General features: G+C 39.6%; 3 protein-coding genes across 9 annotated transcripts in view; all 3 read left to right on the top strand.

Moving 5' to 3' along the window:
• Positions 1–11018, top strand: part of LOC115800555 (rho GTPase-activating protein 6) — a 21612-nt gene extending 10594 nt beyond the window's left edge. Inside the window, exons 2-13 of the mRNA XM_030757991.1 lie at positions 2860–3019; positions 3657–3728; positions 4515–4777; positions 4957–5152; positions 5308–5363; positions 5466–5616; positions 5742–5890; positions 7944–8123; positions 8707–8804; positions 8981–9231; positions 9666–9734; positions 9819–11018. Of these exons, the coding sequence (XP_030613851.1) occupies positions 2860–3019; positions 3657–3728; positions 4515–4777; positions 4957–5152; positions 5308–5363; positions 5466–5616; positions 5742–5890; positions 7944–8123; positions 8707–8804; positions 8981–9231; positions 9666–9734; positions 9819–10384 (2211 nt within the window). The 3' untranslated portion in view covers positions 10385–11018. The remainder of the gene's footprint in view (positions 1–2859; positions 3020–3656; positions 3729–4514; positions 4778–4956; positions 5153–5307; positions 5364–5465; positions 5617–5741; positions 5891–7943; positions 8124–8706; positions 8805–8980; positions 9232–9665; positions 9735–9818) is intronic.
• Positions 11019–21266: 10248 nt separating this feature from the next.
• Positions 21267–47980, top strand: mid1 (midline 1). Of its 7 annotated transcripts, none has more exons than XM_030758567.1 (11): positions 21267–21379; positions 35505–36226; positions 37140–37199; positions 41037–41132; positions 41688–41795; positions 43980–44128; positions 44225–44352; positions 44987–45130; positions 45690–45851; positions 45942–46149; positions 46440–47980. In XM_030758567.1, the coding sequence occupies exons 2-11, from the start codon at positions 35561–35563 to the stop codon at positions 46786–46788; spliced, it is 2070 nt and encodes a 689-aa protein (XP_030614427.1). In that variant the 5' UTR covers positions 21267–21379; positions 35505–35560; the 3' UTR covers positions 46789–47980. The 7 variants fall into 7 exon arrangements, with proteins under 7 accessions (XP_030614427.1, XP_030614433.1, XP_030614434.1 ...); XM_030758569.1 differs by lacking the exon at positions 21267–21379 and adding an exon at positions 24974–25079; XM_030758568.1 differs by lacking the exon at positions 21267–21379 and adding an exon at positions 29660–29835.
• Positions 47981–50207: 2227 nt separating this feature from the next.
• cog3 (component of oligomeric golgi complex 3) lies at positions 50208–70584 on the top strand. Its single transcript, XM_030758809.1, has 23 exons — positions 50208–50440; positions 50687–50833; positions 50928–50989; positions 54788–54953; positions 55752–55826; positions 56134–56226; positions 57198–57323; positions 57420–57500; positions 57588–57631; positions 57734–57860; positions 58520–58611; positions 58889–59028; positions 64330–64490; positions 66006–66114; positions 66207–66325; positions 66442–66531; positions 67142–67262; positions 67544–67632; positions 67760–67894; positions 68343–68418; positions 68535–68662; positions 69287–69385; positions 69552–70584. Exons 1-23 carry the CDS (start codon positions 50273–50275, stop codon positions 69579–69581), a joined length of 2478 nt encoding a protein of 825 aa, XP_030614669.1. The 5' UTR covers positions 50208–50272; the 3' UTR covers positions 69582–70584.
• The last annotated feature ends 818 nt before the right edge of the window (positions 70585–71402 follow it).

Raw genomic sequence — 71402 nt, 5'->3', positions numbered from 1 at the left:
AGAATGGCTCCAGCAGATCCCAGGAACGACATCCGTCCAGAAGAGCGCAGTCCTGGAAACAGCTAAGATACTGCACAGGACCCTCAAGCTCCCAGGCCTAGATGATATATATATATTTTTTTTCTTTCTTTCTTTTTCAGTGATATTTGCTTATCTGTTACATTCTGTAATGCAAGTTTGTCACATTAAAAGCCAGACTGAACATCCATCTATCATTAAAATATTGGTAGGAGAAAGGAGTTGCCAATCTGTTGCAATACAAACTAAATACAGATTATTGACCCCTGCCTTTGTACAGTGAAGAAAATAGATTTGTCACAGCATATTGTTTGCCCATGCAATACAAAAAGTTTAAACACTAGACACAAAAAAAGGCTTCTTTCTATAGTACTTGCATAAATGTTTCTTATTTATCAGTTAAAATTATATGCGGTAAAGAGAAAAATCTCAAAAACAGCTCCATTTTTCATTAGTACCCTTCAGCATAGTTTTTAAGGTACTTGGCAGGTAGGTTGTCCCAGCATGCTGGGGAACTTCCCACACTTCTCCTGTGGTTTTAGGCTGTCTGCATTGCTTCTGTCTCTTGATATAATCCTAGACTGACTCTATGATGTTGGAATCAAGAGTCTGTGTGGCCAAGTTGATCTGCTGCAGCACTCGTTGTTCTTCTTGTCACTGAGGATAGATTATGACTCTGGCTGAAAGTTTGGGCTCAGTGTCATGCTCGTGAGTGAATTAAGGCTTAGTCAGATGCCTCCTTGAAAAATACCTGCGTCTTAAACTTTTTCACTGCTTTTATACTGCACATTGTCAGACTGTATGTGTGCTAGATAATGGTATGCTACTGTTACACAGCCCTAATTCTCATTTAATGGGAGTGAGCCACTTTAGTGTAAGCCTTATCCCGATAATGAGTTACTAAGCTTCTTTGGAAAATGGCTCATATGACTGGCTTGACTGAACTGGATCAAAGCAGTGTAATCTCCAGGATGGAGATGTTCAGAGGTTGAGGATTTCAGATTAGATTATTTTCCCTGTCATTGCTACAGTATTAAACCTTCAAAATAAATGTGTTTACTAATGAAGCATTTTTTGTGAAATGGTTATGTTTGTATTTAGATGATAAACTGACTATTCAAAATCAGTGGAATACACGTTAAAATTGTATGCATTATGCACTGTACTGAATGGAGTCGAGATGGAATTAAGATGGTGCATTTCACATTTAAATTCTTTTGATAAAGAGTGAGCTGTTAATAAGCATCTTTATGTTACTTGTAAAATAGAATAATGTACACAGTCAGTATTTATATTCAGTATTGATAATACAACAACTGGTCTCGTTAAGCTTTTGGTTTTTGTTTTTGTTTCCAACAGCTGTGACCTGTGGCAACCTGTTTTTAGGTCCATATGCCAGTTTGTTTGTGAGGGTCCTTTTTTCCAATTTGGCAAAAACATTTACTTGGACTCAAGGATGGCATGATTAGACCTTGGCAGTCAAGGGTCATAATGATATTACTACATGTTTTTGCCCATAGCTTAAGTCACAAATAATGACAGAATTTTACACCAGCTAATATAAAATGCAATCACCTTATATACAGTTATGAAGTGGTTGTATTTTACATTCAAAAGGTCAGTGTAGCTGTGGCATTATACAGTTACCCAAAAGACTGAACAAGTATGACTTGTTTGGAAGGGTTGCCAGTAAAAAGCTGCTTTGCTCTACAAAGAACATGGCAGCGTAATTTAGGTTTGCAAAGTTGCATCTGAACAAACCACAAGACTTCTGGACAATCTCCTTTGGACAGGCAATACCCAAATAGAGATGATTGGCCATTTTGCGCAATGCCATGTTTGACAAGAACCAAACACAGCATATCAGCCCAAACGCCTCATACTGTACCAACTGTTAAGCACGGTGGGGAAGGTGTGATGACCTGGGCTTGTTTTGCAACCACAGGACCTGGGCACATGCAGTAACTGAGTCAAATATAAACTCCTCTGTCTACCAAACTATTCTGCAGTTAAATGTGAGGCTGTCTGTCTGACAACAAAAGCTTGGCCAAAACTGGGTCATGCAACAGGATAATGAGCCCAAGCACACCAGGAAATCTGCAACAGAATGGCTGCAAAATAAAAAAGAATAAAGCTGTTGCAGTGGACCAGTCAAAGTCTAGACTTCAATTCAATTGAAATGTTGTGGTAGGACCTTAAGAAAGCTGTGCGTAAACAAATGCATACAAACTGCAATGTACTGAAGTAAAGTTGTAAAGAAGAGTAGTTCAAAATTCCTCCACAATGATGCGAGAGACTGATAGTCATACAGAAAATGATTAATTCAAGTTATTGCTGCTAAAGGTGGTTCTACAAGCTATCGAACCATGGGACATAGTTTTTCACAGGACTACATAGAGGCCCATGAACACTTTCTTTTTTCACATGACTGTTTTTGTGGACAGATATGGATGCAAACTGTAACTTCACTGTGTGGTGGAGGCACACTGCCAAAAGGGCTCATTTTAGTGGGGCGCAAGTTCAGTCAGGCACCATCACTAATGTTAGCACCTCATAAATCTTGTTTCCACATGCAGAAAAAAAAATATTTGTGATGGTTTACATATAGAAGTTAATAACATTTACACATCACAGCCTGTCTCTCTCATGTAATCTGTCAGTTTGTGTCATGGGAAGCACTTTAGATCTTTTTCAGCTGGCAACTGAAGCAGAACTGCAAGTATTTGCCAGTTCATGCACCCTGCCATCTGTAGAGAGTGACAGGTCATGAACATATGACACAAATTATTGATGTAATTGTCTGATGTGTTTTAAAACCTGCATGTTTGTGTTTGTCCTCAGAATGACTTCACTTGGAACAGCTTGTCAGGAGGCACTGTTGGCCTGAAGCCCGTCCCCCTGCAAAGCCTCTCAGAATTGGAGAGGGTTCGTCTCCAGGATGTGGCCTTCAAGCGATTGCTTCGGTGTCATGACCTGGGCTGCCACATCACCATCCCTAAATGTATTACCACACACACACACACACACACACACACACACACACACACACACACACACACACACACACACACACACACACACACACACACACACACACACACACACAATTACAGGCCCCTTCTTGTCTCCCAAGTTGTTATTCTGTCTCAGGCAAAAACTTTGTGAAAAAACACAGGCTGAACAACAGATGGGAAATGTTCCTCTCTCGTTTTCCCCTTTCTGTTGTGTAAGGGTGTTGTACGCATAAAGTCTTGATCCTTCATTGATTTAATAAAGTGAGTTTATCTAACATCTGTGGCTGAATCGTTTCTGGAGTCCACTACAGCTGTCCGCTTAGAAAAAACTTTTAAACACTGTTTATTTTCTGGTGGGCTCTCTTGGTTTTCATGGAGTCTGTTGTAATAGAGAACATGAGAAAAAGGAATTTCTGTTGGCTTTCTGGTTTTCTGAAAGAGCATACTCCTGTATGTTGGTTATAAATTAAGATTCACTTTGCATATCTTTATCATGATATTTTCTGCACAGTTTGTCTGTGTGTGTTAGCTCCTTTGAGCAGCTGTGACTGAGAATATCAGGTGGAGCAAGCATGACCAAGAACAAATTAACTTAATTCTTTATTTATCTGTGACTCTTTTCAGGTGGCCACAAGCACAAGAAGTCACTCAGGAGGAAGTTGGATTCATTATCTAAAGAGAAGAGTAAAGACAAAGGTAACATGATCAGGATATAGTCTCAATTCTAGCAATTTAAATGGTAGTGCCATCCCACTTTGCCATTTACAGCATGATGTCATAGCAGTAAAAATGGAACTTTGGTGCTTTCAAGCACGTTTTGAACAGATAAAGATAAACACAGCTATCTTTTAAGTCTGTTGGAAAAGCACTGAGTCTTGTAAGACTTTCATTCTCCTCCAGTTTCTAGTCTAGTCAGCCTGTGACATTTTAAAAGATACTCTTTTATCCTTTTGGCTGAAGCTGCATAGACTCACTGAAGCTGACACACTCAGCTTTTTATACCCGTGGAGCACTGAGCGATCACAATCAGTACAGAGGGGGGCTGTGATCTCCAACCACCACGCTGCCCCGCCCGCTGCAACAATCCAACAGGAAAGTGATGTTCTCTGTCAGACAAGCAGTCGAAGGAAATAACTGAAGCAATCTTAAGTGGTGGCTTGTTCGTTACAGCCTATCCTCAGGCATGCCCAGCCCCCTCTTTCCTCTTTTCCCTTTTTGTTTACAAAAGCACTTGGGAAAGTATGTGCTCGCTCTGAATATTAAGTGTGGCTGCAGAACACTGTTCATGGCATTTATCTTGTCATATTTACTTTGAGCAGGATTTACTTAAAAAAATATATTAAATCTCTACAGCAACTAATCCAAAGGGTAAAATGGATAATATGCCACCCTGACTGACACATCTAAAGAAAAGCTTTCTGTTGACTTGGAGCTTATATGTGAACTTTAAGTCTCGCTGTCTTGCTCTTCCCCCTCACATAGACACTACGCCACAGGCGTTTGGCATACCACTGTCGCATGTCATATCCAACGACCGCATGCGCAAGCTGCGGCACGATCACCCGCGGGAAGAGCACAGTGACCCCACTGAATTGATGCTATCCTTCCTTCATCTTACATCTAGCTACAAAAGGGCTAACAAAGAGCTCTCCAGCAGCAACTCGTCACTGAGCTCCACTTCTGAGACCCTTAATGAATCACCACTGCCCAGCACACCAGACATAGCCCCACGGACACGCAGACGGGTAGGCTTCCCTGTTGACAAATCATACATACTGATGTAGAATAACAAGCTATTTCTCTGAGATTCATTGAGAATTTGTGACCTTTTTAGACATTCCCCCATGGGCAGATGATGTGGCCATTCACAGCATATCATCAGTTGCTTTTCCAGTCATTATATTGTCACCCATCTGCTTTACAGGGTGGAGTGTCTGTGGATTGCATCACTGACCTTGATGATAACCAGTCTCGGCTTTTGGAGGCACTCCAGCTGTCTCTGCCAGAAGAGGCAGCTGGCAACACGAAGAAGCACCATGACAAAAAGCTCAGCCTTAACCCTATTTACAGACAGGTGCCCAAGATAGTTGATCAATGCTGCCAGCACCTGGAAAAATATGGTACAAAGTTTACAAGTAAAGCTATATAAACACAGTGTAGAATATTAAATCATATTCTATAATGTATATATCTACAATGTGCACCATGTCCTTGTATACACTTGGTCAGATGCATTGGAAGTTGGCTCTAAAAGAGCATCTTTGTGTTTGTTTAGGTCTACAAGCAGTTGGAATTTTTCGTGTCGGGAGTTCAAAGAAGAGAGTACGACAAGTAAGACGTCAGCTTAGCTTTTAAACACTTCTGCACTTTAGGGAATAGCCTTATCCACGAGTAACATTTTAACTGTATCAACTGTAACAACATTTCATCCAGCTCCGTGAGGAATTCGACCAGGGATGGGAGGTTTACATGGACGAAGAGCACAGTGTCCATGATGTAGCTGCATTGCTGAAAGAATTCCTCAGAGACATGCCTGAGTCACTGCTGACAAGAGAACTTTATACAGCCTTCATCAATACAATGTGTGAGGAAAACACACATGCACAATAAACCACCCACTATTCTTACGGTCATTAGGGAAATTCTCGTGTGCATCTTCTGATTCCTTTAAAACTGACATTAACTGGGGGCGTTTTTTTTTTTCTACAGTGCTGGATTTTTCAGAACAAGACAGTGCCATCCAGCTTCTGTTATTTATGCTTCCTCCCTGTAACAGCGACACGCTGCAGCGCCTCCTTGGCTTATTGTCCACTGTGTCTGCACATGCTGAAGACAGTCTGGACAGTGAGGGACACAAGGTAAAGAAGCTGTACAAGGCCAGTTTTTTTTTTTGTTTTTTTTTTATAGCAGCCTGAAAATGCGCGTCCATGCTGTGATATATTACAGCAATAATAATCCCACACAAGGGTCACAACACATGCAGTACAAGCTTTTGTGTGCTGAATTTCATACACAGAATGTGGTAGCACAGAATGAGGTGTTGAAAATTTAGTTAATAATTTGCCCACATTTCTGCAGAGTTTAACCATCAGGGACCACCTCTGTAGGCAGCACATCACACATTTTATTACTTGTTGATTCTATCACCGAGTAGAAAAAAATATATTAAGTTACTGAGCCGCTATCACTGAATAAATCTCAGTCTCATAGACAGACTGGTTTACAGATATATTGTGATGCTGGTAAATCCCAACTGCCATCAGAAGGCAGTTTGACTGACTATGGAAAAATGCAGCACCTTTATGCACAATATGGTTTTCTTAATAACCAGTGCTGCTCAGTGAGCACATAAATACTGCACTTTGGCATCATTATGTTCTGTCTTGGGGACAGCTTTACTGTTGTTCTGTGCAAACCCCTCTATTGACTTTTAAAAAGCTGCTCTTGGGATTTACTTAATACGCACAGTGACAATTTTGTGGCTATAAAGCGTGGACACAGTTTGTGGATTAAGTTTCCCTCTCAGAGTTCAGATTTTTGAAAGTAAACCAAATAAAGCATTAACCTCAGATGTTTTGAGGTGGAATAAGTATCATTCAATTTAATTTATTTCGCAACAGTCAACAACAACAGTCGCCTCGAGGCAAACGTCACTTAATGAGGTTTGGTAAATACTCTTTTCACTGCATGGCAAATAATAACCCTAACTGGAAGGGCAAATAAGTGTCAAAAATTAGGGAGGAGATTATTTAAATGAATCATACAAATGTGATTTACTAAAGATTGTTGCAGGCAAATTAGTACAAATCACACCATTATTTAACTCAGGAAAAAAGCATGTCTTATTTTGTGCCTGATGTGGCTGAGATAGTTGCCGCTAGGAATGCTAATTTATTTGAAAAGCCAGCAGGAGATGTTATCGGAATGAGTGTGTAATTGCTGTGGGTGGATTAGTCGAAGTTGTAAGTGCAGTGGCAGAACTTTGGCTCTGTCCTTTGGCTCTTCACTGTTTCCTCCCACTGAATGTTTAGAAAAGCACTTCACATATTTCTTGTCCTCAATCACACTGGTATTTCAGTGTAACACGGCACAACTTAGCATGGAGAGGCAGAGGGAGGGGACAATAGTAGCCTAATACAAAATGCATACAAGCCGTGTGTGTATTAGATGCAACAAACTTACTTTTCCCAGTGAGCGAGGTAGTTTGCAGTAGTTCATGCTTCAAGTCACATTTCAACAGAGATCAGTCCATAGTGGTAACTGCAGAGAGTACAAAAGCCTCAGCATGTTTTTACTCAGCAGTGCGTAAACACAGTAGGAGTAACTTCATTAATATTCAGACCGGTTTGGATCTGATGGCAAACTTATATACTTTTATATATTTTATACTTATATGTAACAGCGTTGTTATTCTGTATATCTTACAGGCCAAATGTTACAAATTTCAGCCTTTATATGGTTGAATAACTCAATCATATAATAATTTCCTTTTCTCTGCACATGTGCTATCAGAGCTAAAGGCAGATTATTATTATTATTGTGTGTTATTAGTAGATCCCTTGAAGAAGCTTTCACCCCACAGGGGCAATTTTATTTTTTTTTAAATTGCAGCTAATTTGCCTACAGTAAACCTGTGACATTACAGATATCGATGGAGGTGCATATTTGATTTGACAGATTTAACACACCAGATCTCATCCTGACATAACCCATAGTTATTTGTCTCCTCCCGCACTCAAACCAGTGATCTTTTGTGTTTTATGGGGATGTGTAACCATTACACTATGGAGCCACTATGTGAATCCTATCAAAATATGCGCAAAAGAAATTGATATAATAGCATTAGTTGTAGAATGTGTTTGTTCAGTAGTTTAAACGTGTAATATAAATTCTGTGTTCTGTCGTGTTTAGATTACCGGTAACAAGATGACGTCACTTAATTTAGCCACCGTCTTTGGACCCAACCTCTTACACAAGCAGAAAAACTCAGACAAAGAGTTTGCAGTAGAGAGTTTTGCCCGTGCAGAGGAGAGTGCTGCCATCATCGGCGTGGTCCAGAAAATGATCGATGCATATGATGCGATGTTTATGGTAAGGGCTCTAACTGCAAACCAAATTCAAAGACAACCCGGATTTCAACCAATCTTAAGGGGGTTTTTGGTCAATAAATGTTTACTGGGAATTTTAAAACTTAACAGTCAACGTAGAGCCACCTAGCTAATTTAAAAACATTATGTTTATAGGGATTGAGATGACTAAGTAGCATCATTTAATGAAGTTTGGTCCAATATGATTCCACCCTCTGTTTTGCTTGGTGTGATGAAGGCAAGAGCCTCATCTACATTCTCTACATTTTCTGTTTTTCACCAGAAACCTCAGTCCAGTCACACTTGAGTTAAAATATCTGGAAATTAGCTGTCAAGAAAATCAGCCGGCTACAAGCCAATTAAACATATATTTACATTAATGATTTTCTCATTACACCTTGCAAACATCTGGTAAATTACTCCATGTAAAAGAGCGGTGTAGGCTTATTTAAAAAGAACCTTCTGAGTGACATTAGCTAATTAATGTGTAGAACTGCGTATTTAATGTCAGGGTCTCATTCTGCTGCAATTAATTACTAACTCACTGAGTGAGAATAAAGAATAAACCAAATTTTTGGTTTTCTCAGGTTCCCCCCGACCTGCAGAATGAGTTGCTGATGAGTTTGCAGGAAACTGATCCTGATGTTGTGGACTATTTACTGCGGAGGAAGGAATCTCGATGCTCGTGAGTCTCTGCCTTTTGTCTCATTGTGTGTTTATATGTGTGTACGTAATTGTTCAAATGACCAAAATGAAGCATGTATTATGTTTCATGGTTATCCATTGGTCATAGTTAGAATAGTGTGGCTTTGTCCAAACATACCCATCCATAAGCTTATTGTGTCTGCTTTGTTTTTACAGAGATCCCAGCCTTAGGTCAGAAGAGTCGTTCTCTCTGACTGACAGACGCTTGTCCAGTGACTCCCACAAGCCATCTAGTGGAGAGGTTTCTCCCTATGACAATAACTCCCCTGTCCTGTCCAGTCGACTGCGGTTTAAATACCCACAGGACAGTGGTCTGCTCTCAGACAGGGTTCCCAGGCAGGACAAACTCAGTGACCAGTCAAAAGACAACTCTGGCAGCACCTCCCCTACACTTTCTACTGATAAAGGTGAACAAAATGAATTTCAACAACAGCATTAATGTTTAAAGTGTAACTGAAAAGATCTTGGAAATGTATTTGACTCCCACATCTATGGAAGACAGCAGGGTGGACCATTGAGCCAGAGATAATGAAAACATAAACCTGACAGTGTATTTGGGAATAACAGAACAAGTTCTATGTTTTAATGTTATCAGTTTGATGTTTGAAATCCTGCCAAGAGGACAGTTCCCTCCTTTAAAATACATGATGTCACATCTCAGTAATCATTTTCATAACTTCTAGTATGTAGAAGAAATTCTAGTATCATGTCTTTGTTACTGTAACAATTCCAAGGCCAAAAGGAAACAAAGCAGCTTTAAAAAGGCGCCATAGCTTTGGATCTGCTATAATATTCATTAAACCAAAGTAAGTAATCCTCGCAGTTCTTTTGTTTCTGTTAGAGGCCTCAGCTGACAGTTTCTGGGACACCTGGCATGAACTGTTCGGGAAGGATTTCACTGGCATCGCTGGTAACTGAATCCTTTTTACATGTTGCTCCAGATGGTCTTTGGATATGGGATAAATGTTGGATGCTAATAAATGTCTTCTCCCAGGCTACCTTGGAGACGTGTCGGAATGTGATTCATGCGGATCATCTGAGGGGCTGAGCAGTCACCAAGGTAACAACATGCTGCCTGTCAGTGCAACAAAAATGTCATTGGGCGTTTTGGAATGCAGGCCACACCCCCCGGTGACTCGCTGCAGCAGTGGTCCTGATGACCAGAGAGAGCAGGGACAGCCAGAATCGTTATTACATCAGGCAGTGGGCAGCCAATCAGGAGCTGTTAGCTCGGACAACTTAGTACAAAGGACAGGATGCACTAAATGTCCATTACTTCAGGTCAGGACTGATAGTTTATCGCCCCTTAACTGCTCTGGACCTCTAAGAGAAACTCAGATTTCTCACTCCACACCTTCCCTCTTCAAATCTCAGCATGGCCCCCAAATCCCACAGCAGTCGCAGCAGAGCCCTGACTTCAAGACTGTAGATGCAGCAGATGCCACTGGGCCTGGAGAAGAAAAGGGCCCTGATTCTTCAAATTGGCAGACAGAGAGGTGGCATATATGGAAGGTGCTGTCTAAAGAAAATCCCGAAGCCGTACCGGAAACATTGGTGTGACACACTCCTAGCTGATAGATTGTGGATAACTTCAAAAACAGGCATCTGTCTCCTGTCACATCATCAGGTCTGTAGTCAGGACTACCAGATCATTTGAGTATTTTATACTAAATATAAAATACTAAATGACATAAATGTTTTTGTTATTTTGCACTAACTATATAGGTTAAGCATGATTTTGTATTTTTTTTTTAAATAGTACCATCAAAAACTTGTATTTAGACTTGAATGTAATAAATGGACTTGAATATTGTTTTATATTAATGCTGAATGTAAATATTAAAAAAAAAATCCTTTTTGAATATTGCTTTCAATTTATAGTACCCTAATCTTGACACTTCTGTAAATGCTGCAAAACATATTTGTCTCACAGTCCCGCGTCTCTTTGTTTTTCATCATTTTGTTTTTCAAGTAGATGCTTACATTTTACCACAACTTCTTACCAACAGCCCTGCTTCGGTGTTTGCTACAACGGAATTATTGTTACGCAGCATTATTTGCAGACATGGATATATTTAATATAAGTTTACAGTCATTTTGTAATTTAATGAAAAATATCTTTCTCCAGGTGCCGCTTAATAAACAAACTAAGAGTGGTGTCTTTGTTATGTTTCTTGCTTCATCAATTTGGCTTCACTGGAAACCAACCAGCACTCAGAGAGAGCACTTCTGTAAACCTGCAATTCTATATATGAGATTATTATGGGAGTCGTATCTTGCAAAGGTTGCAGGTTTTGCTGGAAAATAGCACATGTTAAATGTTACTGATCAATGACATATAGTACTACATTCCATCATAATATATGACTGTGTCCAACTAAACAGCAATAAAGGAAGTTTATATTTAACTCAGAACTCTTTTTATAAAGATTAGAGTTTTAATGACACTTTTGAGCATCTCCAGTGTGTCAGTGAGTCATAGAGGGAGGTCTGTGCTTTTATTTCCATTTAGCTTTGAGTGAAAAGTGCATAAATGCTTCAAGTTCATTAAGACTCATTTATTACCTTTAATTATATAGCCATTTGATTGCCATTTATGTGCAAGATCATAGATTTACATAAATGAGGCGAGGAAAGACTTTAGTATATATACTGAGTGCTTACAATCTATATATATAGACAGATAAACTTAGCATAAAAGGGAAGAAAATTTGTGTTTGGTTGATTATTTCCTTGTTGTAACAATACTTCTTGCCAGTAAATCTCATACGTTGGAAAGCCTGTTTATTTCCCCATAAATGGTGCCACATTTGTAAGGGGAATGCATTTGTGGGTTGAGTGGCAGAGTTGAATATGTGGGTTGCGCCCATGAAAAACTTGCCAAATCTTCTCTGCCAACTGGCGTTCCAAACAGCTTATTCTGCTGCTGACTCTTGTTTTGAGCTCCTGGTTCCCCAGGTGCTGACAATCAGATTTGGAATCACTCTCAATGCAGAGAGATATCAAGATGAGATTCTGCAACCAGCGGTAATCCCATATCTCCACAGTCTGGGGCTGAACTATATCATCCAAGATAACAACACTTGCCCCCACAGAGCAGGGTTTATCGGAGACTAACTCCAGAATTTGGGAATGGAGAGGATGGCCTGCTTGCAGTCCTGACCTCAACACCATTGGACACTTGTGGGATCAGCTTAGGCATGCTGTTCATGCCAAAGTAACCAACACAACCACTTTGGCTGACTTGCAACAAATACTGGTTGAAGAATGGGATGCCATGCCACAGCAGTTTGTGATCAAGCTGGTGACCAGCATGAGGAGGAGGTGCCAGGCTGTTGTGGTTGAGTGTGTTTCTTCCACATGCTGCTGAGGCCCCTGTTTGTTAAATGAATAAATTGTTAAATTGCCAACATGTCTTGTTTCTTCCAATCCAATAAACAACACCAAACAAGAGTCAATAGCAGAATAAGCTGTTTGGCATTGGCAGAGATTGGGCAAGTTTCAAGTTTTTCATGTGCACTACTCATACACTCAACTCTGCTGCTCAACCCACGAATGCTATTTCCTTAGAGATATCGCACCATTTGAGGGAAAATACACTGGCTTTCCAACGGTATAAGATTTGCACTGCTACAACAAAGAAATAATCAACCAAACACAAATTTGCTTTCTTTTTATGCTACTGATAGATAGATAGATAGATAGATAGATAGATAGATAGATAGATAGATAGATAGATAGATAGATAGATAGATAGATAGATAGATAGATAGATAGATTAAAATGGCTAAAAGTAGCTCACAGCACAATGAAACAATTCCCTAAATTGGCCACAAGAGGGAAGCATAAGACCACAAAACTAGTTTGTTCTGTTAGTTTTCTTTGCTTTTTCAAAATTCAACATCAGTATGGATCTGTCAGCGGCTTTAACAATTCAGTACATAATGAATAAAGTTATGTTCATATTTGAAAAAGTGAAGCACACATTTTGTTTTAACAGCATTAATCTCACTCTGCATTAATGGACATAAGATCTTTAACAATAAATGCATGTTTTGCTGGATGTTTTCTTAGTTCATCTGTCACCAAAATATGACACAGATTCTGGACAGTTGAGGATGCTTCATGATGATTACTCAATGTAAAGTGATGGAATGATTGCGGCTGTTTGAACTGCCTATTTTAGTTTTCAGTTATTAAGTGTAGTGGCAGGTAATTTCTCACCCAGATAATACACTCTTCTTTTATTCATCAAACATAATAGAGTTCCTCAATACAAAGATTTGTGGTTAAACTTTCAAGACTCCACAGCTGTCTGAATCAAGCTGTACTGGCTGCCATACAGTTCAGTTCTGATGAGACCAAGAAAACACAACAGGATGTCTGGATGTGTTTTACAGAGAATCCAGTCTGACTGCCATTTGTCTTCACAACTTTAAAAAAAAAAAATCGGTGCTGCAAATTGAGCCATTCATTGTTCTAAACACTACCAGGCCAAGCTCTGGAGGAAAAACAAACAAACAAACAAAAAAAAAAAACAGTCGTTTGCTACCTCCGGAAGCAAACGACTAAGATGAAATATTTAATTCCACATCTTATCTTTGCAGTGCTAGATGTAAATTGATCCTTTGCTTCTGTTCCCAACAGGAGGCCCATCCTGTCAGAGTCCTCTCCTTAGCATCAGGAACAGCTGCAGGGAGGACAGAAGAAGGTCACAACCAAAATGAGACTCAACATTCGGAAACTGGAGAACACTGGCCCTGCGGTTTCAAGGTTGAGATTGATACACAAATCTCTGCAGAGGGAAAATAGAGCTCGGTGGAGCTCATTAAGGTGTTAGTCATGCACAATCACTCAATCCTCAGTCCTTTTTCTGTCATTTTAGGCACCAATTCTGGATCACTTAATATGCAGCTGCACTAACTGCTTTTCAATAACTCATCATATATCTGGAGCAGTTTAAAGGATATATTCCCTGGTTTGATAAAGCACCTGTGAGCAGAGCCAAATCTAAATGCCTCCTCTCAGCTTGCTATTGTGAAATTTAACTTTAAATTAGGGGGGTGTGCCTTTAGGTCAAATCTTGTGTTCAGCCACTTATCAGTGCTAAGGTAATGTGCTACATTAGCATTTCCAAGAGGTGAGGCAAGAAGCTGTATTGTGCTGACTTATCGACTTTCTTAGTATTTCCTTAACCTTTGTTAAGGAGAAACACTTTACTGCATAACTGTAAATGACTAACAATGCCCATAATTTCAGCTAATGGAAAATGCATTATACACTACTAAGTAAATGCAAGAGTTACACGTAGCCCTAATGTCAATAAAAAGAGGCTTATGGGAGTCATAGTCCTGACTGGGTAATGAAGTTAATTTCAAGAAAAAAAAAAGTTCAAGATTAAAGGATTAGCAGTGATTGTATTAAGCCTCTCAGCTTAGTCCACTTCCACACTTCATGACCAAAATGTGATGTTTTAGATACCAAGTGAGTCACTGATAAAACAAGTTTAAGCAATTTTGTGCAGTTTTTGACTTGCTTTGGATTCTGAGCAACTATCTTCAGTGGAAGGGGGTATTTGAAGTAATGCTTTTAAGTAACTTTTTAAACATTTTTTTTTCAAATTTAACATCAGTGCTTTCCAACTCAATTAATTTATATCTGTTTGAGATTATCAGGCCAGTATACTGAGAGACATTCTTCCCCTCTCCAGTTTTCTACAATCTCCGTGAAGCAATGCAAGAGCAGCCTGCAAAATCTCATTTCATTCTTGCCATCTGTTCTGCCTCATGCTCCAATTGGAAATAAATGTGATTAATATTTCCCCTTTTGAAACAGAGACCACACTGCACCTAGAAAAATGGCTGAAAATGTGTTATTTGTGTGTGTACATGTAAGTTCAGAACAAATAAGTGTGCGGATGTGGGTCTGGTGTCCGAAACACAACATGAATTTTGGTGTGCATATTGCCAGTAATTCCTCTGCTCTCCCTGAGTCTACATGATACAGCAGAGGGATGCAAGCTGTGTATAGAGTGGGACAAGGGGGGGGCGGGGGAAGTGTCACATTTGATCAATCTTATAAAGTCAGCTCTTTGGCAGAGTTAGTGAATGATTCATTGTTGGAGCTGCATTTGCAATACCTATTGGGACAGCAACCAAAAGCCAGTTTTCACAGGCAGTTTTGTTCAGTCTTTACAATTGTGCAACAAACAGAAAACAGGGTGGTTGAAAAAAAATATCACTTCCATGCAACATCAGGCATCAGAGCAACCAGATGTTTTCCTCCATAGCTCGTTGTTATCAAGCTTGTTTTATGGGACAGCTACACATACTGAATCTGTCTGTTTATTAGTATTATTATAATCTCTCTATTTTTTTTTTTGTCTGTCTAGTTGAGACTGTCAGCATGCCACTTAGCAGTCAGCATATGTGCAGAGATATTTCACAACATATGTTCTGTGAAAATATGTGTGTGTGTGTGTGTGTGTGTGTGTGTGTGTGTGTGTGTGTGTGTGTGTGTGTGTGTGTGTGTGTGTGTGTGTGTGTGTGTGTGTGTGTGTGTGTGTGTGAAAGTAATATGACTGTTAAATTTTGAAGGGGAACTATTTTGATCATTTCCAAGTCCCTTCACCTCTGTTCATACCTACTTTCTTCTGACTGGCTGCACTTTGCAAGCAAAATATTTATTTGTGGTCAGAGTTGAGTGCCACATTAGGCATATTGTCTGTCTATTACATCTTATTGAGCCAAGAGCAGAAAAAAGTTTGAAGCTAGAGCTTTTGGCTCATAGGGATAGCTTGAAAATATGACTCATGTTTAATATGAGCATTCATCACTGCAGCAGGACACTCTATATTTGACTGAAAATAAAGAAAGTGTAACAGGTTACCTTTAATATGTCTATTTTTAATCATTATTGCATATCATTATTTAGGTAGCAAAAAATGAAAATGTCCAACTATTTCCTGGTAAAATAGTGATCAGCACCAGAAAATGCTTCACTTCTTCAAGAAAAAGTGGCCATTAGCAATACCCTGCAGGCGGCCAGTTTAAAACTCTGTGCAATTCCCCTATGTACACAGCCTGCATGCAAGAGAAACTGGTACACAGAGAACATGTTAAAACAAGCTTCAATTAAATATAACCTTTCTGTGTTATGAATGAAAGAGCCTGCCAGCAGTTAATAATTAGGCAGAGAATAATTACTTCAAAAATGGCAGTGTTAAAATGCAAACATCCAAACACCTGGTAATATGACTGTGTGCCAGTAAAGAAGCCGAGCTTTTAATCAGCACCTTTTAAGGTTTCACGCTCTTGTCTTGAAGATGACAGGGAGCAGCAGCTCTGAGGTGAGTTTTCTCTGCATCTTTTTATCCCTGTGTCCTCCTGTTTCCTTCTGGCAGATTTTTCCTTCTTGTTTGTCTTGGTTGCATCCTTATTCCCTCGGGTCCTCATTTTCAGATATAGCAGATTCTAGTAATGTGCTTTCTCATATGTTATTCATTTTGGCAGTGATTTGATGTATAGGCTTTGTGGTAACACTGTAGCAGTCACCATGGGAAACTTAGCAGCCAGCTAATAACAACCAATAATGCCAGCTACACTGAGCCAAGCTACCAGCCACTGAGAAACACACCAACAAACAACAAACGCCAACATTGTCAGCCTGTAAAATTGATTTTTAAGCTCTTCTAGGTTTGATTGAGGTGCTCTGTTTGTAAACAGGCTTTGTCCTGCTCTCTTTCTTAAGTCTCAGGGAACACAGTGAAAATCTAACAGGTTTGAATAGAAAAAACAAAGACAGTCAACATTAAAAACAAAAAAAATGTGTAAATATTTATTTTATTCCTAGACTACAGGATATAAAAGCTATGTTCCCTCAAACCTAAATTTTATCAGGTGTAAGCTGCAAACAAGTACCCATTAATGATGGCTGTCTTTGTGTTCAAAAAGAAATTTAAATTGACATGATAACAAATTGGAAATCCATTCATTTTCTTAACCACTCATCCAATTCAGGGTCGCTGGGGGAGGGGGAACCCTATCCCAGCTATCACAGCACACAGAACAAGCCTATTCACGTCTAAAGCCAGTTAAGAATTACCAATTAACCTAACAGGCATGTCTTTGGACTGTATGAGGAAGCCTGATTACCTGGAAAGAACCCACGTGGCCACCAGGACTACATGCAAACTCCACACAGAAAGGCCCTGAGCCCCAGTCAGTGGATTTAAACCCAGGACCTTCTTGCTGTAAGGCAACAGTGCCAACGACTGAACTACTGTGCTGTAAGTCAGTTGTACAGTACCATGCAAATGTATTGAGCCACCCCTCTTTAATTTACATTTTGCTGGGAAAATCGGAGATAGGTGCAGCAATTTATTGAAACATGGAAACATAAAGGGAAATACTGTCAAGGCAGGCTGTGGACGCAAACGCAAGACTCAGAAGGCAGACATAAATATAATGCAGCTTTATTGCTGAACACAACTAAATACAATCTGAGGCAGGTCAGGAGCAATTATTTCAGAATTAAGACTCTTCAAAGAAAACATGGAACAGAGGAACAACATGACAAAGAACAGAGGAAGACTCAGACAGTATATACTGGAGGTAATCAGGAAGATCAGCCTCACCAGCGAACACAGCTGAAACTCACAGGGGAAACGAGACTGGTTAAAGTAAAACTGAACACCAAACACACGGGATAAACCAACCAAAATAAAAACAGGAAATAGAACTCACACAAGACTAAGACATATGAACTTGACATAGACACCAAACAGACATGACTGGGGTCAGAAAAGATAATAATAACCAAGAAGATGAACCAGAATATAGACAGCAACTATAACCAGAGGACATAACAAATAAAGAAAAACAGCAACTGAAATATTACAAAAGAATCCAAACAAAAACACAAGAGCCCCCAAACTAAAAAGAATCACAAAAACAAATGACAAATACAATCTATGAAACAAAAACAGAATTTACACAATTTTAATATTAAAAGGCAATATTTGGTATTGCCACCTTTGTTCTTCAACACAGCCTAAACTCTTAGGCAGGCTTTCTTGTCAGTTGTTTGAGCAGTCTTTAAGAATAGTTTCTGAAAACTCCTCTTTAGATGTTGATGCCTTTTGTTGTAATAATCCCAGACCCGTCGCTATGGGCGGGCCGTAGGGGGCCGTGCCCGCCCACTCATACACTTGGGCCCGCCCACCCAAGCCAGATCACTAATCAAGCTAATAATAGTGGTGCCCCCCTGTTGGATTTCATAAGCCCCCCTTAAGACTGAGATCTGGCGTCGGGACTGAATAATCCCACACTGCTTCAATAATGTTGAGGTCTGGGTCTGACTGCCTGTTGTACTTCTCTCCTGACCTCCTCTATACATATTGATGAGATGATTTAAACAAAAAAAAAAAAAAAATGGATTCGTTCTAAGATATCTTGCATTGATTTTCAGTCCAGTTCTTGTGTAATTTGGCATATCTCAGCCTGCTCTCCCTGTGTCCATTTGAGACCATTTCTGATGAGGCTTCAGTGAACAGTAAATGGATCAACTCTAGGGCCAGATGCATCTTTCAGATCCATTGTCAGGTCTTGTACCTTTTTATGTTTGAATGATTCCTAGGTCTGTGTTAAGTGGCTCAACAAAGAAAAAACATTCCTCTGAAAATGGTCCAGGACAAAGACTGGTCTGAAGATGAGTTAAAAAAAAAAGGAGCCGATGTCCAAAGAAAAACTTTGAAAGACCTTCAGAAAAATCTGGAGAATTATTGCCCAAACAATTACAAGAAGGTCTGGCTCCTTGGAAGCAAAATATAAAGAAATGATGGGTGGCTCAAGATTTTTGCACAGCACTGTATGGGATTAAAATAACAAAATTATTATCAATGTCTTTTTTATAAACTAAAAATGGGATTTTAGGATCTTTGATCTTGATGTGAAACTTTCTGGTATTTCATTCTCAGAAGGCCAGTACATTATCTCCTCTGTAATCCTTTCAGGATACTGCTGCTACCTTGAAACCATATTTTCAGCAGTACGAAACACAATCTCACCCTTTAGCTGCACAGTCTCATATTACTTTTCAAAAAAAAAAAAAAAAAAAGTCTGACAGTCCACAGTAAATGTTTTAAATCCCTGCCCACTCATACCTTTGCCCCCTGCAGTATTCTGGAAATTTGGTTAAGTCATCAAACCGTATTGTGCTCAAAGGGATCATAAAGGTGTAATCATAGCAACTCAACAGGTGTGTGAAAAGTCCCTTGTAATTCCTATAACTTTTTCTGGTTTCATTATATGTGGGCAGATCTAGGGAGACAGCTCACCCGTGGAAAACATGGCTAACCTGGAGCTATTAAAAAATTAACTGTGTTTCTATTATTCAAATATTCCATCACTCCAGGTCCAATAAGAGCAATCCACTATGCTTTGTTATGAAATTTAAAAATTGCTTAACACAGCAGACTGGAACAAGAATCTGTCCCAGCAAAGTCTTCCACCTCTAATAAGTGCTACTTTCTTACAGGAAGGGGAAGTGCCGGTTTGGGAAGAAACCTACTCATCAGCTCGGTTAGATGATGAGCTAGCTGGCTGGCGAGCTGTCATCTTGATCATTCAGCATTCTCCATCACACCTCAGTTAACAAACCGATCATCTCATCATCAGCTGTCATCAGCGTCAACCTTTGCTCTGTAATCCTGTTCCTACAAAGGCTCCTCCTGAAACCACAAAGCTGCAGTACAGGTTACACAGACATGGAAATCAGTCTGATATGCCACAGTCGTTACTGAAAACCTCATCAGAAGCATTCTTGATCAGATCCAAGATTTCCAAGAAAGGATTATTGCTGTTAAAATCCGCATCCGGCAGATACCTCATGAGGGTAGAAACTTGAAAGTAAACATATTTACAGCAAGAATTCAGTCTGGTATGTTCTACATACCAGAATATTGATTATATTATGATAATATATTAATACTTTTAATCTAGTCTGTATAGATGAAGGCATTAGTAGCAGTAATTACTTAAATTGTAAAAAATCTTTTGTTTTTGCCACAGTCAAAACTATGGCCTTCTTTAGGATTCCTGGACAAAATAAGATGTGATAATCATGAATGTGTCACTGTGGTTATTAATTATCCTTTTATTAGGGGAAAATTTTAATTTATCTCACAACAGTGAGTTTAACCTCACCTTCCCACCTTGAACAGCCAAGTCACAGTCACCACTGTGTTCAAGGTTAAAGTGTAGGAGATGTGGTTGTGTAAGATGCTAATCCTCCTTTTTAGGGAGTTTTCAAATTACTTTGTATATCATACACAGCCTAATTGGAAACTTCCCTAACAATTCCAAAATATTTGTAATAGTGACTCTAACTTTATTTGAACTCCTACATGAGTTGTAACTTTCCTTTCTCTGATCCAAAATAACCTGCGTAGGTTTGCAGTTTTAGATTTATAACTTTCCACCAAGTGCCAGCTTCCAGAACTTTCCAGTCCATTTTTCAGTTTTGTTTTGTGTGGCCTTTTTATTACCTGACCAGATCCTAGCCACAAAAGCTTTAAAACCTCTGCCTCAGTAGAACAGGGCAAAGAAAAGCGAGGTTCTCTCTCCGTCTGTTTTTCTTCCATGCCATTATTCTTTTTCTGCCTCACAGCACCTTGTTTGACATGTGCGTACTGTGAATGCTAATATGCAGTGATTTTATTATGAGTTGAAAAGTGAAAATTTCATAAGATAAGGTTAGGTCTAGCTGAAACTCTTGACTTTTTTTTCTACTTGAAAGCTGTACGCCCAATTCTTCAAATATGATCTCATTATTGCAAGTATGGAATTGTGTTTTGAGACTGACTCATCTATCTCACAGGATGAATTCTCATTAGGGTGGAGAAAACCAATTCTCTCTTGCTTAATAGCAAGAAAGATTTTTATTTTATTTTTTTTTATCTTTGCTGCTGGCTGCTGTGAATCCTTAAGCTTGAACCGTTTTTTCCTCTTCTTGCTAACACAAGTTACCCATGGAGAAAAGGAAGCTGTCTATCAGTATTGTTATGAAGTGGATTTACAATTTATCTGGCCCCCTACTCTCTCTCTCTCTCTCTCTCTCTCTCTCTCTCTCTCTCTCTCCTCTCTCTCTCTCTCTCTCTCTCTCTCTCTCTCTCTCTCTCTTTTAATGATCATTAATATCACTGGCACATCCCTGACCAAGAATAGAGTCCACAACCTTTTGGACAATTTTCAGGATAGCGGGTTAGACAGTGTCTTTAATACTAACTCATCAAAGGGTTAAGTATTCATCTCAGGAGCTTTCCGTGCTCCTGTGCAAACCTGTACAGCAGATGAGACGCAGAGCCTGTGTCAGTGAGGTATGTATGGGTACACACCCCAAATGAAGGGGAGTGTACATGCAGACAGAACACCTTCAGCCTTCTGTCTCCTGTTTTACCTCAGGGGAAGCACCAGCTGTCTGACAGTAATACTCTGTTTTAGCCTAATATTTATTCACCAGAGAGAGACACATACCACCGCAGCCATGGGGAAGCAGGTAAGATCTGATAAACATTTACTGTGATTGGATTAAGTGACTTTAATTAGTGCTGAGTCTTAAATTTGGTTATTCATTGCACAAGCAGTGCTAATCACATCAAACTGAGCAGTAAAAAAAACTGACTAGCACTGTGTTAAGTCACAAAAGGTGAAAGCGGGGGCCTTTATCCTTTTGTAAAAGGTTTTGGGTGAGATCTACGACTTTTAAAAAATTTTTTTTTTTATTGTTACACATCAGTCATCGCACATTACTCAAAATCCTTAGAAAGTGCTATATTCTTCATAAGGAACTGACACACTGCAGTCTGCATAGTGAGCAGAAACCATGCATGGATGCACAGAAGTGCACAAACAGGTTTGTATAAGACAAAGATGTGAGACATTAAAAGTGAAGGTTGTTTGTGGTTCTCAACATAAAAGTTAATTTAGATGGGGGGGGGGGGGGGGGGGGGGGGGGGGCAGATATGCTGTCTTAATATGAAGTTCCCTCGTGCGTGCACATGCATCAAATCTGTTGACGACTGAGCCAAACAACTGTTGGTAAATCATACAGCTGGCAAAAAAACTTTTGCTGTGCACAGAAAGAAATGCGGTGTCAAGGTTTTGTGTGTAATTTTGTGTGTTTCTGCTGGATCACTCGTGAGTTTCAGCGAGAGGCATTTCCCTCCCTCCGACTTTTACTTTGGTGGGAACTTAAGCAATGCGATGTTGTTTCAGACAGACCAGAATGTGTAATTGTGCCAAATAACCGTGGATAGGGAGCTCTGGTGAATTCATTTAGGATTTCAATTTTTTTTTCCTGCATGCAAGCATCTGGATCTGTTCTTGCTCTGAAACACCCTCCTTGCTACAGTTTTAAGTGACTGAACTATTTCTCAATATTAATCTTTCCTGCCTGAGGTATTGAATAATAATCATATTATAAAGAGACAGAGGAAGATAGCTTGAATGTATTATTATTCCCCTGAGTGCTTTGGATGTCTGGCGATTTTAATATATGTTTTAAAACTCACTCTCGCTTTCATTACATGGCTCTATTTCTTCAGTCCTCACTCCAAATGATAAACAAAACTGTCTCCATCGGCTCAGCGGTGCCAATTCCATCAGCAGCTGTGAATTCTCTGCGCCTCGCTGTTGTGACAGGGCAGGAGCTGATGCTAGGTCACTCTCATTGTCAAAGCCAATAACTGTAAATGGGAATGGGGTCTTGTGGGGAAATGGGGCCTGTGTGTGATTGCAATGTGTGTGCATTCATGTGTTCGGGCTCACCACTCTGTGCAGCTGAAGCATATTCATCAATCAGTGATACTTCTGCAAATGTTTCATCCATTATAAACCTTGAAAAATGTGCTTCACAGGCCAAGATTGAGTAACGTACCCTAAACTGTCTTAAAGGAGTGTTTTGTTGACATGTAGATTGAGTGTAAGCGTGCTCTAAACACTGACAGTTATCGTGGCTAGTGCTAAATGAAACTGTGACAATGTTCTCAAAAATTCAGAGTAGATAGTGTGTAGATAGTGTGTTGAGTAGATAGTGAGTAGATACCCTGAGTAGATAGTGTGTTGAAAACATCGCTCAGCTCAGATGCAGCTGACCCAGTTCACAACAGCTGCACTTCTGCCTTTTGGCTCCAACGGTCTCCATGAACACAGTGCACCAAAACAGATGTTCAGACCTCCTCAAGGAAATCCTGGCGTAGGATGTTTGAGCACAGTGGCGTTGTGTCTCGGTTTCTCTAAGTGAGAACTGGAGAACAGACAAGTCTTGGAGATTAGAAGGTAAACTTTTATTCCTTCCTGTGTTGGAGAAGCACTGTCTTTAGTTGAATGTGTAGCTATCTTTGATTAACTTCAGTGTTGTCAGAGAGAGTGTAATGTTAAAGATGTGACACTAGTTTTAGTGGGTCCCTCAGAAGCTGGAAGCAATTACAGACTCCTCCAAGCAGCAAGAATGTAGCAGGCGTTCACCACACACCCTTTCAGAAAGATACATTTTTGTCAGGAAAAAGAAAAAAATAAAATAAAAGCCAAGACTTTCAGGCCATGGAACTGTGGTGTGGACTAAACATAACACATGACCTTACTTTTCCAAAAAGAAAAGAAAAAAAAACCCTCAATGTTTCAGTTCAATGAAAAAAACACGCCAGACACTAGGCTTTGAACCACACACTATAACTGGTTTGCTTGGTAAATGATAAATGAATGTTTTCTTTGTTCTTCAGTTTTTCTTTTGATCCCTTGTCATAATTCCCAAAACTTCACGCTCATCATTCCGGGACAGAGTGTAGTACACAACTATATGTGTGCCAAATAAGGCTATAACTATTCAAACATTAACAGGGTGTCTTAAAAGCACTGCTTTAAAAGCACTAAACAGACATGCTCTGCAGGGAATGCCTGTTTATATCAATATTTTATAATAAATTCAGTCCCACCACTTAGAATCGCAGCATGTATTTGTTTGATACATTATAGCAGAGAGCCAAACAGGGTTGATAATTGATTCTGTTACTGGCATAACTGAACGCAGCATCAGCGAAGCTACAGCAAACTAAGAGGACAAGAATCATTTCTGCCCACAATGGCTCTATACATTCTGTCAGCCGATCATAAACCACAGTGAACCCATGTAAATGCTGGCTCATGTGTGCAGTAGGTATTTTAGACATTTTATACTTTTAACCCTAGTACACTCTGGAAATGAAGAGGTGCAGGTTTTCTTCTAGATACCAGGTTAAATTACACCAAATAACACCTCGGTTGAAAGCTGAAGATAAATTGCAGTGAGTGTTAATTGGCTTGGTACTAACAGACTTGTTCATTTGGTTGATGTTTGGATTGATTGTGTGTTGCTTAGTTATGGGCATCATGCCTTGGGGATGAAAGCAATTAAAGTCTTGAACCTTTGCCATAGTGGGGGCAAGCTAGGCTTTCATCTTATTGTTGGCAAAATGAGAAGTGTTTTGGACTGTCCTAGTTAGGAAAATAATTATTGCTGCTTAGATCAGTGTTTGCACTCAAAAGGACAATCTTGATGCCAAAGCACGTGCTAACTCAATTGGGCATGTACATTCAGACTTTAATTACCGTCATTTGTGAAGGCTTAATGGCAAACATAACATTGTAAAGATATTCTCCTTTGTGTTGCCTTTCACTTGCATGCGCTCTATGATCAGATGCATGCCATTTAGTGAGCAGACCTTAACAATTGTGAGGATGTATATAGCTGTGTATTAAAGCCAACCATGCAGCATAGCCCTGGAGACTGATCCCATCTGTTCAAGGCCTGGCTGCTTAGTTAGAAACTCATCAAAATGTGGTCCCCCAAGGTTTTTGGACCCCCCTTTGTTTCTCCATTTGTTACCTCTTTGTCTTATTGCTGAAAGGGTGGGGTGCCAGGAGCAAGAGCTCAACCCCAGAAGGGGGGGGGGTCCAGACATTAATGGAGACAGTATCCATGAAATAGCCCAGTGGAAGTGACGCTTCCTGGACATGTTTTACGCTCGCATGAGCATACGGCTGGGGTTGGGGTAGGGTAGAGAGCTTCACCAATGAGGGAGGGAGTGTGAAAAGAGACTAGCCAGGATGCTACTGTATGTTTTGTTTAATTTCCCATGTGCTGCTGAAAAAGAGAGCTGAGCTGTCAGTGGGAGTTGCATCTTACTAACGCATTTTTGAAGATTACTCTGCTATACAATGTAAGTCAGATTTGCTCATTATTGTTTGGCTGCTAATGAAATACCCTGATTCTTTAATTAGTCCTGATGCTTATTGTGAGAGCATTGTTTAGAGCATACTGAGTCTGTGTTCCAGTCCAGAAGTGGTGCAGTTTACTTTACTTTTCTCTGTTTAATGCATATTTAAGAATTTCTTTGTTAGGTGCAAAAAAGGTTTGCACTTGGGAATGACTAACACCAAGGTGAAGCATGACCTTGTAACACAATGATAATGATGCAGTTTACAAATGTCTGCTCGCTTGTTCCTGGAGAAGTCCCGTTTTATTTTTTTTTTCTCATCAAAGTTTATGTAACATTCAATTTCACAGCCTATTTTTTTCTAACTTCTTATCTGCTTTTTCAGGAGGGTATTTCTGGCCCTTTTCAGGTCTTTTTTTCCAATTAATACAGCTTGATGTGCCAGCCATCATCAAGAGAACTGCCTCAGGCAGTAAATGGCCTTATTTAGTGAAGATGAATATTCATATGTTTAAATAATTATTTCAACCATGCTGTTATTTATTGATAAGGAAATGTATGTACATCATGAATGCCACTTATACAAATATATTAACAAAATATAAACAAAATTGCTTCTGTTTGCTCCCCAACATCTGAAGTCCTATTTTATTAGTTTCTACTTTGGTAATGTTGATACATTATGACATAGTTCATGTCAAATATTTGCATTTATACAGTACATTGTATTTGTTTTGAGAGGGAAGCTGAGCTACTAAGTAACAAGACAATACCAACATAAATGTGGATCAATTTTCTGAACTGAAAGCCCCTGAGAATTTGAGCGTTAACAAGGATCAGATTGGGTTTCCAGTGGGCGAGGTGGGGACAGTTGCTACAACCACAGCCCAGACAAGTTTTATATTTATGGGATGAGTAAAACAGAAACAGACATTTTTCCACTTCATGTTTATTACAGTTCCGTATAGGGCGTGACTTTAGACTGACCCTGAAGTAGTAAGACATTTTCATCTTTAAAAAGCACTGGCCTCAAATGTCAGGATGACTCTAATGTCCTGAGTTTTATTGCCTTTTACGGCCCTAATATGATTCTCAGTATGAGAGCAAGTAGTGAACTAATTATTTTGCAGACAATTTGAGGCTATATATAGCCCTCTCTGGCCCTGGGCAGAGCAATAGCACTTTCTTGTTGATTTCCTTACTGTTGGAAATTGTTGGAAAGGTTGTGTACATCTAAGGACTCATGAGGAATATCTACCTTTCTGTGTTTTGCACTCAGACTGTGTATAAAGGATTGACTTAGCCACTGGTTTGTGGGCATGCATTTGAAGTCTTAACTTCAGTTTTGTCACCATCGCTATCTTGTTTTCTAGACCCCTAAATTGTCAGAAAATTGCAAGCTAGGTTAGCAAGTTCCATCTATAGTCTGTACAGGTGCGCAGTAGTATTCAAATAAAATACAAGAATTGTACTTACCAAAACTGGAGCAGAAGCAGTCTGTTAGAACAGTAAACCACATAGCAAGCCATATTATTTGTCCCAGTTGTAACACTGTGAAAAGAAGTCCAGTTCAGTGACTCACATTAGCTCAGGTAACACTCAGGCAGCTCAGGTAACAGGTAACATAACAGGGAGCTAGCAGCCTTGTTGGAACACACTTGCCCTTCAGAACAGCCCTGTCCTTAATTTTAAGTCATAAGCTGAATTATGTTTTGGGAGCCACCCTTAAGAGTCATTTTTGCATGTTTCCTTGTTGTGTGTGTGTGTGTGTGTGTGTGTGTGTGTGTGTGTGTGTGTGTGTGTGTGTGTGTGTGTGTGTGTGTGTGTGTGTGTGTGTGTGTGTGTGTGTGTGTGTGTAAAACTGATTTGTGCTGTGAAATTTACAAATTCATTAGTATGTTAGTGATGTGACCAAAATGAGCCAAGTACAGGAGTCACACTGTTTAATTTGCCTTTTGTTTTTCAATTTAGTCGTGGTCACCGGGAGGAGAGCGACCTCTCTCAGGTATTGTTGTCTCGCTAACAGCGTCTTTACACATTTCTGCTCCTTACAAAACGTTGCAGACTTTAGATTGGCATGGGTTGCCGGAGGGAACTGGACAGTGACAGACAGCAGTAGGCTTGACTGAGAAACAAACAAGCTGTGAAGAGAGAGCTGAAGGTTTGCCAGTGAAAAGATTAGAGTGGCATTTGGCTGGAGCGCCAAGATGCACCGTTGCTCTTGCCACACTGTCATGGCAACGGAAGCTTTATACTTCCCTCACAGTCCCCCCGCTGAGTGTCCAGACTGTACCAAAGAGTCATTTAAAGATCCTGGGATTATTTGTGTTGACAGTAGTCAGCCGTTTACAACATAAATTAGACTTTCTTGAATTCAACTGCATGAAATAAACATTTGCTGCCCCCTTTGATTACTCATTACCATGGCTTTACATTCTTTTGACAGATGAATGAGTAAGATGTAAAGAGGTCTATTATAAAAGAGCATGTAAACTTAGTTGAGCATCTTTACAATTCAATCTATCCGAGAGCTCTCATTTGTCATGCAGAGCACCTCTGTTCCCTGGTGACCAATCAGGAGTTCTTCCCTGTTGGCTAAAAGCACCCCCTTCACTGCCTCATCATCATTTGTGATTGACAGCCTCCCACAGGAAGGAGGGGGGTTATTTACCTCCCTGTGTTCTCATGGGACTAAGTTAATGATCCCAGCCAACAAAATAATACAAAGAAGGAAAAGCCTGAGAAGTCGGTGCCTGGTTGAACCATTTGGAGCAGTTTCGGCTTCTTTTATAGAGGATTAGAGAAAAAGAGGCTGTGTGAAGAGAATTTCAGAGATAGCAGTGAGACAGATGAAGCAGCAGAACCCAGACAGAAAGTGGGAGCTGAAGGGAGGCTTCTGAGGAAAGCCGGTGTTTTGAGAAAAATCCCTTCCTGGGCTTTATTTCTGTATTCATCTGTCACCCTGGCTGTGAACTGTGTGGTTGACTGAGTAACAGACAGAGAGGTAAGGCATGATCTGTATTTCCACCGGATGACACTTTAAAAGCTGTTTAGGTTTCTTTTAGACTTTTGAGTTAGGCTTTGGGGGAGTTTTAGTGTGCTAAATTAAACACGTTTCACAGTATTCTGCATAATTTTTTGTCTGCATGTTTGAAATGTAGATATAAGAATGTAAACAAACATCAATGGCGATTTTATGGCTGTGTGGCCTGTTTTTCATTCAGTGAAATTTCTGTGGTGTTCAGTTCAAATATTTTTATAGTTTATTGGCTGTTTCCACACTGCACATTGTGCTGGCCTGAGTGCGGCTCTCCATCAAACATAACCAAGATATTAATGGAGTTATGTTAAGTTTCAAGTCATTATTTGTCTTAACATACCTAAGAATCTAAATTATTTTACTTCCCCCTACATTTCTTTTCATTCTTTTTTTTTTCTTTGCTAAACTGAAACAAAGGCTCCTAGCTCTTTCTCCAGGGCTTTGGCTTAAAACTGATCCAAACTGCCTTATATACCATATATACCATATATATCTGCTTTACACAGATAGTTTAAGGAAAGAAAAATGCTCTGACCTTATGTTGTTAACAGGGTTGTGGCAGGTAATCTCATAGTTGAAAGTAAGCTCAGATTCAGTGCTAATAAACTGTTCAATCTTGTTGTTATCAGCCTCACTATTTGGATCCCAGTCCTGTCAGTCAGCACATGTTTGTGTTGGAAGCATTTCCATGAGACTGGTGAACAGATGCCAGCAATCTGAGAAAACTTTCAACAATATCTAAGTCAGCTGTCTCAAACACGATGCATTCCTGTGTGTTTCCATTTCAGTGGATATGTCCAAAAGGAGAGAGAGAGAAAAAAATGGTGTGACTGCTTTAAAAAATAAGGTTGCTGCTGAGCATTATCCTTGCTAACGTAAAGTTTCCCACCCAAAGCAATGCTATTCGTCAGTACTGAGATAATGAAGATGACTATTCCCAGCAGGATTATATGGCAATAATGACTGACAGTCTATTAATATACCTCTGTTTAACCATCATAAGATTTGCAAAGCATCGCTCTTGTACTTTCTGAACAGTTGATTAATAATTGATTGCTATGTTGGGTGAGAGGCACTATTTCATTTGGCTCTATTGAATCGTGACTTAGGCATGAAGCACATTTCTAGCTGCATTAATCTAGACTAATTTTGCTGAGGATAACTATAACACATTTCAAATTTTGGCTGATATAATATATAAATAGCATCATACAAAACATGCAAAAAAAAATCTGAAATGAATTTCTTATTGTTATTTTTAATTACATGCAGAGCATGTTGTTTTTGTGGCATGCAGCTCATCTATTTGGAAAAAAAAAAAGTTCATCTGAGGATGACAGCAAAACTCTTTCCAAAGTTATGGTAACACCCTTTGCTCTAACAGTTCCAAGCAACAGACCAAACCAGTGAAAGACCTGCCCCTTTCTTATGATTGGCTATCTCAGCAATTTGCAGCCCAATACTTTTAGATGGGATAGGTGCAGTTCTCAGTGAGGGAAGAGAAAAGGGTGGTAAGTTTTGATCTTCCTGCTGTTTTTTCAGTAGGCTAAGAGGAAAGAGTTCGTGTCAGAAACTCTCAGAGAGTGAGCAGGCGAGTGACTTTGCCTTAAGTTCAGACCACTGCAGTGGATCAGCTTGGTAGAGCCCCACTATCAACAGTGACTGACTTTAAAAGTGGCTCTTTCTTTCTGCTTGTTTATCGCTGTAATCATGTGGCAGGTAAGTCAGAGGGTCATTCTTAACTCTGCTCACTGTGTTTCTGTGCCTCTGTATTTTTCTACCAAAACAATGAGTCATATGTTTCTAAGCCCGCAGGCAAGGATCTGTGCAAGAACTAAGGTGGTTTGGCCTTGTGGTCTTCACAGATTTCTTCATGTTATGAAGTGTGGGTAGAACTTCTGGAATAGGATGACTAACTGAAAGGGCCTAGGGGGATTTTGTAATTAAAACGTGTCAAACAGAGTGGGAGTAGACAAAGTAGATTTCCAGTGTTAAAGCAGCAATTGAGTGTAGCATTTCCTAAAATACACACTTTTACATGGCCTCTGTCTGAAAGAATATACCTTGTAGCATTTGTCTTTCTCTCTCTCCCTCTTTCTGTTTTTTTAACCTTCACTCAGACTTAGAGATCCACCGCAGCACCGAGGAAGATAAAACCACTCTTTCAACCACAATCTCGTGGCCTCATGACCTACAAAATACCATTTACTGAGCTGATAAGATAAAAGATACAGGCATTTCCCCCCTGCAACATCCATATATATATATATATATATATATATATATATATATATATATATATATATATATATATATATATATACACACACACACACAGTACATCTAGAGCCTGTTTGTGCCAGGCCTACATACATAAAAACAGAGCGGAGCTAATGAAGAGTGAAACTGAGTCATTGCATTTGAGTCTGTGGTTGCCCCTGTTAATAAGTAACTTATCTCATTCTCTTGAGGAGGAATGTTAGACATCTTCCCACCAGAGCACTGCTTCTGATCACAAGTGTGACAAATAGATATCAAGCTGTCACCATGGCAACTCATGAGGTTATTTTTTTAATATATATAATGCATAATAAACAGGCTTTAGGAGAAGGAGATGTAAATGGTGGGCAGATTTGTGAAATACTTCACATAGTCATGTATAAGTACATGACTATGTGAAGTATTTACACATTTTAAAAAAAATTACATTTATTTTGGTTTAATTAATGATATTAACAGAAACCTCAGGCAGGACGTTGTGCTTGCTGTAGTTGACAAATCAGCCACATGATGTCGCTCTTTGAATGCCTTCCACAACAGTAAGCGTCATTCTTTTTGAATGACTTGTTCAAATTGCTTGTCCATCGCACGAGGGACTAAGGATAAACAGGAGTAGGTCGGAGCTGTTTATTATTTCAGCAAAAACGTGCAGATTGAGATAGATTTGAGCTCAGGGAGAGATTTCTTCTGTGTGGACTTTTGAGTCACAGACCACAGCTGCATACTTGGAAAGTCACATTCTGTAAAGTTCCTGCGGTGGTGGAAAGGATACAGTGTTTCCCCGCTGATGCCACCTGCCAAGCCGCGGAGAGGAAATGAGAGTTTGCTGCAACTTCTGATGTTGACCAGGGTGACCTGTTCTTCACAGACAGTCCGTAAGCATACAGAGAAGTGACAGACAGGAAGAATGAACATATTTGGGCTGACCTCTAGACCTTTTTTTCTATTTCTTACGCCGTAAGAATGTCGTTACAAACATTCACTGGAGCCTGTTTCCAGCTAAAGCTTTGTTTGCACATTCATCTCTCCTTCACCAAGCCAGTTTTTCATTATAGCGCCAAAAACTATGATGCTGTTATTCTTTTCCGTGCGGTTGTGCTTGACATATGCGTTTTAAATTCAGTTACCGAAATATTTAGATTTGTAATTAACTTGCCCTCTGTAATCATTTAAATAACAGTATTTGTAGCCCTTGGTTAGGACCAGGCCCCATTAAGCTGATCTCGGTAATGTGTGCAGCTGCACATCAGGTAGATTTGTCAGTCTAATCAGCTGATTTGTGCTGCTGCAGCTGTAAATCATATTAGGCCAGAGTGGGCCGCTGCTGAGCCGGCTGCTTTAGGGAGCAGCAACAGGCCACACATTGGTCACAGCTACGCTGTGAAGACAGGATTACAGATAAATATGTTAGGTGTGTGCCCCAGGAAGGAAGACAAAGAGCAATCACACTCTTTCAGACTCCGAATGCAGGGTTCAGAACTATCATTAAGGGCGATAAAAGACCATAACCAAAAGGATTAGGCAGTACTTGAACAGGAAAGTGTCTTCATATCTGAGACTTTGTAATTGTTTCATCTCTTAGTGACCCATTACACGACTTCCTAATCAAATAAAATTACATATGTTCAGTTAGTACTCCTGTTTGAAGACAGCCATTTAAAATCTTATTTCCCACACCTGTCAGTCTTTTAATACCCTGCCTTAAGCATCTTGAATTATTCTTACCCAGTGCAATATATATAAACTGTCAACTGTAAATGCTGCTGTGCTCCAAAACCTATTTGTCAAACATAGCTGTTAAAGTAATGCATAGAGTCAGATGTTGTTTTAATGTAGCATTCTGTTGCACCATCGTGTTGCTTTTGGCATTTTCTCATCTCAGAAATGGTGGTCTTGGCTTTTTTTGAGCATTACTGTTGAGATAATTGAACTTTGGATCTCATTTGTTTTCACGTTTAACGCTCGTTGGTCTTAAACTGTGTAATGCCATAATGCAAGAATAGTTACATAGCAATTCTATATCAATATAATTTCTGTCATTACTAATGCACATTCCAGTTGGTGTGGATATGTGATATAACTTAATATAGTCTGTCCCAAAGGTGATGAAATTTTATGTGGGCAATATTACAATGCTCCATAGACACACAGTAAGTACCACCTAGTGACTGTGTCCCTTTTTCGCATTAAACAGCTATACAAACTCGCCTAACAGAAGTCAGAATTTTCAGTACACCTGTGAATACTTTGGTAAAAAGCAAGACGAGGTTATTTTTAAACCGAACCTTGGATCTTTTCGGTCATCGCCATAAATTTTATCTGCTGGTTTTCCAGGAAACTGTTCATTCACACTGATCAGTTCTCTCAGTGATCTTGTGATGGATATCACATTCCTGGGGAATACCAGTGACATTCCCATATGGATATTGCAAGCACTGTACCTTCTATCCGGTGCTTTATATGAACTGTAGCATGCCTTTAATATTTACGGTGCATCTGTCTCTCAGAGAGAGCAGTCACTCTGGGGACTCTTTTGATTGACAAGAGGATTCAAATGGAGCGCAGCAGGGGTGCGTCTGGAAATAGAGGCACATGGTAAGCAGATGGTACCTCAGTGATTCCCACATGAGGGCCAGCTGGGACAGACTGGGATGTAGCAGATAATGTTAGGAAGTGGTTGTCTTTATTTGTAATTGTGTATCAGATTCTTGGTACCTCAGCAATTTTTAATGAGTGACTTTACGGTTATTTTGCAGCCTGTAAAGATACATTGTATTTGTTTTGTTGCATATTAAATAAGAATGGCCACTGAGAGGAAGGAAAACAGACTGCAGTGTATAGTAAACCAGTGATTCCACATCACTTTGTTGGATGGATGCTAAGGGAGTCCCAGACCTCTGTCCCACATCACAGATGAGTCCTGCTGCCTCTCAGGTTCCTTCTCATCTGTGTTTGTGTCTTCAGCCTTTCTTTGTGACTCTCTGGTGGGATTGCCAAGTACCTCAGCATTGTCCTGCTTGAAGCAGAGACACAGTCACACAAGGGAACCTGAAAATGATCCCAACGCTTTGAATTTCTGAATGGGCAGGGCTGAGGGGACACTGACCTGCCTGTGAGGACGTGAGCTAGGACTCTACATGATACTGTGCTCTGCTTATTTGCTGATTTTGACTCGCACACGCACTCTCTCTCTCACTTCTGTCTGCTCTCTCTCTCTCCTCTTCCAGTACTGGCCTGAGCTCCAGCTGTAGGTGGAGCTGGCTTTCCTGGAATTGTCGGGCAACTTTTCCTGTTGTGCTTGCTACCTCTTGCTCAATCACTCGCTTAATGACAGCTCTGCAGCAGGACTTATGGGGCTCTGAAAACTTGTGCCATCTGGATGCATATCTCTACAAGCATGCTGGAGTTAATGACTGGTGCATTTTGTGGTATAAACATATTTTCATGATTCAGGTCAGAAGTTCTCCTTCAGCAAAAATGTCTCGGCAGTGCAAAGTGGGGCGAAATCCATCGGTGGGTAAAGTAAACTGTGTATGAATGGGAGCGCTTTCAGGAGTATGTAATGTACTTGGGGCTGTAAAGGAGTTTGCAAGGGCTCTTTGCCACAGTGTTGTTTTACAAGCTTTTTACATTGTCTGGATATTTTACACCATAAGTGATGACATCAGAGGATTAGTGTCTCTTTGCTTTGTGTTTATCATACAAAGCCTTTTATTTAGGTTGTATTTAGGACGTCCTAGTTGAATCAGCAACTTGCAATAGCAGTATGTTTTATCTAGTGGCTTTGCTTAATAAAATTTGTTTTATTTTTTTCTTTTCTCTTGATGTGAAAAAGCTAACAAATGGATGAAATGTTGGACAAGTACAGTAGTTTGTTTTTATATTTATCGTGTTTTATTTTCCAAAGAGTACCGTTTCGTTACCCCATAGAGGTTTATTGAGCTTTAGAACAATGCAAAAATGAGTATTTATTCACTTAGAATTAGAAATCGTCTGTAAAATTAATATAATATGGTATTGTTGTTAAATAATATTTGTTCCAGAAAGCATATTTTGTTCAAGTAAGAGGGGTTTGGATGAGGGAGAGGTATTCGTTGATCCTCAATTTCTAGGGACCTGCATTTGTTGCTTTGCCTTTAAAGAACAAAATAGCATTGAACCAAAGGCCCACAGATGCATCACAGTCACAAGAGACAAGTGCAACAATTGCCTCTTGTCTTGCACTGTACAGTGGGATCACTGCATATCTGCAAGGATTTGAATAGAATAGAAAGAACAAACCCAGGTTTGTAGCTCAGAGGTAATTGCTGTATCCTCATAACTTCAAAAGGCTACTTGTGCCCGACTGTCCTGGTAATGAGCTTTTGCCTTCTTCACACATAATGAGTGGAGGTAGAGGGTTCACATAGAAAGACGCTGTGAGCACAGTGTGTCCACTCGCAGCTGGGGTGTCTAACTGGCCGAGAACAAAGGCTTAGTGTCTGTGATGGTGTGTAGCCCCAGCCATCAGCAAGCAGGCCAATGCACTTCTGCTTGGCTGAGTTGTCAGTCCTCACTGGCCTGCTGGCCTACGGGCTACAGTATAGACAGGCTAGACTATTCCTGTGCCAAATTAAAAGGAGCCGCTGCTGCATTCTTTAAGTTCTCAGTTCAGTCAAACAGACCATACTGAAAGCTGATACATGTTTATGTATTATGTGTAAACACGTGTTTTTAGCCCGAGAATTCTCCTGCATGTTTGCTTGTTTTATTTTTCCAGTTTTCTTCATTTCCATAATCAGATATCTCTTACAAATATTTACATAATAAAATATTAATGTTTTTACATTCAGCCTGCACTGGAAATCAGCTGAAATTGAAGTAGAGATGAATAACTTTGTTTTTATTATCATAAGTATGCACAGCGTGTTTTTTTTTTTTTTATTGTTTCTTCCCAAGATTGTTTCGTGTTTAAATGTGGACATTAGCCCTCCAGCTAACTATTATTTCTTTATCAGTTAAGCTCAGAAAAATAACTTGTTAGAAACAAATAAGCAACAATCTGTCATATTTGAACCTCTGTCGCTGTTCTCAGCATTTCCTGATTTGTTTCTGTGTCATCTTTACAGATAGCTGATCAGCTTCCCTGGATTTCGCTGACCATCCCACTTTGTTTTGCTTGAAGATGGAAACACTGGAGTCGGAGCTGACCTGCCCAATCTGTCTGGAGCTTTTCGAGGACCCGCTGCTGTTGCCCTGCGCTCACAGTCTTTGTTTCAACTGCGCCCACCGAATCCTGGTCTCTCACTGCACCCCCAGCGAGCCAATTCAGTCCATCAGCGCCTTTCAGTGCCCCACCTGTCGCTATGTCATCACTCTCAACCAGAGGGGCTTAGAGGGACTCAAACGCAACGTTACCCTGCAGAACATCATCGACCGCTATCAGAAAGCTTCTTTAAGCGGACCCAACTCTCCTAACGAGACCCGGCGTGAGCGAGCCGTCCCTGACAGCACAGCCATGACATCTCCCTGTGACCGGGTCCAGTGTCAGTTCTGTGAGCAGGACCCTCCGCAGGATGCTGTAAAGACTTGTGTCACCTGCGAGGTGTCATACTGCGAGGAGTGTCTCAAGGCCACCCATCCCAACAAGAAGCCCTTCACGGGCCACCGTCTAATCGAGCCCTTGCTCGACTCCCATCTGCGAGGGCTTATGTGTCTGGAGCATGGGGATGAGAAGATCAACATGTACTGTGTGACAGATGAACAGCTGATCTGTGCATTGTGTAAGCTAGTTGGCCGACACAGAGACCACCAAGTAGCAGCCCTCAGTGACCGATATGACAAACTCAAGGTAAGAAATAATTTGAGAGAAGCTTGCGGATGTATGACACAGTGAGAAAAGATTCAGAGATGGTTTCTGAATTTTTCAAAAACCTCTTTCAGCTTCTCAGCATGACAGGTGGACAAGCTGATAATGAATTTATTGAATTTCCCTGTTATGATAAACTTAAGTGAGCTTTTTGCGGCTCAATTTTAGCAGTGTGCGAATGCGCAGAGATAAATTAGAGTATCGATTACATGAAACTAAATCTCATCCATTTATTTTTTGAGTGGGAATGACAGTAATACATTTCCTTGGAAGCTGCTTCTCACTTGGCCAGTCAGAGGCTGCTTTCACAGTTTTAGGTTAAGTGGAAATGCTCATTGTCTGTAGATGGGCTGACATAAATAAAATATAAGAAGATGCTGTTAGCTGGAGTATAAAATGGTGGTTCTGCTTTTCTTTCATTGGAAATTCAAATAAGCTTCTATCATAAGAAATTTGGACTAGCTCGGTAGAGGTATATAGTAACTCGCAGGCATCATAGGATGATTTTATCGTTCACCACAAGGCAGTTGTGCCTTGTAACTTAACATACACACGGGAATATAAATTTGGGAATACGTCTTAAAGTTTCCTGAAAAAAGCTTCTAAAGTTCATCTTAAAGTTTATCTAGAGAACTGCATGTCATAGACTGCATGACAAAAAAAAAATAGAGCACCCTTCTTCTTTTCACAAAACATTCATTTAATGCATGACTCACAAAAGGATAGTTTTATGTATCACACGGAGCACTGAAAACCTTTTTTTGTGCCCATGCCTTTCTTCCACAATGCTCGGTCACAGTGGACTTGGGATATAAACAATCTTTTTGCAACATTTTGGGAAGATAGCACCAGCCTTAACCTCTCTCCTTTGTTTGATCATGCTGTCATTGTGCAGACGTCTCCTGGCCGCTTTCTCTGTGTGGGGCGCGATCATTCGTACCAGGAGGCAGAGCAGGTGATCAGCATCATTTCTTTAATTACACATTCGGGGCAGATTTATTGTGTGGATCTGCCTAGACCTGAATGTAACTTTTTAAAGGCTTGACTACCAAACAAGACCAGCGAAATGAAAGTGAAATGCGAGTTGCAGCTGGTCTGTATAACATGAAGTAATGAGGCATTGCAATGTGGCCTTGGTGGTTATTAATGCTCGAGTTAAAGCACTCAGCATTGTGAGCCAGTTGTGTTTAATTATTTCATGAAGTAGTTAATGTGTGCTGTGACATTGTTATTTCCCTTTTAATTAGAACAAAATCCTGCAGATATTTACAGACATTAGGATTGTGGGTAAATTAAGGCGAACTGAATCATTTTCAGCCTCTTGTAAACTTACAGGCAAAGCTCTGTTTTCTCTTTTGAAAAACATTAACCGATTCCATTCTTTAGTATTCTGTTGGTGTATCTCATATTTTACTAATTCATTTATTTACTTGGTTTTAAATCTTGATGTCCATGTACATGTATTGTTGGTCACATTGTTAGAAGGCCCAAGTGAAAGAGGAAACGACAATTTCCAACAAAGAGAGAAATAGTTTTTTTTCTCATGGCATGCAGGACAGGACCCAGGTGGCATGCAGCTGAGCTTGTTGATAGTTGTTGGGTTTTTTTTTTTTCAAGTACATGTTTATAGCCACAGTGCCTCACATTTCTCAGAAATTCCCAGACAAAGGGAAACTGTGACTTGTAAAGATGTGTGTGTGTGAGATGCAGTGTTCTGTGTTTCAGGCTCATTTAGGCATTATGTGACATGATCCTGGTTATACATCTACAAATACCTATCCATCCTGTATTTTCTTAAGTTATTGCATTCCTGTTAAAGTCATAGGAAAGGCAGGAGCATTAAGGAAAACCCCCCCTTTTTTTGCCAGATACTGTAATTGCAGAGCTTATACGTAAACACGTGAAACAGTCATGCAGACATTGTAAAGATCGAGCTGATCAAACCAACTAGAGGAAAACCGTGGGAAGAAGCCCGTGGAAACACATGGAGAACAAGAGCAGGAAATTAAATTGAGACCCAGGACTATTCTATAATGAGGTGATAGGGCTATACTCAACCACAGTGCTGAAATATTTACTATCAGTGATAGTAGAAAATGGATATGTTTGATTTTCTGCACTTCACTGTTACAACCTTGTGTAAGCCTAATTAAAGAGACGGTGCTGATGTATTCCACAGGTGTGATATCATTTTCCAAACATCAGCATCAGAAAAATATGCTAGACCAACTTTTCAGTTACATACAGCATGGAAGTACTTTTAAAGCATGTTCTCCAAAAATCCCCCCCCCCCAAAAAAAACAAATCTAAACAATTATCTAATGCAGTATGCAATGAGGGGAAAAAAACAGTTTTTAATTACTTTTAATTACTAACTTACTTCTGTTGGTTACTTTTCTAGACCATGCATTTTGATGTCGAGAGCATTTTCACAGCTGGTAAAGAAGCTTTATTCTGTGTAGTATTCGAGTCCTTTTCTGATTTCAGAAGAAAATCAATGTTGAAAATTTTTTTAGCAATATCCAGCCCTGAGAGGCATTCTTGTTTGTCAGCATGGTCACTTATTTTGGTGTGGTTGGTTGGTCGCAGGCAGAGCAGACTTGGTTGCTTAGAGCAGTACGCATTGATTTGACATTTGGCAGACAAGACGTGGTTTAAAACTGAAACAAAAACAATCAAAAACAACATTCAAGATTTCATGCTGCCACATGAATGGAGCCAGTTAAAATGTAGAGGCAGCTGACCTGCTTTATCTGGAAATAGTCCAAGGCACAACTACAGTGAACAATGAAAAGCAATAGAATGAGAGCATTCTACACGTAAGCGTTTCATCAAAAATAATTCATGTAATGCAGAATTTGATTACATGTTTATCAGTATGTAACTTATTCCAGTTAGATCTGTTTTTGATTAATTTGCTCGCATACAGCACTGATTATACATGTACATGTGTATATTAAAGCTACCTCACTGTGGTACAAATAAAGTTACACTGCAAATGCAAAACAGGGCCCATGCTGCTCACAGGATGAAGAGTCAGCCAGTGCATAAAATTTTTAATGTTGACACAGGACAAAAGTCTGAGTCCTGACGGTGACCTTTCAGGACTCTGAGAGGAAGGAAGAGAGACTGGCCAGTGCAAAGGTGTGGAACCAGAAGCATTCACGTACAAAAGGAAGCCACTATTCTTTCCTCTCATCAGGTTTAAATGATTTTAGGAAAGAGGGCTCCGTTAGAGAGAGCTGTCTAAACACGTGAAGATTATTCATGCTGCAGGAGAAGCTACTTTAGCGAAATTGAAAATGCCTGTACAGCGCCGATTTTAGCTGTGGTGATTTTAATGGTCACACATTTGGCTGAGTTCAACATCAGTTGAATACCTTGTGTTTCATGCACCATTTAGGGAGTTTTGAAGTCGCCATACCTGTACCTGCAACAGAGCATCTGAAATGGCTTTCATCACATTTTCTTTTCTATATAAATAAATCATATTTGTGAGAGCAGTAAGATAGAGACTCTGCTATTTTAGGACAGTGACTCACTCACCTTATGAAATCACAGTGTGAAACTTTGAACTAACATGACAGAGCCCCTCCCTCCTGCCTCCCCCTGTCTATTTGCTTTGGATCTTTGCAGGCTTCTCGCTCTTCTTTGTTTCATCTCTAAGTATTTGTATTTTTTCTAACAAAGGGTTGTTACTCAGAGTTATATTTTGTGATTAGTGATTATGCTTCTCTATAATTATTTCTTTTAAATTAGTGGTTTTGAAACCAAGCATTATATTTCCAAATGCTTTAATTCAAAGGCAGTCAGTAACTCTTTGACTACACAAAATAAGATCAATTCATATGCATTGCTAAGGACTTAATAACAGACTAAAATACATTGTCCTGTTTTTATCTGATTTAGTTCAAAACACAGACTTCTGATAGAATCACAAAATTTTACATTTTTAGATTTTATTGTCTGATGCTGTAGAAGTGTTTAAACCCTACATTTTTCTAATCGCCAGCAAAAGAAGGTTTGACTGCATACAAGTGTATGAGGAAAATGACTCTACTTTTTACTTGATTTATGACCTCAGTAAACATTTTCCAGATGAGTTTATGGTTTTGAAGCACTCCTTTCAAGTCAAATTTATTACAGCATCATGGTAGATCTGTAAATTATGGTCCAATTTTGAATAAAATAGAGATCACAGACACATTGTGATTGACAAGTGGCTACGGCATGAGCGTGCAGTGCCCTCAATTTGCAGTCTACATCTGTCATCCAATTTTTGAGTTTTCCACACATCCGTTTTTGGTTTTTGTGAGACTAAATTTTTGTTTTCATTTAAATCATGTCAATATAATCATGCGTTATGCTCCTAATATTGCTCCTAATATTAGATGGTGTTCTGTCACAGTACGCCATCATCATGCTGCCTAATTACAGTAAGAGCTTAAGTTTGAAACATCACCCTTTGATCTGACTCAGTGATTAGCGGACCCTGGGTTTAGTTGTCCAAATTACTGGCAGATGCTCTGCTTAGCTTCATGGCCTCAGCGGGCAGTATGATGGGATCTTTGGCACAAAGCTAGGACTTGGGGGGCTTCACACTGATCAGAGCCCAAATGTGGCCAGTCGTATCCAGCCTTGTGTGTCCTCTCATGTGCTCATTACACTTGGACCTGATATGGTCCTTATGTTCCTATTCACCTACCTCTCCTCCAGGATTTATTCAGCTGTTTACAGTTTGATTAGGGAGGCAGTGCATAATGAAATGTTCCCTTTCAATTTTGTTTTGCAGCAAGCCTTGGATTCCAACCTCAGCAGTCTAATCAAGAGGACCAGTGAGTTGGAAAGTCTGATGGGCAAACTTATCCAAACCTGCCAACATGTGGAGGTGAGGTTGTTTATCTGATCCTTTCAGGTTGCGTTTTTTTTTAGCTTTCTCTGCATTTCGTGGGCAACAACTCATTAAATTATTAACACCATGATGAATTACTGTATCTGAATGTGGAACTGTGTCATGTCAACAAGACTGAGTGCTCATTACTCACAAGCTCAACAATTATTGTTAAAAGATTGCAAATTTGGTATTTTAACAGCATGTGTAGGCTAAATATGAATTTATTTATGTATAGATATAAATAAATATCTATAAAGTAAATAGTATGTGATTCATTGAAAAGCCTTTCAAATAAAGGATTAAGATACTGCATTATGCCAATTATTTAACCTCACTGTGCATTTTAATTTCCCTTTGCTTTTTACAAATATGTGTGTGTGTGTGTGTGTGTGTGTGTGTGTGTGTGTGTGTGTGTGTGTGTGTGTGTGTGTGTGTGTGTGTGTGTGTGTGTGTGTGTGTGTGTGTGTGTGCTGGGGGTAACTGTGAATAAGGTCCACTGAGTGTAACTGTGCTCTAATGTATGTTATCTGTACCCCTGTTTTTGTCTAGGTAAATGCATCGCAACAAGAAAACAAGCTGCAGGAAGAGTGTGACCTGCTGATTAATATCATACAGCAGCGAAGACAAATCATAGCTACCAAGATAAAGGAGGGGAAGGTACCGTTTTATCATACTATGTATCTCAATAGCTTTTGTTTGTTTATCACCTTGTCCATGTCGATAACCTTGCTTCCTCACCCGAGCTTGCTGTTCTTATTAGAATGCAGCAATAACAAATCACCACTGATGGGTAAAAAACAAACAAACAAACAAAAAAAAACATGTTTCTTCAAAATTTTACTGCTCAAATAGTTTGCAACATGTGAAGGATGCATTTTTAAATGAAGGGTGCATACTGTAAGTGATATAATGCACTCTTGTTGTCTGTTTAAACAAGTTTTTTTAATATCATTGGGTCATCAGTTCTAACATTTACAAATGCATGTTTAGTCTCAGACAGTGCCAGCCTACTTTAATCATGCGAATGCACATCCCCTCATCAAGAAAACACATGTTGACCCCACAGATCCATCAAATTTTAGACCAGCCTCTCTCCCATTCCTATTTAAAGCATTGGAGAAAGTGGTTTTCTAGCAGCTGCAGTCTTTCTTACACAGCAGTGATATTGGTGAGGTTTTAATTCCTCTCAAATTTGACTCACAGATTAAAGCAGTTGTTAAAGCCAGCTTTCTTCAATTAAGACTTTTAACTAAAGTTAAACCATTTCTTTGTATTAATGACCTAGAGAAGGTCATTCGTGCTCTCAGTACATCTAGATTGGATTACTGCAACTCATTATATGTTGGATTGAGCAAAACACTTAAAACATGACTACAGCTGGTTCAAAATGCAGTTGCTAGACTAGACAGATACACAGAAGTTTTTTTAGCTACTTCAACAAAGTAGGGACTTTCCCAGCCAAAAGTAACCATGAACATCAATAAAAAAAGAAATTTACAAAAAACAAAAAAATGTAAACATTAGTTAAACATCAACTGTGTAAGCAATGGCTCTTAACTTAATTAAGCAGTACATGGAGAAATGAGCAGTCTGTGAAGTCTGCCTTATTGAACCTCAACTGATGAAATACAATACAAAGCAATTTTGACTCATCAAAGTGAAATATAAAAAATCTTTGTTCACATATCCCTTTGATTTGCTGCTAGGCATCCATCATAGTGTGGTGCAATAAAGAAAGAAAATGAAAAATCTGAACGCAAAAAGGGGTGATGGTGCTGGTCAGCTATTAAGTCACTTCAGAGTTTCTGTTAGCGCTGTAAATGCAAACAGAAGGCCAGCCTTGAAAGTGCGTTGTTCTCAGCGAGTAGCCTCCCCCCAGGCAATCACCACTGGCTTTTCAAAAACAGCTTTTATCAAAAATATTTTTTTTAAAAAAGTAAAAATGTAGCACACATTTTGTAGCTTCATATTTTATTGGCTATTCAGCCAAGCTGCCTAACAGTGGTATTTATTTTGTGACTGACTAAGGAGAATCATCAGGGGATTATAAAATGTGCATCTGTTTTGATAGTTGTGGCAAACAGACACAACCTTCATGAACGTTCTTGCAATTGTATAGCAAATATATTTTTGCCACTGTTTAGCTAGGTTTAGGTACAAAGTACTTTGGTTGGCTATGGTAAGGTTACAGAACAGTGATAGCCAAAAGAAAAGTTGACTTTAGGTTCCAAACAGGAAAAAAGCAGCAGTCCTCGTCTGTGGTTTGGAAGCTTACTGACCAGAGTTCATTGCTTTGTTTTGTCCTCAGTATCAGGAGTACTTTAGGAGCAGTCCATATATTTAATATGGATGTGTTATGCCTCTTGAATGCCTTCCCTTCCTTTTCCCCTGTTAGATGCCCTTAGAAAAGCGGCAGCATGCTGTGCCATGTTCAGTGTCAGACTAAACTCGGCCTTGCTTCCTGTGGTGGTGCTCTCTGGAGGGGGCCTCTTTCCTTCCACACCTCGTGCCTTGTGCCACAAGTTGTGAGGTTGCTTTCAACCGCTAAGCCACTGAGGCACAGAGGGGGCGTTAGAAAGGTCTGGTTTATAATACAGCACTGTGTGCGATTTCTCATAAATACACCCTTATGCAAGCATTGCTTATAAAACAGGTTGTAGCTCAGACTCTCGTGAGTATGACACTACTGAAAAATCTTGTTTTTTTTTCCCCCAGCAGGATTTTCTTATTGGCAAAGTGAAACCCAATTTTACATTGGATAAGTTGGTGCCTCATAGGTCACGCATTGGCTGGTGGTTTACTAAGCTATTCATCTATCTGCATATCCTATTTTCTGCTCAGTCTGTGAGGCTGAGGAAGCTAGCCCAGCAGATAGCCAGCTGCAAGCAGTGCATTGAGAGGTCCTCCTCACTCATCACTCACGCTGACCAAACCCTCAAGGAGACAGACCACGCTCGCTTTCTTCAGACGGCTAAAGGTATCTGTGAGAGGTGAGACACCAGCGAAAGGTAGCCTTAAGGAACAGAAACAGAAACTGTGTATAAAACTGTCGCCACCTATTAATGTTAATATTTTCTTTACACCAGGGTGTCTATGGCAACAGCATCCTCCCAAATCCTGTTACCAGAAATTAACCTGAACGACACATTTGATACTTTTGCTTTGGACTTCACAAGGGAGAAGAAAATGCTAGAAAGCTTAGATTACCTCACGGGTGAGTCAGGCCTGGCCTCACATGTTAAGCGCACAGTATTTAATTGTTTGAAATGAAACCTCTGTAAATGACTATAATCTCTTTGCTTGTTCAGTGCTGCCTGATCAGTTTCCCCAAACTTTATTTTTCATACGATTTACTGTGTTCCTTCAACGAAAGATGCATTTAAAATTAACGACAGCCTATCCGTGAATTATGGATTTATAAAATTATGGGCTTCTGTATGATTTTATATTTAATCTATGTGATTCTGAAGGAGTGGCAGAAAACTAAAAAGCTCATATAATTTACAGCTAGAGTTTTTTGCCGCTGAATGAAACAGGTTTGATTGTTTACCCACGGTTCCTGTTGTGCTCTGTGAATTTAACTCTGCATGGGGGCTGTAGCTGTAATAGCTGGAGGAACTCCAGTGTAGATTAATTACACTTGTCAGAATAAAAGGAACACACACACACACACACACACATGCACACACACACACACACACACACACACACACACACACACAAATGACTGGTGCTGTTTATCCATCACTGGTCTCTGTTTGTTATTTTGATGCTGTGTGCAGAATGAAATCAACCCCGCTTTCATTATTTTCTCTGGGCAACATTTGCCTTTTGTTTTCTGTTTGCAGCGCCAAATCCACCAGTAATCCGTGAGGAACTCTGTACAGCTTCGTATGACACAATCACAGTTCATTGGACATCAGATGATGAATTCTCTGTTGTATCATATGAGCTACAGTATGCCATCTTCACCAGCCAATCTAATGTTGTCAGTAAGTCCATATGTAGTTTTCTAATGGAACTGCAGTAATATGTTTGGGGTGGAAAACATGATAGTGGTGGTGGGATTTGAAAGGGATTACTGTGAAAGATTTTCAAATAGTTTGAGGGGGTATGTTCTAATATCCAAACATAATATTGTGTTGTAGCTGCAGGAGAGGAGAGCGTTGTCCTGGCTCTTGCGAGTAATGAGATGTTACCAAAATGCACTATAATTTTTGCAGTATCTCAGAAGGGAAAGGAAAATAACAGTCAGACTGGATTTACATCCAGATGCACATCGTAAGCTGGATATTATCTCGGGGTTGAAATAAACAGCACACTGCTCGAATTGATCGCCCTAATTAGCCACAACATGCTCGATGAAGCAATTTATTCTTATCTGCCTCAGTGCTCGAGCACACTTGAGTAGTAATGCAACTATACTTGATGAATTAAAAATAGCAGCCTCAGATTGAAAGAGTTCATGTTGTTACGCTGTCTTGTCTAACTCCTTAATTTAAACTAACTTTGCAATAATTCTCGTGGTGGATTGCTTTGTGCCGTCTGTAGGTTTGTGTAAATCTGCTGATAGCTGGATGATAGTACCAAACATCAAGCAAAATCACTACACGGTGCATGGACTGCAGTCTGGCACCAAGTACATTTTCATAGTGAAGGCCATAAACCAGGCTGGAACCCGCAGCAGTGAACCAGGGAGACTCAAGACCAACAGTATGTCCGCAGCTGTTCAATTACTGAATTTACTAATTATTCTTGAGAAATGTAATTGATGCTGTTTTTTTTAATTTTTTTTATTCGAAGGTCAGCCATTCAAATTGGACCCAAAGTCTGCTCACCGGAAGCTGAGGATGTCCCCTGACAACCTGACAGTAGAGAGGGATGAGACATCGTCCAAGAAGAGCCATAGTCAGGACCGTTTCTCCAGTCACAGCAGCTACGGTGTCACAGGAAATGTCTACATTGACAGTGGCCGCCATTACTGGGAGGCTCTGATAGGAGGAAGCATGTGGTAAAAACATTTAAAAATTAGCAGTGTGGCTTATAGGGGGTTCACTGTCAAATTACTGGTTGGCTGGACTCCAGCTCAGGCGATAATGCCTCCCTAAGTAGTGGATCGATTCCCATTAAATTTGGTACACACTTTCATACTTATATTAGTCTGCTCACATTACTGCTTAAGTGTTTATTAAAGTTAAACTTACATCTGGAGACATATTTTTATTTAAGCATGAATAATGTTTTTCTACTACTGAACCTGTATCTATGAAATGTAATTATTTCCTTTCATTGGTTATACAGGTTTGCAGTAGGCATTGCTTACAAGTCGGCACCAAAACAGGAGTGGGTTGGCAAAAACTCCTCCTCCTGGGTAATGTCTCGCTGCAACAACTCATGGGTGGTGCGTCACAACAGTAAGGAGATTCCCATTGAGCCTTCGCCCCACCTGCGGCGTCTCGGGGTGTTGTTGGACTATGATTCCGGATCTCTGTCTTTCTATGATTCCGTTGCCTCTCAGCACTTGTATACGTTTGACATTGACTTTGCTCAGCCAGTCTGCCCTGTGTTCAATGTGTGGAATAGATGCCTAACAGTCCTGAGTGGACTGCCTATCCCCGATCACTTAGAGGGGTTAGACTACAACAACTGATAAACCTGCCATGTCTTCCTGGATTTTCTTTTTGTATCCAAAAAGAGACTTGATAGTGTGCACCTTTGGAGGGGGAAAAAATGATTAAAAAAAAAAGCAGCATTGGTGTGGATTTCTAAAACTAGTTGGAGCTATTTAATAAATGTATTTCTTTGCTTTGCACATTTATGTACATTTCTCTTCTGGAGGTTTTCAAGGGTTTGGTGACAATTCCAAATTACAAGAGATATTACAAGCTGGCTCCACATTTTTTTCTACATTCATATTGCACAATTTTCTATTCATATACTATTATAGAAAATGGCAAATTGTTAAGGACATCTATTGAGGGGACTCTTTGGCTCACATGTTTCTGGAAAGCTGATTTATAGGCTGTTTGAAATGTAACGTTTTTTTAACTTTTTTAAGTCATAGCACTTTGACAAAGTTGCCACTATATTATAAATGTTTACTTGTCAATGTTTGTAAGGAAAAAAAAACACTTGAATGCAAGATCCAAGAATAATAGTTAAGAACGGTTTCACTTTTTTAAAATTCTAATAAGAAATAAGCCAATTCAGGTTTTTTTTAATGTATTTATTTCTGAAAATGCGCTAGTACAGTTTAGCATCTCGGGAATATTCATCTCCTCATTATAACAATTTTAAATCAAATCTTCATTGCAGTTTTCACATTTCTATTTTTTTTTTTGACAAAATCTAATAAAAGTGACTACTTGTGTGACTATCCTCCTTGTGTCATGAATAATGTAATTCACAAATATGTCACCAAAGCAGATTTGGATAGGATGGTAATTTAACGCAGTGTATGCTCATTTATTTTATACTTTTCATTTAACATTGGAATACTTGTTTTGGAATGCTTCTTTTTATGAAATGATGACGTCCCCATCACAAAGAAAAGTTTCAATGTTGCTTTTCAGGACTCACTCTGACCTGCGCCGAGCCAAACACACAATTTTTGACAAGATTTGCCCTGACATTTCGTTTTGTACTGGAGTAGCGTGGCTTGAATTCTGCAGCGTCTCCTTTCAACAAAGTAGACAAGAGCAAAAAGAAAAAAAAAAAAAAAATCTGAACTCTCCATGACCTTCCCATGAGACACCCTGCAGACAAAGCTGTAATAAGTGAGCACTACCCCCCTGTAATACCACCAGAGCTTGATTTTGTGATGTGTTCAGTTTTGCATGGAAAGAAATACTGGAAGTTATTTCTGAAGAGGATCTAGTCAACTAGATGCATAATAAATGCTGCACGTTGCTGGCTGTGACTATAATTTCATCTCTTCAATAAAAATTTTTTTATAATGAGAGAAAAATCGCTGAGATCTGTCAGTAAAAACTTCAACTAGAAACAGTTGTCATAAAACAATCAGATGCATTATAACTGGATGTGAGTAGTTCATTCCTGTAAGGATGAGTTGGTGTGCACAAGTCATATTTAACCTAAATCCTAAGATTATAAATGCATAGCACTTTACATTACATAATAACAATATTTCTTTTTCTAGATAACGATAGTAAAACATAATAACATTTTTTTTTTGAGATTTCCAGATTTTGTAACCGACAATGAAAAAACTGTAAAATGTAAAAGGGTCTACTTCAGAAAAAAAAACAACAAAAAAAAAAAAACACTGGGGCATAAAAAACACAGCTTAGACTGTGTTTTTTATGCATTGTGTTATTGCTCTTTGCAGTTTTATCTTCTGCACAAATAAATGGAGGCAGACATAGAAAAGCTGACAGAGTGAAAATAACCTGAAGCTTGAATTTTGACTATTAAAAATGTTTCCCAGGGCTCCACCTGCTGGATTTTTTTTTTCTGTGATGGATTAATATGTTGCTGGACGCCATTTCTGTCACACCCAGAAATTCCATCTGCCACGTTAGTCTGTTTGTTCTGTGGTGTCTGTATCTACAATGGGCCTTTAACATAACCCAGGTGACATCTGAAGTTTCTGGTTATTTATTTAACAGGCAAATTTAACAGCTAAATCCATTTATGCATGGACAGTTACTACCAAGTGATTCAGTTATGATCAGAATATGCACACACCTTGCCCAAATGGTCAAACTCAGTGAAGGAAAGTCAACAAAGGGCAGATTAAAGTAAAGAACAAAAAAAGCAAATACAAAATGGGAACCTGCAATGAGAAAAAAAAATGCAAAAAAAATTATATAAAATATGACACAAACAGGACTGTTTCCAAAATTGTTAAAAATGTGGTGGATTGGGGAAGAGAGTGGGATCAAACCAAACCACTTGAAGACTGAAAATTCAGCACACTATAATGACCCTAGATGTGGCCTCAAGAAATGCGCATTAGGTCAGATGTGGCCGACCCTTAAACATTGCACTGAAACCACTGAGTGGTAGAATTAAAGATCGACATCCCACAAATCCTGTATTTTATGTTCACCAATCATTGTGAAGCATGTGTGGGGGAGTCCATTTTTTTTTTTTTATCTTAACTTTGCATCTATAATTAGCACGCGCGCCTTCTGCTCCATCCATCCATTCTCTTCCGCTTATCCTGTTCAGGGCCGCGGGGGTGGGTGGGGGCTGGAGCCTATCCCAGCTGCGATAGGGCGAGAGGCAGACAGGTCACCAGCCTGTCCAGCTCATTTTATTTTAATATTCAGACACGTCGCCAACCTGTCACCAACACAGAGCGACAGACGAGCATGCACATTCACATTCTCATCTATGGGCAATTTAGAATCACAAATTAACCTAACCCTAGTCAGTGAATGTCTTTGGACTGTGGAAGAAAACCGGAGTACCGGAGTACCCGGAGAGAACCCACAAAAACACGAGGAGAACATGCAGATCCCACACGGAAAGCCCCGCCCCCCACGCCCGGAATATTATTATTCAGGTATAATTATATTACGATAAGGAGAGGAGAACGATACTGTTTTCCCATTATGACAGCTTAGTTTCGGGTAGGTAACATAATTAAAAAAAAAAAAAAAATTTTAACCCATGTCCCTGAACACGAGTTGTACTCAAACATCCATCCATTTTGTTTCGCTTATCCAATTCAGGGATGCGGGGGTGGCGGTCTGGAGCTGTCATAGGATGACAGCAGGGGCACACCCTGGACTGGTTTCCAAGGTTCTTTACAGACAGAAAACCACAGAATCACTGTCACATCCACACCTAAATCCAGTTTGGATGCATATCTTTGGGCACACAGGATGACATCTCCCACTGTTAATAACTCTTTTTTTTTTTTTTTGATACTGAAAAAATCTCATTCTGTCAGCTCTTTTAAAATGAAGAAAGAAAAATACTATATATTACTTTTTTCAGGCTTTTAAAATATATTTGCAAAAATGTAAGTACTTTCAAGGCACGGGGCAAACTTCAGCACTGCAGCTGGATCAACTGGATCGGCCTCTTTCCCAAGCCCCGCCCACGCTCCCGGAACAGGAAGTACCAGCGCGTTGCTGCTGACGTTGGTGCTATCTAATCTAACGATGGCGTCCACAGATCAGTCCCTGTTGGACTTAACAGATAAGGAAACCCGGGAGAAACTATCGTTATGGGATCGCCGTACTGATGCCACGGCTCCCCTCACGGAGAAACAGATGGACTCCGTCCTGGAGATCCGAGCCTCGGCAGAAACACTCTCTGTGCCCTCAGAGGTGAGATGGAGCTCTGGAGGCTGCTAGCTAGCTAGCAGGACTGCTAACTTATTTCCCAAACCCAAGTGATGCCAAATAAAAGTCGAAGCTGCCATTGTATGACCTTAACTCACCTTTTCATTATGTTACAAGTTAATTTTTCTAGCATGTTTGTATTTGTGCTTCACCACCACGTCTAGCTGATTAGCTTTAAATAAAGGTGAGTTTAGTCTGCTTAGAAATAAGGAACCTTGTTTTGTTTTGCAGCTGCCCATCGAGGACTTGTGTAGCTTGTCTTCTCGGTCCTTGCAGTCCCCGTTCACGGCAACTGTGCCCGATTCAACAGAAGACATCCTGCTCAAAGGATTTCAGATGCTCGATATGGAAAACGATAGGATAGAAACTGCACAGCAGGTTTCTAATACTGTCAGCTTCAAACAGTTCTGCACTCAGGCTTACTACACCTTAATAAGATGCATGGTAATATAATAGCCCTTTTGTTTTGCAGTTTTTTGCCTGGTTCGCCAAGTTGCAGGCAAAAATGGACCAGGATGAGAGTGCAAAATACAGGTGTGTAAACCTTAAAGTGCTTTAGTGCTGACTGTGGCGTCATGCTGTGTGTGGGGATAAGATATGATTTAATACGAAGTATAGGCTGGATCCTTTGTCAATATTTATTCCTGATGAGTTTTCCAAAAAGGTAGGCTTACATAGGTTAAAGTTATGCATTAATCTCAACACAGTGTAGAAAGAAGGTAGCCAGAGTTGTTAAGCTTGAATTTTATATCACAAACTGTTAGGGCTGCAACTAAAGATTGTTTTGGTAGTTGAATCCACAGGTTTCTGGAAGAGCGTACGTAGACTGCCATGACAGACTGCTACTTCCGCTGTACGGTTTTATACTTCCGGTTACCCAAAGTTAGAGCCAGAGTTAATGACAAAATTCGGTTACTTTGTGCTCTAACGGTGGCTTTATTAGTTGGAACATGAGCTCGGATTCAACTTGTTCTGTTGTCGGTTGTCACTACATCAGTCTGTACATTTTTTCAAATTATTTTATTCTGTAAATTTGTTCTTTTCCCCCCAAATTATACTACCCAGTTGCACATCCTATTACTGTATTTTTTCCTTATGTTTTAAGTTTTCCTTTATTGTACAGCCTCATATTTTTTTTTACATTATTTTATTTATAGTGTGACTACAACATACAGCCAACACAAAGCTTAAACAATGCCTGCCTTCCACATGTAAACACGTAGCAGTTAGCATCACAGCCCTCGGCCAGTCCAGTGTTTCTGTTTCAGAGATCTGAACATTCTGATATCCAGATAAGTGATATACCTTCCACAGAATAGCTGCAGCATCACTACATGATTTCCCTAATGGGGGATACAGGAACAGCTGACTGTCTCCACCACTCTACTTTCCCTTAGCATGACCAATGCTCTGGTAAAGCATTACTTTATTGATTTTATTGCTTTGAAGGTAATCTGGTGCTCTTATTATTATGTGATTCCTCGCCGTCAACACCTTCGGAAAAAACAAGGTAACTGATAATGTCGATGTAGCTGACTTCAGGCCATAATTTCATGTCATTTACACAAGTGACGGGTGAGGCACTGTTACCGAATTGTCCTCGCTGCCTTTTAAAACATCCTTGCAATGTATCCACCTCTGATGTGGTACCACTTATGCCAGGTAAAAGAAACTGCAGTGTCAAAATGTTTAAATGAATGGCAAGTGTGTAACCCCGCAACCGTAAACAACAGCGCAAACGGAAGTGAAATACCGGCTTCCGCTATGAATTATGGGTGATGGCACGAAGTCAGGAATACTGTGAATAATCTGTCAATTATTTTATCGATTAGTCGATTATTTCAATCTTACCTCACCTGTTCAAGCCTGCCTATCTGTTAACGTCACCTTGTTGTCTCTTCTCACAATTAAAATAATGATCCATAAAAATACGAGTTTACTAATCAAATGTATTGTCACCATCACAATAAATATCAAATAAACAATGCATATTAAAGTGAATGCAATTTTTATTTTTAAATGAAAATATAATGTGCAAATAAATATGTCTCTGTCCAAAAGTCCAAATAAGGCTCCAAATTAAATCAAAAGGATTTTTCTGTGCAAAACAACTGAAAAGTTTAGATGATTCAGTTCATGAAGAGGTTTGCTATTCAGAATGAACACTAATATTAATGCGCCCTCCTCTCTGTTCCACCATTGTTATGTTGCATGTGCATGTTATGTTCTTCTTCCTTGGTATTGTTGTTATTGGCAGACAATGGAGGCAATACTGCCCCCATATCTTCCTGTAGTGTGTTGCAGTTACAAAATCACATGATAAGCTGAAGAAAATGGATGGATGGGTTTTAAAATATGACGCTTCGACGTTAAACTAATTTTTGTAGTCGACGTCATCGATTACGTTCGATGAATCGTTGCAGCCCTGTCAGCTGTGTGCAAACTTACACTATATTGCCAAAGGTATTCACTCACTCATCTACATCATTGAATTCAGGCATTCCAATTACTTTTGTGGCTACAGGTGTATAAAATCAAGCACCTATGCATGCAGACTGCTTCTGCAAACTATGGCAAATTCAATTTGTGAGAGACTGAGTGGCTTTCAGGAGCTCAGTGAATTTCAGCGTGGTACTGTAATGCCACCTGTGCAGCAAGTCCAGTTGTGAAACCACTAAATATTCCACAGTCAACTGTTATTGGTAATATAGCAAAGTGGAAGCAATTGGGAATGACAGCAACTCGGCTATGAAGTGGTAGGCCACGTAAAATTACAGAGCGTGGTCAGCAGATGCTGACGTGCATGGTGCCCAGAGGTCACCAACTTACTGAAGAGTCAGTCGCTACAGAACTCCAAACTTCATTTGGCCTTCAGATTAGCTCAAGAACAGTGCGTAGAGAGCTTCATGGAATGGGTTTCCATGGCTAAGCAGCTGCATCCAAGCCTTACATCACCAAGCACAATGCAAAGCATCAGATGCAGTGGCCTAAGACATGCCACCACTGCACTTCAGAGCAGTGGAGACGTGTTCTCTGGAGTGTCGATCAAGATTTCATGCTCCAAGTTTGTGGAAGCAGTTTGGGGGATGGCCCCTTAGTGTTCCAACATGATTGCGCACCAGTGAACAAAGCAGGGTCCATAAAGAGTGAGATTGTTGTGTAAGAACATTACTGGACTGCACAGAATCCTGGCCTCAACCCAACAGAACACCTTTGGGATGAATTAGAGCTGAGACTGCTAGCCAGGCCCTCTCATCCAACATCAGTGTGTGATGTCACAAATGTGCTTATGGAAGAATTGTCAAAAATTCCCATAAACACACTTGTAAATCTTGTGGAAAGCCTTCCCAGAAGAGTTTGAGCTGTTATACCTGCAAAGGGTGGGGCATCATCATATTAAACCCTATGGATTAGGAATGTAATGTCACTCAAGTTCATGTGAGTGTGAAGGCAGACAAGAGAATACTTTTGGAAATATAGTGTATATTGGTATAAATCTATAGGTAAGGGTTGAAACTTTTGTTTAGCAGTGGCTTTCTGTTTGTAGTCTGAATTATGTTGACCAGTCATGTTTGAGAATGCATTGGCATGCAGCTAAACAGTCAGTGAGGGCAGCAAAAGAAGGAATGCATTTGCATTTGCTGAAATGAGATCTGTAACCCATCGAGTATTGTCTGACACCGATTTAGTTTTTCTAAATCACTTTTAAAAAACAAAAAAACTCATTGACATTTGTAAACAATGTCTGGCAGACCGAACAGGAAGGCTTGACCCGGATATCCACTAACGGTGCCAGAAGCCAACAAACGATAGCCAAAGGTTTTCCAGGTTGTGTGTGCATTGATTGGGTGTTTGTTTAGAGGAAGACAAGCTTGAATTGTTTGTTTTTTTTAAAGGGTAAATCAGAAACAAACAAGACAAGTAAACTTTGCATGCTTTATAGCAAAATGCTCCAACACACACTCCCCACTCAGGTTTCAGATCTCTGAATCAGTTGTTCTGATTCAAATTAATTAAGTAGAAAATGGTAGTAAAGTCTGATTATATGACTAAACATTTCAGCTTTCTCCCATCATCAGACACTTGGTTCCAGAGAGTGGATCAAAGTAACAAAAAGCATAAAGCAGGCATATGCTGCTGTGCTAAGTGTGTGTGGGCCAAAGGTATTTTACCTTTGACAGCTCACTGGAAAATGTGCCATAGGCTAGTGTCACCTTAATGTTACTGTTGTCAGATTGTATAAAGCATATGAAGCCAATAGTTAGCTTCACTGCACTATCTTCTGACAGTGGAATGAAACGAAATAAACGATAATGTCTGCTTTCCATTTAGGAAAACCAGAGATGAACTAAACTGCTACCAAGAACACTGTGATGTTATACTAAAAGATGTCAGCATAGCTCTTGAGCATTTGGATTCTCTTCAGAAACAGTACCTGTTTGTGTCCAATAAGACTGGCGCCCTACACGAGGCCTGTGAACAGCTTCTTAAAGAACAGGTGAGGTGCACACTGTCTCATCTTCTGTGAACCTTGTTTTTATTGACGTGATAAGTAGATCTCTGATCATCAGAAATTGCATATATTTTAATGCAATATAAATTGTATAAATTCAATGCCATTTTAGGTATTATGTTGTAAAGTTTTTTATTACTCTTTGTGAACATGAATGTTTGCCAAAAGTTATCAAACATCCTCGGTCTAGTGGTTTTTGCATTTTTTTTCCCATTTTATTCTTATTCATTCTTTCTTTAAAAACAAAAAAGTAACAGTTACGTTGATAATTTGTGGAACTAGTAGGCAATTTGACTAGTAGTCAAATCAACAGTTGGGCGCATAGTTAAAAACAATGAATGCAGTGGCCAGCTCAGTAGTACCAGAAGGTGTAAAAGACCACAGAGGAGAACCACAGCGAATGATGACAGAATTATTTCCATGATTAAGAAAAGCAACATAACATCTAACCAAGTCAGGAACACTCTTGAGAAGGTAGCTCTAAGGTCTGCAGCGAACAAAATTATGGACTTAACTGTATGAATTGAATCAGGTATTGGAAGAATTTTTACACAGTTGTCTGAGACGCAAATCTATACAATTGTTGTTTATTCTGCTCTTAAATATCTTAACTCAGCCTTTTTGTCTATTTTTTTGAAGTGTTGCAGATATGTGTTCAGGCTTGCAAATCCATGTAGACTGGACTATTGTTGAAGGCTAAACTGGACTGAAATTAAACTTTTATAGTGTGTTTTTAGTTGTTTTTTTTTTAACTATGGTGTTCTGTTTTCTCTCTGTTTGCAGGCAGAACTTGTTGACTTGGCGGAAAGCATACAGCAGAAACTTTCATACTTTAATGAGTTAGAAAACATAAACACGGTAGGCTGGTTTTTTAAATTGTTAAATTACTAAAATTATGCACTGGAATATGTTTATTAGATATAGATACATTTTGTTCTAGCTCTTCATTGATGTCAGTTAAAATGAGAAATTTTCAATGTTTGTATCTTATAAAACAAGGCAAAATAAAAATTTTATTTTTTTCCCTTTAAAAATAGATCTGTCTTTGCCCTGATCTGAAATTAAGAGTAACATATATAGCAGTGTTTACTTGGAAAACGGTTTTTCATTAGAAAGATTTTTTTTCTTTAGAATGAATTAAAATCAGACTTCTTTGCCTTTGCAGAAACTAAACTCGCCAACCTTGTCTGTAAATAGTGAAGGCTTTATACCAATGCTGTCTAAATTGGATGACTGCATTGAATACGTTTCATCACATGTAAGTACCTTGTGCTGTCAGCAAAATTTCAGTTTTGTTTCTGCAGATCTGATTTTAACTTTGATATTAATATCAGGAATAGTGTAATTAATAGGCTTTAACATGTTTGTAGGAACCAAAATTTCTTTCACGTATTTAATGAACATTTACAAGGTGTGATGGAAAAGTTCTGCAAATAGATTAGTTAAAAAACCTTGCGTGATTTAAATTTGGCCCATATCGTGTTCAAGATCATTCTCTTTTACACCTCTGAACCCTTTTCAGCACAGATGCTGTTTTTACATCTCTTAGTGGTCATTTTTGAGAACCAGACAATGTTGCCGGCAGACAAATATTGTGAGTGGTTCAGGTGGTGAGCGAAGATTGTTTTGGTATCCCCCACAAAAACTGCTGAGTTTTCAGTGTGCTCTGAGCCAGTATGCACTGTAGTTCAGATTGTTTCCTCTAAATGTTCTCCCTCAGTCACCTCAGAACATTACAGCAGAACTCTGCCTTGATAGTCTAACCTCAGCAGATGAATTCACGTTGAGCAGCCAGCTGCCTTTTCAACTACAGCTCGCCCCTTCAATTTAAAAAATGCTTGCTCGTAGCCAGAGATCCAGATGTCTCGATGATTCTCGAGATGAAATTCGGTCACTTTGAAACAGTTTGTTTCCACTCTGTGCAAATTTGAGGTCCAAAATGGTGAAATTGCAGAGTGTACAGTGCATGTGGTCAGAACAGGATTTACAGTCTAAAAACAGCAGCCTGGAAGAACCCAACAAGGCGACCTTGAGCATGTCGAATCTTTTATTATGGCGGCATTCTTAGAACATTTTAATCACACCTCATATTCTCCGCATACATTTACAGTGAGTAATCAGGGATCTAGACAAGGGGGCAGGGTTCATGGAAACTCAGACCAAAATGATAACCTGTAATAACTTCAGAATTAATGGTGTTTAACACTTGGTTATCTCTGTTCTTTACAGCCAAATTTCAAGGACTATCCTGTTTATTTGGCCAAATTTAAACAATGTCTCTCTAAAGCTATGCACTTCATGAAGATTCACATTGTAAACACTATGCAAAATCTCACAAGCCAGTTAACAAAAAGGGTAAGTAAGCATTCATTTTTTTTTCTTTCAGTTGTGCCATTAACCACTCATGTATGTGTTTAGTTGAGTAATCATAATTGATTTTCTCTTTGACAGGATCCAATGGGTTTGACTAACGCAGACAATGCCTTTACACTTTACTATGTAAAGTTTCGAGCAGCTGCACCCAAAGTTCGAGTAAGTTCAGAGTTTTATTGCCTGCTATTTACGCAAATCATAATTTCCTTTAATTAAAATCTAATTTTCTTCTTTTGCCACCTTCAGTCACTGATTGAACAGATAGAGCAGCGAGCAGAGAAGATTCCAGAGTGAGTATTTCTCTGGAAAAAGCAGCAGCATTAGCCTTTTATAAATGTATATTTAGTCTGTATATATAATTAAGTCTTCTGTATTTATATTGATGCAAACAGATACCATCAACTTCTTGATGAAATCCATCAGTGTTATCTTGATCAGAGAGAGCAGCTCCTGAGTCCCTGCATTACATCCACCATTACTGACTTGACAAACCAGAACAGCAAGGACCACTGTGCTCTGGTGAGTCTACTTAAAGGCTGGAATGGCTCTTTAGATATAGTAAGGGTGACATTTGAGTTTGCTAAGAATGGACAGCTTGGGCCCCTCTGGGATATTTTCTGCAGTGTGTAGAAGCACAAAGCTGTGTGCATTATGAATGACCTTAACTTGAAATTGGGTACAGCAGGGGGTCTAGAGAGTTCTCCTGTTTTATTCAAAAGTGCATTGCTTTCCAAACTAAGTGTTGTCAGTATACTCTTTTTCATCTATAATAATGTTGATTATTGCACTCTGGCATTGCTGTTTGAAATTTTAATTGATCCAAATATTGGTACAATAATTAAGGTACTAACCCCCCCCCCCCCCCCCCCCCCCCTTCCTGGTTTTCAATTTGGTACTTCCGAGAAATTCAGTCCAGTTTTGACACCTGCAGAGGCTAGGCATTTTGACACTATTGTGGCATTTTAAACACTTCTCTAATTGGCTTGATGGGGATGCTATAATTAAAATATTTCATGCAACAGAACGTCATAACAGCCGCACCATCTGTTCAGGTTATGCATCTTGTTAATGACTGCAGTAGTAGGTGCCTGTATCATTTATGTGTGTTTGCTTGTTTGAGGTGGAGCCAAAGTATTTGCAGGCAATGCGGCATGTGATCATTATGTGTATTTGTACAGGTTCGCAGTGGCTGTGCCTTTATGGTTCATGTGTGTCAGGATGAACACCAGCTGTACAATGAGTTCTTCTCAAAACCTACACCTAAACTAGAGTGAGTAGTGTCCACATTAGTGTTTAGTAGCTCATGCAGGCAATGTGTGTTTGTTTAAGGTGTGACATTTTTAGTATCATGGCCATTTCAAGCTTTGCATATTATGTTTAGTGTTTGGACAGCTTGTATTCTGGTTTAAGTGCATTTTTCCCCCCGTTTTTGTGTATTTGAATATTTAAAGCCATTAAGTCCTTGATTTTTCTAAAATTGAAGCTCAAACAAAAAGTGTTTTGTACTTTTCTTGCAATGCAGTGAAACCATTTTTAATCTCTGACAGTGAGCTGCTGGAGAAGCTATGCTTGTCCCTGTATGACGTCCTCCGGCCTCTGATAATCCACATCATCCACCTGGAAACCCTGTCTGAGCTCTGTAGTATCCTCAAGAATGAGATGCTGGAAGATCATGTTCATAACAATGGTACATTGGAGCTTTTGTCCTAGTCAAGGCTAATAATACAGTTGCAACAAAAAGTTTGTGAAGTCTTGGGAATTGTCAACATTTCTACAGGGATTTCTCATAAAATACAGTGTAGTCTGATTATAAATTAAGTCACGATTGTAGACAAACCACAATCTAACCAAACAGTAATACACAGACACTTGTACTTGTACTCATCCAGGGAGAAAGAAGCAGGTGAACCTCTTTTTTTTGTATAGGCGATTATGGGACTTGCAAAGTGAGGAGGAATGTATTTTAAAATCAAATTAAATAAAAAACAAATCCTGTCAGCTCATCAATATTTTTGGGCTGTTTTGATTGAACAGTCTTTTTCAGTGGCACGTCTCATGTCATCCTTATGTGAGGATTTGAGCAAGTTTGACAAGGGCCAAATTATAATGGTTAGATGACTGGGTCAGAGCATCTCCAAAACTACAGCTCTTGTGGGGTGTTCCCAGTATCAAAAGTGGTCCAAAGAAGGAGTATTGGTGAACCAGCGACAGGGTTATGTGAGGTCTAGGCTCATTGATTATACGCGGGAACTGAAGGCTGGCCTGTGTAGTCCGATCCAAAAGCTGAGCTACTGTAGCTCAAATTCCCAAAATAAGTTAATGCTGGTTCTGACGGGAGGTGTCAGAATACACAGTGCATCAGAGTTTGTTGTGTATTTGGCTGCATAGCCACAGACCAGTCAGGGTACCCACGCTGACCCCTGTCACCCACTAAAAGCACCAACAATGGGCACATGAGCATCAGAACTGGACCACAGAGCAATGGAAGAAGGTGGCCTTCTCTAATGAATCACGTTTTCTTTTATATCATGTTGGTGGCGTTGTTTCCCTGGGGAACACCTGGCACCACGATGTACTATGGGAAGAAGGCAAGCCAACGGAGGCAGTGTGGTGCCTTGGGCAATGTTACTTTGACATGTCCCACCTACCTAAGCATTGTTGCAGACCATGTTCACCCTTTCATGGAAACTGTATTCCCTGATGGCTGTGGCCTCTTTCAGCAGGATAATGCACCCTGCCACAAATGGAACGGTTCAGGAATGGTTTGAGGAGCACAACAACGAGTTTGAGGTGGTGGCTTGGCCTCCAAATTCCCCAGGTTTCAATCCAGTCAAGCATCTGTGAGATGTGCTGGACAAACAAGTCCATGGAAGCCCCATGGAAGTTGATAAAATCTTGGTGCCAGATACCACAAGACCCTCCAGGGGTCTAGTGGAGTCCGTGCCTCGACAGGTGAGGGCAGTTTTGGCAGCAAAAGGGGAGCCAACACAATATTAGGCAGGTGGTCATAATGTTATGCTTGATCATTGTAACATTTTCTTGTTGCATCACCTAAGCTAGAGGTCATGCACTGCTTGCCGGAAATTCTCCTGTAAAATTTCTTGATTTAAAAATTCCTTCAAATAATTTCAAAGCTTCTTGGCCTGTGCTCAATCCACCACGCTCCACAGCTGGGATGAGGTTTTGATATTCGTGTGAAGTGCCTTTCCCCCCTCCTCCTAACACAGCAGAAGTGTTATGGAACGCCCTGGTAGTCTTTTTGCAAACTTGAGATGTGCCTCTTTTTTCTTTTTCTTTTATTAACTCTTTCCCCCATAAAGATGACATATGACAACCTCTGCTGTATCCTTAATGATGAGTTTTGACACCTCGGTATATATCAATAAAGATGTGGTTTGACGATGATTAGAATAGCTTCTGGGTTTTTCCTCGTAAGCTGTATAGGCAGAGATCACACTCACTAACTGATGCACACCCAGTCATTGTAATCTGGAAGCAGGCCTGACATCTGACAGAAATTGCCCAGTTAGGAAAAGAGAAAGGGTTACTCATGGTATTCATCCAAAGGGGAAAGAGTTGGAAATGTTTTGAGACCAGTGGTGTCTTTTGTGGCATTCCATTACCATCATTTTCATTTTCTTCTTTTCTTATTGTGGGCATGTGATAAAAGACAAAACGAGCCATAGAGGCTTCTGGGGGTGAGGCCTTGGGTCCTTTTCCACATCTTTTTAAGATTGCATATTGTGTGCTTCGTGTGATTTTCTTTTGCCAGACGCCTACTCTTAGGGAGAGTAGCAGCAGACCTGAATTCTTTCGCTTTATGGACAGTTTTTCTTGTGGGCTGATGAGCACCCAGGTCTTTCAAAATGCTTTAACATTTTCCAGCGTTGAGTCTGTGAAAGTTGAAATTGAGGCATAGTTTCACACCAACCAGTTTTTCTTGAGAAGAGCATACACTGTTACACACTAGACTTTGTGTGCCTTTTTATTTATAAGAAGAGTCACCTCTAAAAGCCACTTGTAGTCCCATCTCCTTAACTGGAATACCTACATCCAAGTTGTTTTTGGAGAATTTGTAGGCGGAGCAGTTAATGTTTCCCTGTCTGCAAGGTTTGGTGATTACTCAGGGATAAAGACCTGAAAAATTACAACATTTTATGTGATATTAATATTTATCAGTTTGTGATATCAATTTAGTCAGACTGTTTGTGACTTATATGGAGAGTTTACAACATTTTATGAGAAACCCATGGTTAAATATGCTTAAATATATAAATATGGTACTGTATATATATGGTATATACAGTACCATATATACATTTGGACACACTTTCTTTTACTGTGCTACATAATTATCGTAGAAGTAAAATAATTTAAACTTATTGGGGAAAATAAAATGTATATACTCAGAGGAAGATTGAAATTCTGTACTCTACACATAATAAGATTGTAGGCATAGATTTTCAGCTTGAATTCCCTTTCCAAGTTCTGCCTTTTTGCCAACAAAATGCTGAAAATATGTAGTCAGTCAAATATTCAGTTCAGTCTGGGTCCTCAAGTTTAAAGTGTACTGATTTATGCTTACTTCCAGCTCTATGTTTTTTACTTGGACTCTGGTAGAGCAGTTTTGGATGATTCATAGTTTGAAATAATCTCTATTTATCTTGTAGTGGGTGTTTGTGCAGCTTAGTTCATCCACTGTCTATAACAAGCCATTTTAGCTCCTGTCTTAAGGCCACCTTCCCTTTGAGCTAACTCTGTCCATATTTGCTGCCCATTGCAAACAGAATGTTTGAACAGCAGGGCTTCTTCACTCACAGAACTGCCTGTCTGAGATGACCGTATTACCTCTCTATGACAAATTACAGAACAGAAGTGTGTGTGTGTGTTTGTTTGTTTGTTTGTTAGCTTTTTGTGTGTGTGTGTGTGTGTGTGTGTGTGTGGTGGGGGGGTCTGTCTGAAACCAAGTATTTGGAGCAGGTGTGCATCATTTTGGCTCACAGGTGTTACAGGCATACAGTTGTGGTCGGACGTTTACATACACTCAACATTGGCATGAATGTCATAGTAATTTTGGGCTTTTAGTGACTGTTATTTTCCAGGATGGAGTGATTGTATGGCATACATACATGACTTAAAAAAACAAAAACAAGAATTGGGTTAACAAGTTTGAAATTATTTTGGATTTTCTCTAAAAACAAGGTCTAATCTACACAGGGTCAAAAGTATGGCTACAGGCTTACATATAAATACACCCCCACTGATATTTGGTTAAATGTCCTTTAGCAACCTTTAGTTGCATCTTGTGCAAGTTGCAGATGCCTTTGGTAGCCATCAGTAAGCTTCTGGCATAGTTCTGTCTGGATATTTGACCACTCTTCTTGGTAAAATTGGCAGAGTTAATTTAAATTGGTCAGTTTCGTGGCACAGACCCAGCTTTGAAGCATAGTCCACAAAATTTCAATAGGGTTGAGGTCTGGGCTTTGGGAAGGCCATTCCAGAGGCTTAATGTTAGCCTGCTTCATCCATTCCAAAACCAGTTTGGATGTGTGTTTGGGATCGCTGTCCTACTGGAACACTGTACAGTGTCCAAGTTTCAACTATCCAGTTTTTGATTTAAGGTGAATTTGAAGAATTTGGATGTAGTCCACTTTATGTAATCTACCAGTACCACTGACAGCAAAACTGCCTGTCCATTTGGACAGCTGCAAATTTCAGTCAAGCTTGAAGGTGTCAATTTCTTTTTTCTTTTTTTAAAAGCAGGTGCTTCTATCTTAGTTGGCACCCTCTTGGTCCACTGCAATGCAAAACTCACTTCACTGTGGACAGTGATGCTGGTGTTCCAGTAGTTTCCAGTTTGTGGCAAGCTTGAGCCTTGGTGGTTTCCAGTTTGTTCCTGAACATCCTAACCAGTTTCCTCTCATCGGAGTGTGATGGTTTTGTTCGTCTTCCAGACCAAAGTGGCAAAACATCTGAATAACTTGTGTAAATCTACTGTTCTCCTTCTTAGATCTTCACAGATTTCCTTGGCCCTTCCCATTGTTCTGAATATTGAGTGCTGTCACTGACATCCATTTTTGTGCTAGTAAAGAGAAGCTACCACTTGAAGTCAATCATGATCACTAACAAGAAGTTAATAGGCCTTGGCACTGTAGAACCTTCAGTACTACCTATTAAAGATTTAAGTGAATATGTGTATATATTTGAGTCTATATACATAATTTTGACCCTATGTGGATTAGACATAAACCAAAAAAAAAAAAAAAATCAAGACCAAAGTGAAAAAAATCAAACGTGTGCACCCAATTCTTCTTCTTCTTTTTTTTTTTTTTTAAAAAGCCATTTAAAAATGTACCCTTGAAAACCCAAAGTTATTGTGAAATTCATGCCCATGATGACTGTGTGTAAACCTGTGGCCACAACTATATATACTCACCTCATTATGTTCATGTTTGAAACTTTGGGCATTTGCCATTCTAACGGCATACTGTGTATCTGTATTATAGGCAGTAATTAAAAGTATTTAAAGGTCCCCTTTAATGAAAATGGTCATTGTCAAAATCTGTAAATTATTCTAAAATTAAAATTGCAAATTAGGTATATTTACTAAATGTTATGCAGTGTTTCCCACAGAGTTGGATTGCATTTGTTGCAATATCGAGGCAGGGCACTTGCATGTGTGGGCGAACTGAAGCGAAGTACACTTTCTCAAATGGATTAATAAATCATACCAAATACATTTCAAAACAATCAGATGTCTCCAGTAAGTTTTATCATTCCACGGAGGAACTGCATGAGAAGATTGTATTTATTTGAAGCTTATAGGCCAAGGAACAACTGATTTCCCATTGTGAACCCAACAAATTTAAAATCCCTGCACATGATATTCAGGTTTATAGTTCAGACCCTAAAGGGACTTGAATTTCTTGAATCTATTCACAACAAAATAGTGGTTGAACTATAAACTGACCTGTGTGCTTTCATGTAGCTGCTCAGCTGGGGGCTTTTGATGCAGTTGTGAAGCAGATGCTGGAGGACGTTCAGGAGAGGCTGGTCTACAGGACTCACATTTATATCCAGACCGATATTATAGGCTACAATCCAGCTCCAGGGGACCTGGCTTACCCTGAAAAGCTGGAGATGATGGAGGTAAGGCTTTTATGCTGAAATATAAGTTTCTTTTTAATGTCACTTGTATAGTATTGCACATAAGCTTTAAGGGATAGTTTGGTTTCTTTGAAATGGGATTTTCTGAGGTTCTTATTCATAGGCAGTGGCCCGATCCAAATCTCAGCCCAAGCAATTCACCTGGTAAGTGGTAAAGGATGCAAGTGCTCAAGGTATTATTAGTAGGAGTAAATAATACTTTATGACATGTCTTATTACCCTTGTAATGACAAAATATGTTTCATACTGTTCTTGGTTTGGGACTTTTTATTTTATGTTTAATTCTTTTGTAGCTCACTGCAGTAATGTGCTGAACTGTGGCTGGCTGAGTGGATTTTTTTTTTTTTTACGTTGCTGACCTTTGGCGTGAAGCTAAACTTCTCTCTCCCCGTGATTTATAATATTTTCATCACTTAACCTTCCATTAAATGGCCATTTTTCAAGTCATTGTTAGTGATTAAACATCTGTGCCCTCATCAAAGCCACTGCACCAACAGTCATTTCACCTTGCAGAGCATAAGCGCTACCCTTTAAAACAACTCAGCTGAGGCAGCTGTTTTAGTTGCTGATTGGAAAGGGCTATCTGACAAAAAGAGGCACAGAGGTGAAAGTATCACTGAATACAGCTTACATTTTAACTGATACCATGTTTTTTGGTTGGCTGGCTAAAACACATTTTGCTGCTGTGATAATACACTATAAATGAGTTCCTCCTCCTTTTCAAAGAAACAAAACTATAATTTTAACCTATAAATTCTGTTATGTGCTGTGGTTTCACTCTATATACTTAATACACCATTAGGACTGTTTGCAGGTCCTTGAAAAGATATTTTAAGTGTGAATTTAAGCTTTAGAAAGACTTTGGTCTTGAGAATGTCTGAATATGTTGTTAAATGTGTCTTTGAATCGTGACTAACATTTCAAAATCCTTAAATGTCTTGCATATATACCCTTTCTCAAAATCACGCATTCTGTGATGTTTCCTAAGATATTTATGTCTTTTTGTCTCTCTTCTTTGACTTTTTTTTAAGCAAGTTTTATTTTATATTAAACTTTCAAAGGCCCATAGATTTCCTCTGTAGAAGAGAGAAAAGTGACTTTTCAACATCTAACACTTTCTATCTGCAGCTTCCTAATAAATTTGAATGTTTTAAGCTGAATTATGCAAATTTAATACTGTGGAATTTCTTTGGTCTTGTGAATCCTCAAATGCTGTTAGATATGCCTTTGAGTCCTAACTTGTATTTAACGAATTTAAATGTGTTGCACCTATGATTTTTTTTTTTTTTTAATATCAGATCATCCTGATTTTCTTGGTATTTCTTTAGAGTTTGTGTACAAACTTGTTTTGCAAGTTAAATTCTATATTGATTTAGCCTTTTCAAAACCTCTAAGCCTCCTGTTGAAGCAAAAGTGGAAGAACATGACGTTCCAGAATCCTTAAACGTTTCTACCTTCCAACTCTTCCAACTCAATGACTTTTCTTGTCATCAATAGAAAATTGCTCAGAGCTTGAAGGAAGAGCAGATGAAGCAGATGTCACAGGAGTCGGTTTTTTCTGATGTGCAGCTTGACGATTCTGGTGGAAGAAGAAACAGCAACGCTGGTCTGTGTTTCCAGATCGTGACACTTGCTTCCTGACAATGTTTGCTGTTGCTGTTATTTATTGCCTGATGGCTTCTCCTCTTTTTAATATAGGCAAAGTAGAAGCATCTCGTCTGCAGACATCTGTCTCTCCTGCTGATTTGCATGGCATGTGGTACCCTACTGTCAGGCGAACGCTGGTTTGTCTGTCCAAGCTCTACAGATGTATTGATGTGAGTCCTGTGTGTTTATTAGTTGCTATTTTTTTAGTAAAGCAAGATGTGCAGCATATAGTTTACCACTTTTAAATTTCTTTTTCATGCATTTTCAACTCTTGGTCTTCTTCCAGAAAGCAGTCTTCCAGGGGTTATCTCAAGAAGCCTTATCTGCCTGCATCCAGTCCCTGCTTAAAGCTTCTGATATCATCCTTAAAAACAAGGTTGGCACACAGTGTAGTGTATGGCTTTGTATTTCTTCTGAGCTTTTCAAATTGTTTTTTTATAAAAATAGTTGAGAAAGCTCCTTTTTTTTTTTTACATAGTAAATAAGATCTGTTCCCCCTAATGAAAATTCCTTCAGGCTACAAGATCCTTAACTAAAGCAGCTGGGATGTCATTTAAAGTTTATTTTAATCGGTACTTTATTATGCTCCACAGAGTGTTCAGCAGACCATCCTTTATTTATGGGCTTCTCTCACCTTCAAATTTGCTGTCAATATCTGTGCTAACTGGCCCATTTCAACCTACCGCTTTAAATTAAAGCAGCAGCATCAGTCTCAAAGGACACATTCCCACCCCTTGTTGATGTCTTTTTCCAATGTTTTAGTTGCTAGTTGAGCAATAAATGATTTCAGATGCCTTTTTTTTCCTCACAGTAATATGTCCCTTTCTGGCTATGGTTAATCAGCAGTTATTAATTAGACGTATTCCCTTATCATCACTGAGCCTTCGCTTTTTATGTTCTCTGTAGTTTGGATAGTCATCAGATGTCCTTTTGTTCTTGGCTGCCTGCAGTGTGGATTTTTACCATGTGCCTTTTACTTTCTGTAGACACAAATAGATGGGCAACTTTTCCTGATCAAGCACCTGCTGATAATGCGTGAACAGATTGCCCCATTTCACACCGATTTTGCCATCAAGGAAATCTCACTGGACCTGAAAAAAACGCGAGGTAAGATAATTAAAGGTGGAGGGAACATTGACGTTCAGCTCCATAAAGCCACTCATTACATTTTCATGCTCATTAAGCAACTTGTGCCTATCACATGCACCGGTGGCAACAATTAATGTGGAAATTGTAATCCAACACTATAATGTACATTAACCAATGGCACTCAGGGCAAATTTGCTCCCCTTATCACCGTCCTCGCAGTCAGTGACATTACATGTGGCCACTAGAGGGCAATCTAATTCTACACCAGCCCAGATTTCCTCTCTCTGCTTTTTGTTAAGATGCTGCCTTCAAAATCCTGAACCCTAAGGCTGTTCCCAAATTCTTCCGACTTAACAGTCACAACGCCATACTTGAATTCCTGTTGGAGGTAGTGTTTTTTTTTTTCTTCACCTTTTTTGACTAAATATACCGTACACTTCATGTACTTTGATAGCACCCTGCCTGAGGGAAATGCCACTTGATAGTGCTAAAGCCTTTTTCTCTGTGGCCCCCAGGGAACACCAGAGATAAAGGAACACTACATTGACTCTAAGAAGGATGTGGACCGACACCTGAAGTTCAGCTGTGAGCAGTTTATTCAGCAGCAGACTCAGATCTTTGTGGGGAACCTTGAGGAGTTTCTCACCAAGGTAACTGTTTGAGCGAAGGCAGACTTACCCTCAGGCAGCAAAGGCTCATCCTGACCTTCATTTTTTTCAGCTTTTACCTCTTACAAACATCATTTGCTTATTCAATGATCACTGAAGGTCTCAGCACTTAACTGACAAGCGAAGATAAAATGGCTGTTTTTTTTTTTTTTCTCTTCATTGAGGAAATCTGATTCATTGTGTGTTTATGCGTGTTCTCGTGCTTTGTGTTCATTGAGTGCAGTAATTCTGCCCTGACAATGTGTTGCCTGTGTCTTCCTTCTACCTGCCATGCTCAGTTTTGTATTGCAATTTATGTAAATACCATAAAAAATATGATTTGAACTTGTTTAACTGGCAGCACAGCTTCTTGTGCTGCTGTTCTTGCCACAAACAACACAAATTAAGCCTTTTCAAATTCACGTTTCACTCTGGCTCCATTTGCTTTCAGGTTGCAGCTCTTAAAACTATGGCTATCCAAGGTGGTCCCACGTACAGTCTGTCTGAGCAACCTTGGGCACAGCCAGGTAAGATTTGTCTCAGGAAATGCCATAAGCATCGCGCTGTAATTCATCAAAACCTGTATAGCAAATGCTAGAGGGCATGTCAATGTTTTTTTTTTTCTCTCTCTCTCTCTTTTCAGCAAAGATCAACGATATAGTGATGGCTACCTACCGCGTGATGAAGAGCAAGCTGCCAAGCACTTTACAGAGCATGTCCTTGTACTTGGCCAATAGAGACACAGAGTTCATCCTTTTCAAGCCTGTCCGGGTGGGTGGCAGGAAACCAAGGATATAGCATGTTACTACATGAGTCACTTTCTTTTTAAGTCATTGTTAAAGCTCGAAGAATCGAAGAATCCTTTAATGCTGTATTTACAAAGCAGGGATATTATGGTCTCCAAGGTCCAATCAGCAGTTTTTAATAATAAGATAGTTTTTGCATGCGTCATTTGGGAGCTGAATTTAAAGCATTTTTCTGTTATTACAGATGCTGAGATTATTGGTTACATTGTTATTGGTTGCACTGTGCAAATCTTTAATGAAATACATTTATCTATTAATGAAGGTTTGATTCGGTAGGAGGCGGCTCGCTAGTGATTTTTGGAGCTTTTGAAAGCAATCTTTTTGAAATCTGCTTCTGGGATGACTCTTGTTTAAATTTTGGCTTTTAGATTGCGCCTTCATCTATAAATTGTCAGTGTGATTGAACTCTAATAGAGAAATCTTTGTGCTGCCGGTGTACTGTTCGTCAAGGTGCCAGGTGAGGTTGAATAAGAGAGAAACAAAATTCAGTGGTTGACATGGAAACAAGATAGCGAGGGGACATAGGCCAGATGGAAATGTGTTTTTAATTTCCTTCCAGCACTCAGTAATAGGATGGCTTTTTCCACAGAATAACATCCAGCAGGTATTCCAAAGACTGCACGCCTTGCTTCAGGAGGAATACAGTGGAGAAGACCTTCAAATCATTGCATGTCCATCTATGGAGCAGGTACAGCACTGTGGGATTAACACTGCCTAAAGGCACCTGGCTTAGTTTTAATGACCCTGCTGCAGCATCCAAAACTGCTGAGAGCAACTTGAGTGAGGAAACATTAAATAAGGTATATCAGCTAAGGCACGGTGAGCACTCATCATTTTTCATGGCTCTCTTTCAGATTAACCTGCTACTGTCTGTGAATAAGTAATGTGGGGCATAAGGATGCTGGTTTAACTGCCTCTGGGTAGCGATGTGATGCTCCAACCCCGCCCATGACCAGGAGCTGTGAGGTCGAGTAGGCGAGATGATCAGAAGACTGCACCTGAGCTGCATGCTGGACCAAGAGGACTGAACTGACAGGGGAAAAAAAAAAAAAAAAAAAAAAAAATTCTGCCAAAGAATTTCTAATAGAAACTCAAGTAGACACAAGTATGAAGGCGGTTCAGGTGAAGTCCACACAATAACTGGGAAGTGGTGATTATCCTCTGGGGTACCAAGTTGATCATTTTGTTTGACTAAAATTAAATGCGGCGTTGGGGTTTTAGGTTGCTTTGTTGTAGAACAAATCCATTTTTGAAAAGGGTGGATTTGTGATCACAGTTGCATCTCTCTGTACACCAAATCGAATTTGCACACTCTGTGGTGGTGGGGCGCAGACAGCGGCGCTTAAGGTGCACAAATGGAGCCACTAAGCAGTCGCTCGTCAGCCAGGTAGCTAACAGCCCGTAAAGGGGCCTCGCAACCGGAGCTCCCTTGAGTGGTTTGGACGGATAAGAGAAAAATGCTGCAAAATATTTTATTCATCTATTTTAAAGTGTAAGAGTCTTTATAACACAGTTAACAGAAATATGATGACTTGTAGTGCAGGCATCTCAGATCCAACAAAGTTTCCCCCTCTAATCAATGCAAAATCCAAGCAGCTGTTTCCCCCACCTCCTTACAAATTGTTTTGTTATTCTGTTGCAAGTGTGTAAAATAAGACAATGAAATGTTATGTTTTCTACTTTTTTCCTTTTATAACTAAGTTTATTAAAACAAATACACGTTTGCTCTGTCAAAATAATAGACTGTTGGGAGTTGTGCTGTGTACATGATTTGTGGGTGCGTTTCCTGCAAAGTAACAAAAGTAACAGGACATTATATGTGTACCATTTGCTTTGCCCCATGTAACATGATGTGTACACTTCTATTATTTATGGACATTTTGATTTTAAAATGAAGTTAATGATCTTTGGCTCTTTCTATAAAGCATTTTGTTACCAAATTCAAATTCTGAGCACACTGCAGCTTTAGTCACTTCAAACAAATGAGAAACTGCCATTCAAGGACATCATCAGCTTTAGGGGGTCTTCTTGGCAGACCATTGCTGTTTCACTGGCAGCTGCCGTCTTTCCATCTGAGAGAAGAGGCTTTGCTGGGGCTTGACCTTCTGTGGACTGACAGACTTTTGATAGGTGATGAGGGACTGGATGTTCTGGAGTAGGACATTGATCTCTGCACTCTTCTGTTGCAGATACCTCTGAAGCATGTCAGGCTCTGGCAGCATTAGACCTTTGCCTTGATTCAGCTGCGACAGCAATAGAAAGGAAAAATCAATGCTTTGGTCTAAAATTAGGTCTGCTCTTCATATCTTGTATTCCTGCAATTCCTAAAAATTTATAATACCACAAGCCAGACTATCTTACATTCAGTTTTGGCCAAACATCAAGACGTACGCAGAGTTTATCAGAATTCTGGATTGAAAGCAGTTGTGTCGGGCAGAGGTGCTGTCCCTGTGAAACACTAACATGATGCGTTTTGTCCAGCCAGCTCCAGTGTTTTGTTTTGGGTTTGGGTTTTTTTTCCCTCAAATTTTCCTGAGTTATTACAGTATGTGCCTCCACATGAAGTCAGATTTGCCCATATAAAGAGAAGCAGCGGCTGAACAATAAGCCCCTCAGGGGTCTTACTGTCTTTTCCTTTTGCTGCCAAGTTTGTCAATAAATGAACAGCAAAACTTGAAATTCTTCTACAGAAACATGCTGAGAAC

Source organism: Archocentrus centrarchus, chromosome 21 (assembly GCF_007364275.1).
Source record: "Archocentrus centrarchus isolate MPI-CPG fArcCen1 chromosome 21, fArcCen1, whole genome shotgun sequence".
NCBI classification, from domain to species: Eukaryota; Metazoa; Chordata; class Actinopteri; order Cichliformes; family Cichlidae; genus Archocentrus; species Archocentrus centrarchus.
Note: the sequence above shows the minus strand (reverse complement) of the source record. Positions and strands in the feature narration are given on the sequence as shown.

What these genes read in the sequence shown, in the direction of transcription:
- mid1 (XM_030758567.1), top strand. Translation starts at nt 35,561, where the DNA reads ATGGAAACACTGGAGTCGGAGCTGACCTGCCCAATCTGTCTGGAGCTT. An exon ending in ACCGATATGACAAACTCAAG is followed by an intron (nt 36,227 to 37,139) that starts GTAAGAAATAAT and finishes GTCATTGTGCAG; the next exon opens with ACGTCTCCTGGCCGCTTTCT. An exon ending in CGTACCAGGAGGCAGAGCAG is followed by an intron (nt 37,200 to 41,036) that starts GTGATCAGCATC and finishes TTTGTTTTGCAG; the next exon opens with CAAGCCTTGGATTCCAACCT.
- cog3 (XM_030758809.1), top strand. Translation starts at nt 50,273, where the DNA reads ATGGCGTCCACAGATCAGTCCCTGTTGGACTTAACAGATAAGGAAACC. An exon ending in CAGCTGCACCCAAAGTTCGA is followed by an intron (nt 57,501 to 57,587) that starts GTAAGTTCAGAG and finishes TGCCACCTTCAG; the next exon opens with TCACTGATTGAACAGATAGA. An exon ending in ATATCATCCTTAAAAACAAG is followed by an intron (nt 66,532 to 67,141) that starts GTTGGCACACAG and finishes TACTTTCTGTAG; the next exon opens with ACACAAATAGATGGGCAACT.